Source organism: Poecile atricapillus, chromosome 2, assembly GCF_030490865.1.
Source record: "Poecile atricapillus isolate bPoeAtr1 chromosome 2, bPoeAtr1.hap1, whole genome shotgun sequence".
NCBI lineage: Eukaryota > Metazoa > Chordata > Aves > Passeriformes > Paridae > Poecile > Poecile atricapillus.
The window spans coordinates 8,274,407-8,346,495 of NC_081250.1; the positions used below are offsets into that span (position 1 = coordinate 8,274,407).

The window sequence follows — 72,089 nt, forward strand, 5'->3', positions numbered from 1 at the left end:
AGGAAGAGCCTGTGCCCATCTCTAATCCCTTTTGTGAGTTAGAGATCCATGTGTAGTGCTTACCTTCCCCTTCATGGACCTGCATGGGGCCATGGGGTGGGCACAGGCCATTCTTGCCCCTGGGGAGGAGTGGTGCTGAACGAGTCATGCTGGGGTTTTGCCTGCTCATGCCAAGCCCAGCAGTGCCAGGAGAGGTGCCTGGTGTGCTGGGAGCTGCGTGGATGAGCTGCCCAGCTGGGCACTGCCAAACTTCCAGGGGGAGCAGGGGGCAGGGAGAGCAAGATCATGTTTCCCACAGAAATATGGTCCTTGTGCCATGATTTGAAACACCCTAAGGAAACACAAAAAAAAAAAAACCTTGTTGCAGTTTTATATTGGAATTGTTTACACCAAATGTCCCAGAATATTCTCAGAGAACCAGTTTTAACATGTGATTTTGGAAAGGGCGTGAAAAAAAATCTTACATCAGACTGAAACCCATTTACAGGAACTAATTACCAGTGTTTTGCGTAGGGTTTTGTCTTTTCTTTTTCCTCCTGGCATCCCCAACAGTCTTTAGGCAGAAGCATAATGAACAGGCAAGGAAGCAGGCAGCTCTGGAAACGCAGCCTGCTGCAGTCTGGGCTGCTGGGAAGGGCACTCCTTGCAGGACACAGCTCCTGCCATGCTCATGATCCGTGCCAGCCTTCCTCCTGGTGGCAAATCAAAGTGTCATAGAACCACAGAATGGCTTGGGTTGGGAAAGACCCTGAAGATGCCGAGTCCAGGTGTTAACCCAGCACTGCCAAGCCCACCACTAAATCACGTCTTCAAGTGCCACATCTACATGTCTTACAAGTACCTCCAGGGATGGAGACTCCACCACTGCCATGGGCAGCCTGTTCCAGTGCTTGACAACCCTCTCTGTGAAGCAATTCCCTCTTAAAATCCAATATAAACCTCTCCTGGTGGAACTGGAGGCCAGTCCCCCTTGTCCTACCACTTGTTCCTTGGGAGGAGACTGACTCCCACCTGGCTGTGACCTCCTTCCAGGTGGTTGTAGAGAGTGATAAGGTATCTCCTGAGCCTCCTTTCCTCCAGATTCAGGAGAAAACAATAGTTTAACTCGAGTTTGTTGCTCAGTTGCAGCTTTTGAGGGATGCCAGAGGCTGGGTCCTGTGTGGGAGAGCAGAAGATTAATGCGGGGAGATGTGGGAGGAACGAGACTGCTGTCACTGAAACTTCTTTACCTGCTGGCAGAGGGCAGGAAAAACTGTAACACACCACAAGCTGGGTCCACTGAGACCCTTTCTTCTTTGTATTTCACAGAACAAAAAACTACCAGGCTCCTGTGCTGTGTGAGACATTTTAGGACCAATGTTGTCAACTGGTGTTGAGTGAAGTCCTGACTGTGATAATAACCTGGAAAAGGGGATTTGGATCATAGTGGGAAAGAGGGGTAACACCTGCAATGTGGTCTCCATACTGCTGGCTGCTTTCTAAATGAGCTTCATTATACACATAATTAAAGGAAGAGGGTTGAATGCTACTTAGCCATGTTTTAGGGGTATTAATTTCAAGATTAAGGGCACCTGGAGATTAAATGAATTAACTCACAGCCAAATCAGGTTAATTGTCAATTTCTTTACCTGGAATGAAGCTGAAAAAAGGAAGGCTTTAGCTCAATAATAACTGTGGATATATTAAAGAGCAGATTCATGAATCAAAGGAAACTTGCTATGAGAAATTGTGAATTTGGCACCAAACTGGACAAGGGATAAGCTGGGTGGCAGTGTGGGCTTCAAGGTTTGGCCAGGCAAAAGTCCCTTCACCATACTGGGAAGAAACTGGGCTCTGGCTCTGAGCTGTGCATGGTGTTTGTCCAAGCAGGAATCACCCAAAATTGGACCCTACATCAGGGGCTGCCCTGTGCACCCTTCTGTGGTGGGGTGATGCTCCTGGACAGGAGCAGAGCTGGCCTGAGGCTGGCCTCAGCAGCCCACAGTGCCTGAGCTCACAGCTTCACTTCCTACCCACATCACACCAGCTCTGACTGCAGTCACCCAAAATAACAACAGCCAAAAGTGTGTGTTCCCAGGCACAGCACCTGGACATCCCATCCAGTCCAGACATCTGTCCTGGAGCTCTTTCCTGCCAAAGCCTTGTCCTCTGGGCTGGGCATGCCTGATTTACCAGAGCTTGGGTTGGGATGGGTGTCTTCAGTGTGACCTACACCTCTGCCTGTCTCCTGACTGCTGCTCCAACACCCATAGGCCAGGCTGGTCAGCCCTGGAAATCTCTCCTGACATGGAAGTGCAAGCTAAACACTGCTTTAAATAACAAGCAATTAGCTGTAGAGATATGTGTGAAACCTGTTGGATTCCTGGAGAGATGTGATATGTTGCTGAATGTTTGTTTTTCCTTGGGTGGTGTGACTGAGCAGAGTAAATGTACATAAAGGATTCCAGCAGAGGGCCTGTCTCTAATCCTCTCTCTTTAAGAGTACACAACCCCCTGACTTTCCTTCTTTATCTCCATCATCAGACTCACTTGAATTCTAAGCAAAAAAAAAAATCAGCTTAAAAAAAAATTCAGCTTTTTTCCTGTACCTATGTGCTTCTTCCCAAAGCTGTCCCCCCAACTCTGGTGGAAATGCCTCACCTGATACCTCTTAACATCATGCTGAATTTTTGCACAGGCTTGCTACATTCCTGATGGCTACATGGATGTGGTTAATGCCTGTAGGACTCTGTCCTCCTTTCTTGCCTCCCATTTCTAACAGGAATAACTGTTTTCACTCAAAAGGAACACCTCTGGTTAGCATTTTCTCGTAATTTCTATTATTTGTTCAAAACTGCCTCATGCTTCCTGGTGAGTATTTTGGTCACATTTATTGACTGTGTCAGTTTTCCTCTTGTCACCACCATTACACACTCCCAAATTTCTGCCAGGGCATTAGCGTAGATAAGTGAAACAATCAATGTGTAAGAAAATCCATTTGTCTCTTCCTTCCATTTTCACAGTGAGCTCTTCACAGCCCCTCATTGCCAAGCCTTCAGCTTGCACTTCAGCCCTGCTCGTTTCCATCCTCTCAGGCACATATTAATGTGACATCATTGCAAATTCACCTTAGATCAATTGTTCTCTCTCTAAAAATAAAATAAAATCACTGACTTTTTCAAAGAACCGTTCTACATTAAATGACCCACTCTGGTACTAAAAATCCCATTCTCTGTTTGGCTCTTAATCTTTGATCCTTTTTTTCATCTAAAACCTGCTCTGTTTTTTGTGCAATACCAGGGTCAAGACATTTGGCTTGTGCTTGCTCAGGCACTCTCCTCCCTACCACAAATTAGAATTTCTACTTTCACAGTTGCCCTGCCAACACAGCTGATTTGATGGACCTGTGTAACATCATCCTCTCTGGATGTGTCATCTCAAATGCTGGCTCCTGTCTGCTCTTGGGTGGAGAGCAGCAAGGCTTCTTGGTCAAGGGCTTAAAGGGGAAAATTGAATTTCTATGGTGAATCCAGTAATTTTCCATGTGTATCCATGAGCCATTTCTCTCTTCCTCCCTTGTCCAGTATCAGCATTCTCCTGGAAACCACAGCAAGGTGCTTTCCAAGCTGTACTTCAGTTATCTTTGGCTTGCTCCTCTCTGCAGGGTGAACGAAGCTATCCCTGCACAGCTTCACCTTTATCTGGACATTTCAACAACCTTTAGGTTGTTCCTATGCAAAGTCAAGCTACAAAACCTGGTTTATAGTAATTTTCCTTGTGGACCTCCAAAAAGTTTGGCTTCTTTGCTGCTCAGAGGCTCACCAGCTGGTCTCCAGGAGCAAGGTCTGCCTGCAGTTATGTGTCAGGTTCTGCCTTGTGCAAGGGTGCCTGAAGAGCAGCTGAAAATGGATTTTCAACACTTTACAGGGATCACAAAATTGGCTAAGCCACAGACACAGCCCAGGAAGATACAGGGAGAAGAGCCATTAGCCTCAACACCTTCAAAGGGCTTTACTGTGCTTTCAGGCATTGTCCTTTCCATTAGTGTTGGGTTTTGTGGGTAAACACTGTTTTTTTGCTCTTGGACCCAACATGTGCCTGGCAGCTTGTGCAGCCCCACCAGGACCAGGCAACCTTGAGCTGTTGTAATATTTTGATTCACTCTCCTCTGGCATGAGGGAAGTCTGGAGGTTGGTTCTGTTTAGAAACCCCTGCAGGAGATGTTGGGAGGAGCTGAAGGGACTCCTCAGCCCCAGTGTTTGCCTCTCCTCCCTCTTGCTTTTTCCTTTGACATTTCTAAATCCACTCTTGGGTACCAAGGCAGACAAACCAAGTCTCCAGAGATGGTTGTGAGGAACCTACAGGAGCACACTGTGCAGCTCTGGTTTCTCCAGGCTCTGTTCCTGCACCCCACCACTGAATTCAGATTTCATCACCAGTCCCAATGAATTCAGCAAGATATTTTCTAAGGAACAGATTGTCAAACTCCTTCCCTTAGGAAAACTTTCCTTCAGACAGCAGTGAACCTTTTATAAAATATTCAACATCACTATATTTCTCCTTCCTCAAGCAAGTGCTCCTGGAGGACTGAGGTGCCACACTCTCCTGTGGACAGGCTGAGCTGGTACCCCATTGCCTGGTCTAAACTTTTCTTTGATTTCCAGCATCAAAGAATTTAAATGTCCCACTCTGCTACTTTTGAATCATCTCCTGATCCCAATTTCAACTGTGCAAACTTTACCATGACATAAATACAAGAGCAAGTTTTATTTTAATTTCCTTATTTAATTTTTTTGTTTTAACATTTCAGGTTCATGTGTTTAACATTTATGCTGCAGACAATGAAGGCCGGAGGATAACTTGAAAAAAAAAACACAATCTGGAATTGACATGCAAACACATGCTCACAGAATCAAATTTAAAAATTCCTCTGAGGACATTCAAAACAAACAAAATAAAAGTTTAGTAAAAATACTCTAAATGGTCAACCTATTATGCAGTGTTGTTATGTGAGAAGTGCTGTCATCAAGACAATGTTTCAGCAGCTTTAGACAGATGAGATTTCTAAGGGGATTTCTAATTTGTATTTGTTTTTAATTTGGGGTTTGGATCACAGCAGCAGCAACAATTTGTTTTGTTTTGTATTTATGGCTGCACATGTTTAAAATGGTAAATCTGCACTGACCTATTAGACCACAAAAGTGAAACTAGCTTCTGTATTCTCATTCCTTAGCTGGAAAAATAAACTCACAGCATGCATGTGCAAAATAAATTATATTTTTACAGCTTTCAGGGTGGGTAACCAAAGGCTATGCAAGTATTTGGATTATCACAGTCCTGGCTTTAAAAATAGGAAATGGTTCTTTACCAGAAAGTGATTCTTTCATGACAAAATGCATTTTTCTAGCTGCTGCCTTTCATTAAAATGATATCATTTAATCCAAAATGAAAATGAAATTTATAAGGAGCTTAATAAAATGTGCATGTTTCTTTGTGAAAGAAATTAACTGAAGCACAGAAGGATTCTGGTTTGGTTTAACACCAATAAAGATACCTCAGCCTAAAAGATAATTCAGATTTAACACCAGATCATCCAGTGCTGAGCGCCCTGCTTTTTCTTACCCACCTGTTTTTATTGGTTTTGCTGCTCACAACAAATAAAAATGTTTCCCTTCAGTCTCTAAGCCTTAAAAGCAAACAGAGATTGAGTCATATTTGACTTCACACAGAAATGTGGATGGGACCTGCTGCCTGGCCCCCAGTCATAGCTCTGGAGAAGGTTTACCCAAGTAGGGCAAAGCCTGGGCTGGGACTCTCTGGTGGCTGAATTCATTATTGGAGGACAAATAGGTTTTCTCTGGCTGATTTCAAGCCCTGGACAAACACATGCACCCTTTTACTCCTTCACGTTGCTTCATGCCTCAGGATGGAGGAGGCTGAATTCAGAAGATGCTGCTGAGCAGTGGCAGGTGAAATCATACACTGACAAAAACAGCCCAACACTCGGGACCAGCCTGGGCATTTTGGGAGTAGACAGCAGAGGTTATTAGGAATACAGCCTGGTTTTACACCATGGACACCCCAGAGAGGCAGGGGGATCCCCAGCATCCCTGACAGGGCTGGTGGGGCAGGCAGAGGGCCAAGAGAGTCGGGCGACACCCATTGTAAAACTCCTCATTCCCATGTGAAGACCTTCTGAAGTGTGCCTTAGGAATGCCCCAAAAAATTCTGGCTGGTGGAAGGTGCTGACAAATCCAGGGGGGGAAAAGGGATCTTTATTGCAAGTGGGTGATCAGCTGTGGCACAGCCTCTGTGAAAATTACAGGGAATGCAAAATCAGCCCTGGAAATGATTCAAACAGCAATTTGCTCTCGGCATGGCCATCGTGGAGAGCTGACAGCAGGGAGAGAGAGCAAGACAGAAGCAATGTTCTTGTCCTTCTTCCTGCAGATGTCAAACCTCATGGTCTTTAATGGATGTAGAGATAGGGCAGGAAAGAATCAGAGGTCAGAGATTAATTCTTTGAAACATGAAGGAAACCAAAGCAGCTATGGTGGGCTTTCTTCTGGTAGGAACAGGGTCCTGCTTTTCACCCAGCTGATTCAGAGATTGACTCATCTAGCCCATGAAACATCTAACCTATTAGACACATCTAACCTATGAAAGACTTGTTTTTAAATATCTACATTCTGAGTCCCAACAGAGCTCAGCATCTCCTGAGCATCTCCTTTGTGCCCATCCCAATCTCCTCTGCCAGAGGAATCAATGATTTTTTCTGCCTTCCCCAACCCTGAAATATCCCTGGGGAATACTGGGACGGAGCACAGTCATCTTGCTGCTGACAGATCTTCTCTTGCATTGCCTCTGAATGATGACATCCCATTTCTAACCCCCTTTTGTATTGATTTTCGGTAAACCGACATGATTTGGCTGATACACAATTTTCATTTCCCCCACCGCTGATGAATTGTAACATTCTCTCTTTGCTCTTTAAAAAAAAAAAGCCTTAATAGTCTGGGAGAGGAAAGATGACCTTGTAGAGGTGATAATCTCAACCTGGGGATGGGGATGGTTTAGCAACACTCCACACTCCCTACACAACTGGTAATAATTTTGTGATCAGCCTGTGACTGTTCCAAAAAATAGGAACAAATGAGTTAAATCACAAATCTAATGCACTTCCTATCCTGTCTGTTCCCAAAGAACAGCACGTCAGCAGTGCCAGAAGACACATGGATGATAAGTTACTAATAAATTCATTGTGTTGCTGATTTTTAACAGACTGATAAAAACACTCCTTTTAACAGTGTGCAGCTTACATGAAAATAAATGGTAGAGTTTGGGAAAATATTCTACACTTGAATAGTAAGAATTGCTATTGTAAAGGCTGTTAATTGTCGTAATTTTGCTTTAATCAGGTATTGATTGCATTTTTGCCGACTGAGAGAGCAGCACACATCCCCTCTCACCCCTTGAGCTCAGTGCAGGCAGCTGCCAAGCTGCACGGCTAGCAGGGAATCACTAGAGGTCACTTTGATTCCACCTAATGCAACAAAGCCTGGAAGGCCTGGGGGTTTGTTTCTGCCTTTTTTGTTGTTGTTGCTGTTCTGAGACACTCTTAAAAAGCAAACTCTTTTTGCACATGTGGATAAGTCTTGTTAGTAGAAGCTCCTTGGGCTGAATTTTATTCTGGTGTAAAGATCGAAACTTCGAAGAAGTTTATAAAGCTGTGTCTATATTCATCAAGAGGAAATTTGGCCATGAGTTTCTATTTTAATATGAAACATCTTCTACTGGATTTAATATTCCTGATAGCAGATGTCATTATTTAACTCTCAATAAATAGTTCTGTCCTGTCAGGATCCATATACATAGGAAAAAAAACCAGCTCAAATGTATAATCTGCAAGAAGGTATTTCAATTTTCCTGCATATTCAGTTACATCCAAATGAGAAGCAACATTTAGGTGTATTTTATTCCTTGCTTCAGTTGATAAACAAAGCACAGACATTTCCGTGTTATGAGAAAAAAAGAACCCCTAAAAAGGAGCACCCTGTGATCAGGCAAAACACTTCCCTGGTGCAAGGAGCAGCTCCAAGAGGAGTCCTTTGGAAACCTGGCTTTTTTTTACATTTGTAAAGTGACAATTTGGTCCCTCCTTGGGGACCAGTGGGATGATATCTGACTTTTCCTTAATTTTGGACATTTGGGACACTTTGGTCCTACCCTGCAAGCTTCTTTTGTCACAGGTTCACAAGCGCCTGAGCCCCAGGTGAGGAACCCATGGCTTCTCAGGAATGGCATTACTGCTGTCCAGATATCTGGGTGCTGAGTCCCTCATGGGGCAGGGCCTGCACAGAAACCTCCCCCCTGCCCTGATGAGTGACAGCATTCTGCCTGCTTCTAAATGCAGTTGGTTTAATCCTGGTTTGGGAAAGGCATAAACACTTTGCATGCCCAGAATCTTGGTGGTGCTCAGGTCCTTCTTGCTGCACACAGCTCAGCCTTGGCTGCAGCCCACAGACCTCACAAAGCTACACCTTTTCTTCTGTACCTGGTACTGCTCAGCACCCTCTGGAAGGCACCAGAGCACCTGAGGCATCTGCATCAGCCCATGCACTGGTGGGTACCAGCAGCCTCTTTCCACAGTGGCACCACCAGCTCAGCACCGACAAAAAACAAGACACAGGAGCTGATTTGAAATGAAAATGTTTCAGAAGGGCTTGTCCCACACCCTGTGCTGAGTGCAGAGGATGTCTGTACTTGTGTTTGGGAGCCAAGGACAACATCTGTGATGCTGCCTGTCACAGCACTGGTGGCAGAGTCCGGGGCCTTTGCTCCTTGTGAAGGACCCCTTTTCACACCCACACAGCACCAAGGGCAGGCCCATGGGATTCCCTGCTGTGTCCATAACTCGGGAGCAGAGGGTGGGAGAGCTGTGGCTGCTCTGTGCCTGGTGCCCAGGACAGCTCCTGGTGTCGGTGCTGAGTCACACTGGGCACCAGTGTCCACACCCAGGCACTGGGGACTTCTCCTGTCTTTTCCATGAGCTGCCCAAAAACTGGGCTTTGGAAGGTGGGAGGCTCCCAAGATCCCCAAAAAGTCCCAAGCAAGAAGTGTACATCGGGTGAGTGTCGGGGCAAGCCTCCATCTGTGCCTCCCTGCCTTGGGGAGCAGATATCTCGGTCTGTTATCTCTCCTGGAAACACATCATTCCTCCCTTCCACACTGCACACATTAAGGGAAATTTCTTTCCAGGGACAGCTCTCCATGGTGCTCCCTCAGCCCCCCATGGATTCTATCCCCATGGCACTGCATGTCCCACTCTAGATCACATTCAGCAATGTGATGAGTACCCCTCCCATGAGCATCTATCTTCTCCCTTCCTTCCCCCAGGGGAAAATGGAGTGGGAATACTTTTAATTAACTACACTGTATGCGTGCATGCTGTTTATACCTACGCAGGCAAGGCTGAACAAGTGTGCCTTGCTCTTGGAAAGAGAGGCACTGAGGTTTGTGGCCTCTCTGAAGTTCTAATCCCACAGTGGAGATCCAGCTCCAGGGAAAGCTCTGGGTTTGGACTACACTGGGCTTAGCCCAGCACAGAACAGAGAGAGGAGTGTGATTGTGTGGGCCCAGAGCTTGGTCACTCTGCAGAGCTAAGGAAAGTCTGCATGCATCCCACACCAGGAGCACTGGATGAGGCAAAGATGCTCCAAATGTAGCCTGGGACTTCATGGGGAGCCTCTGCAGAAGGCTGGCATGACATTGTAGGCAGGATTCAGAAGTAAAGTTAGGACACCTACATTCAGACATATTTGCAGCTGTATCTGTGAGTCTCACCTCACTTGTTAGCCCATGGACATCTTGTCCAGCCAGACTCCTCCAGCCAGCAGGGATCTCCTCTTCCTGAAGGTACATGGAGACACAATAAGAAGCCAAAATAATTTTAGCCTTAGCCTTGATCTGGCTAAAGCCTTGTAGGTCCTCCTTGTCATGTGTGTGTGTAATGAGTTTAACATCATGCAAAAAGCCAGCTGTCCTCTTTTCCAAAGGCATTTAGAATGGACTTAAAAATCCAGCAAGAAGCATGCTTATATTATATATAAAGATGCCTAATACTGGCAGCTGTGAGACATCTAAAAATTAAATTAACTTTTTGCCAATGTATAAGTTAAGAGGGCTTTCAAATTGTCTGTTTGTCAGTAAGGTTTTGGAGAGTCCCTGCATTTCACCATGTGCCCACAGAGGAGATCCCTCACTGGCACTGGGGCAGTAGGTGGTATCTGAGTCACTGCTTCTCATCATGTTGATCCCATAGACTGTGGAAAAGTATCCCCAGAGACATTTTTCTGCCCATCTCTGGTAAATCCAGGGAGACAACAAGCTACTTGCTCAAAGTCAGAAGAAAACCCAGCAATGGGGCAAGGACCAAACCTGGGTCACTCAAAGCCCAGCATTGTTCTGGCAACTTGTTTGTAATAAGGATTTTTTTATTTTTTTTTTTACTGTTTTCTCCTTCCTACAGCTATTTATAGTTTCAGTTCATAACCAGTGGTTAATATTTTCAAAGCAGTCAAGCATGTGGTCACCCACACAGAAGATGTGACTGATTCTGCTGCACTGCCTCAGAAGTGTAAGGCAAGGATCTTTCTGCAAGGATCAGCTGGGAGAGGCAGAGGGCAGGAAAGATGCCCTGCTGCCTTGGGAAGAAGCTCTTGCTGAGTCTGCTACACTCCACAGGGCTCTGGGTGAGTTTGCAAAGCTGTTGCCTTCTCCTGAAGGTGCCCCACGTTGGATTTTCATGAATATATATTTTTTTTTACTGAATTTAATCCCCTCTTCTCAAAGTGCAGCTGAAAGACCCTGAATACATGGGTTAAAACTTATTGCATTCTGGATAAAAGACTGGTATTTCATGCCTCCTCCTGCACTGTTGTGCAGTGACAAAGTTCCTGGTGACTTAAGTGGGAGAGAGGCTGCGTCCTGGGAGACAAAACTTAATTGAGTGTAATACCACAGGGCACGTAAAGTAGGACAACACAGTCTGACCTCATTTTGCCCATACATAACCCTGCTGACATCAGTGGGAGCTGCACATATGCAGTCAGGAGGTGACATGTGCCCACTCCTGGCTGCTCTAGGAAATCCTGACTCTCCTGATAAATTCTATTATTTAATGGTGCAATATGAGAGCGATGGATGCACCAGGTAAAGCTGAGCAAACACAGCTCAGCTCCCTGCTTGTTTGAAGTTGTGGAAAGGCTTCTTCTGACGCTGGTGGTTGTTGGATTGAGCCCACAGTACACAGTGATTCATAATCATTTTCCTCAATGAAAGCAACCAGGTTGGTTTGTTGTTATTTGTGGGATCACATATTCATTATTTGCAAATATTTGAATGGCAGTTGGACTTTCTGATGCCTGTGAACCCCATAGCTTCCATTGGTGGTAGCACAGAATGGTTATTCACACAAACACTGTGCCAGAACAGACTTGTTTGATACTGTACATTTATTACACTCCTGTTTCCAGAAAAACTTTGCTGAGTAGAAAGGGCATCATTTGGCAAAGCCAACAAAGCTTACACCAAACCAGTGACTATTCCAAGAGAATTGCTCATGAGCAGTCCTGAGACTAATATTTATTTGCATTCATCACTGTCTAATAATTAAAACCAGTCCTTACTGCTGTGGAAAACAGGATGGGGCTGACTTACAAGGAAGAGGTGAGCTGGGTGAGTGAGGTTTCAGCTCTCTGCTCTGGGCAGGCTGCAGGAGCAGCAGCAGAGCTTGGCAGAGCTCTGAATGTCCCAGATTCTGAGTCTGGGATTTCTTAAAACTAATCTTGTTTTAACACTTTGGTCTCCTCCCTCACAGAATAAGTGCAAGGAGAATATAAAGGAAGATTCTTGACAGATGGGATGCAAGGCTGCTGTATTTAGGAAAACTGGTGGCTTATTTAACAATACCAGTTATTCAGAGGGATGGAGCCCCTGCATTCTTGCAGACATGTGGGGCCTGAGGGTGGCCTCCAGCAGCTTGTTCTAAGCAGGCCCAGCATGGACTGAGATAAGACCTGGGATCACCAGAGGCTGCTTACAACCTAAACTGCTCAAAGAAAAGCCCATGAAATGCTTTAATGCGCCAGACTAGCCAAGGATACACTGATCTGTATCCTGCTTGTAAATAAACTTCCTGCACCCAGTGGAAGCCTATGACAGGTCTGTGACACAGTGTCTGTCTGTCATGAGACCAAAAGGAAGTTGCTGTAATTGCACACAGATGCATCATCCACTCCCTTGCAGAGAATGCCATCAAAAGTCTTGAAACTTGGAATGATACAGCATTCCCAAGTATGGTTTCCCTGTGAGCACATCCCTTTTCCAAGGCAGGCATCCTGGTGTCCCAGAAGTCTGGTCCAGACAGGCTTTTCCCCTGAGATGGGCTGAGGAAGAAGGGGTTCCTGTGCCATTCCAGAGTCCAGCGTGCTGGGCAGAGCTGCGTGAAGCACACGGTGTTCCCAGAGCATCCCTGCTCCTCTGAACATGCCCAACCCCTCCTGCCCTTGGGCAGCAGCCAGATGTGAGTTTGGTGGCCGAGGAACCCTCCATGGTCACGCCACACAGAGCATCCCTTGTCACCTCTCCTCCTCAGTAACACAAACAGACATTCGTTCACACCAAACTGAGCAAATCTAATACTTATTTCACATTTAGGTCACAGGACATCAAAACAAATATTTTTGCCCCAAACATATTTCCTGACCTTGTGGTTTCACTCCTGTTTTGCAGTAATGTTTGTCCGAAGAGATGTCTTGCTCTCACATAAAAATGAAAGGAAAGGAAAGGAAAGGAAGTTAAACAGGGTCCTGCACTCAGCCTTAAGGTGCACAATTGCCTGTGCACCCAAATCACCTCTGGATGCCATTCTTGATTTCACTGGAACCAGGACAAGATCACTAAACTCATATCTCCTGGATTTGTTCACTTCTTTTCATCTCTGAAAACCAAAATTATTTAGATACATAAGCCTAAACACCCCAAATGCAAAGCATTAAAAATTCAATTTAATGATCTTGGCAAAAGCAGTGGCTGTGGGGCTCCTATCAAATCTGAGACAACCCCATCACTTGTAAAGATGCATTTTTTAAAGATTATTTTTTTCCCTTTCAGCCTGCATTGGCCAAGGATCACATTAGCACTGCTCCTTTGAAAGCTCTGAAGTGCTCTGTATATGGAAAATTGACCTTTTTTCCAGTTAAGTTTGAACTAGTTTTAAGGCAGAAACTGCTGAAGAGAGAATTTCAAAAGCTTAAGAAATCTAGTGGTCCCTTATGGCTTGCAGTAATGAGTAAGATAAAATGCTCTTTCTGGTTTCCTTCCCCCTGTAATTGAAATAGATGCTGTACTGGGGCTGCAAAACTGCTGCCCAATTATCACCCAATTGGGCTGATTTACATCTCCTGCTCAGCCTCAGCATGGTGTGAAATGCTCAGGAGGGCCAGAGTAAACAAATTTATATCCTGGTGGGATGTGCTGAGCTCCTAATATCAGGATAAAAATATTAGATATGTATACATATATGTGCATATATCTGTCTAAAGATCCAGCTAGGCAAACTTTCCCATGTTTCCATGCACAAAGAGCTGCTGGCTGAGGCACAGCAGAGCTACCTGGCTGGGAAACACCTGCTTTACCCCAGTGCTTGGTTTGGATTTTAGTTGCACTGTGGATGTGATGCTCTCTTACTGGCACATCCAAGCTTCACTTTGGAGGGTTTGCCCGGTGTCTGAGCTCCAGAGCACTGCTTGAACTATTGGTCAACTAAACACAAACTAGTCCCAGTCTCATTAGGGTCACTTCTCACATTGGCTTGGGTGGGGGAGGTGGAGAGGACAGGGAGCTGCTGGTGGGCTGCCCTTCAGGGCACCTCTGCCTCCCCACAGAACCCTTCCAAATGAGTTGGCTTTGCAGAGCCACGCAATATTTCACAGGTAAATGACAGACTATGTGGCTGTAGGAGGGAGGAGAAGGAGGTTGTGGCCACCACATGAAGCCACACTGGCACAATTCCTGGTGTGTTTGAAGAGTCCAGTACCAAATCCCACAGGATCCCCCCTCAAGGTAAAATCCTCAGAGAGAGTGTGATAGGAATGCCATCACATATGAGACATTTCAGGAAGTCTCTGTAATTTCTTTAATTATTCAGACAACAGAGCACAAGGATAATAGCTTCAAGTACATTCTTATACATTATTTTGACAGTAATAGATATGTATTTAGTCATAAACTATTCTGTAGCCACCACTATGTGTACATTTTATACAAACTATTGCCATACTTGGACCCTGAAGATGGACAGTGACATCTCCTAGATGTTTTGCACAAGGTTATGACAGTACATCCTTCATACAAGAGCTGTAGCTATGAGTTGGATTGGCCCATCTAAGGAAGCACTTCTAACACACCATGGAGGGGTGATCCTGATGGAAGGCGCCGGAGGGAGAGGTGGAATTCAGACATGGTGAGAGGAAGACATAAAGCTGCTTGGAATAACTGTGATGGAGAACATGGCACAGCATTTCTCTGCTCAGTGAAAAAGGCTGATCCTGGTGTAAGAGCATCTCAGCTTCTCTCACACCACAAAGCTCTGAGCCCATCTCGGACTTTGGGTGAAGATCAAATGAGGCAATGTCTGGTGTGGTCCCGTCCAGGCATGTGCCCTGTCCTGACACAAGTGTGGGCTCTGGACTGATGGCTCTTTAGCATCTCAGCTGCGATTTAGATTGAAGCCCTCCAGCCAGTGACTTTAAGTTTGATCACTGACATCCCTAAACACCTCCACCACAAAACCTCTGGAGAAAGCACCTTCCAACACGGTCATTTCTTTGAGTGTAGAGGCCTTCAAAAATGGCAACCATCTCTCAGAGACAGGGTAAAAGAGCTCAGACACCCAGATGCTGCCATGCTAAGGCCAGACTCTTACAGCAGAGACTCATTTGTTCCACGATCACATTCTCACATGCCCCAAATCATCTGGGTTTGCAGCCCTCAGCACACCCCAAAGACAGGGAGGTGGCAGAGTCCAAGTTGGGGTGGGCAGCAGTTCCTCAGCGCCCACCAGGCAGTCCACAGTCCCCCGTGATGCCTCTTGTCAGGTAGGCGTGAGGGTGGCTTGGTTCCTCTCCTGGTGCTGCAGCACACTGTGGTCACTCCGAAGTCTCATCACCCTGGCCATGTCCGAGCTTTGGAGGTTGGAAGTGCGGCTGGACTAGAGGCTGACAGGAAGGAGGGACCACATCCATCTGGCAGGGTTTCCCACAGCAGTGCTCGGCCACCAGCTCCTGACAGCGCTCCAGAAGCTCCTAGGATATCAGTGTGGAAGAGCATGGTCTACACTCTCTGGAGATGGCCCCAGGCAGGGACGTTCTGGGAGGCTGTGGAGCTGCCATCCATCCCAGTAGAGAACATGGCTGTGTCTCTGGAGCAAAAGGCCTGGTGGATGAACATCCTAGACTGGTGAGTAATGGAAACCAAAGAAAAGGTGAGAAGACATTCAAGGCAAGCTCCCTTCCGGCACGGTCCCGTCGCAGACGCGCACACGCATGCACACACAATGTTTTGCAAAATTTTTAAAGGGATCCTGGAAACCCTCCGTGGAGGAGCACGCGGTGCAGCAGAACCTCACTGATCAGCACCTGTCAAGGATGATCCCCTCGAGGTGGATTGTGGCTGGGACCAGGCAGGGGACACAGCACTGGCCCCACCACTCAGCTCCTAAAACACATCTCCAGCACATTCACCCATGAGTGGTTAGGGACAGACTCCTGCATTACAGCTAAGGAATGTCTCTCAGGATAAATGAACAAACCTTTATCCTTTTGTTTGCTTTGCAAAGGGGGTTTTGCTCTGTTCTCAGCAGCCCAAAGCCCTGTGCTGTTACTCAAAGCGGCCAGTGAAATCTGGTGGCCATCTCCTTCTTCCAGCATCAGCCATGTGAATCCCTCTAACTCACCAAAGTCAATGTCTCTCCCTCAGATTTCCATCTTCTGGGCAGCCAGATTGGAGTCCACTGAAATCCCCATGTTGCCACAAGGTGAAGACAGCTGCCTGCCTTCACATTAACATGTTTCAAAGGGAAAACTTGATTTGGCATCCTCAGAAATCAATTTTGAGAGCCATCCGCAGTCTCCAGACCAGACTGGGAAGTGGACACGGAGTCGGGGCTGGAGCTGGAAGAGAGGAGCATCGCCTGAGCAGGGATGGAGAGCCAGGGCTCTGGCAAAAGGAAACCCGTCTGCCGCTCGGTCGTGCAAATAAGTGAGGTTCTACTGTCAGTACAAGAGATTCCAGGTTATGCACAGATGTGATGGATTCGTTTCCTTAATTAAAAGTACCAAAATTAAATGTTATAAGCAACACATCTAAATAAAATAACGGGCACTCATTTAGGCTTCATGTTTCCTAAACCAATAAGCAAAAAGGAAAAAAAAATGGGATGCACCAGGAACTCTTAGTTATTATATACTAACCAAACTGTGCATGGCACATTTTATTTCTATAAAACTATTAAAACTATTACAAAATATTCAAAAATACATTTTAGTAAATTTACAGCAGTTATTTCTCAATTTATTAATGCAAAACATCCTTTTCCCCCCTCTGTACAAACTACCATCTCCATCGTCACAGAATTGCCGCCATGTGCGCTTTTTAAAAAATATTATTTTCTAATAAACTTTTTCTGAAGTTAAAAATAACAAAGTTTCTTACTGTTTTTGCAAATAAAAAGTTTGTGTAACAGTCTTGACTTCCATGAACGTGGCCAAATGATGTTTTTACAAAGCAAAACATGGAAAACAATACAAGAAATGATGTTACATTTGAAACTATTTAAATTAAAATAATATATTCTCATATTTTACACTATTTCAAAAAACGAAATGTGATTCAGTTAAGTATTGATCTCTCAAAAAAATCTAATTTACAATTCTGTGTATAAAAATATAATTTACGGACCCCCATGAAGTTTGTCTTTTTTTGTGTGTGTTTGTTTGTTTGCTTGTTTTTTAGACTTGCTGAAATGAAGGAGCAATGTAATGGAGAGATGGGAAAATACAGAATTTTGCTTTCTGAAAGTCAGGACACACATGACATGTAGAAAAATAGACTCTGCGCAGTTTTACTTGGCCTCACAAAATAATTTTTTCCCCTGTGAGTACAGTTCACATGATAATAAATTATCAAAGAAACTATTTAAGGCTCTTGAAGGTCCGGTTCATATCATTTAAAACATCTATTCAAAATACCAAAGAAATAAATATCCAGGAGAGGAGGAAAAAACGAAAACAACCAACCAACAAACAAAACAAAAGAACAAATAAAAATATATATATATTTATAAACTAAACAGAACAGAACTTCCAGGGGTCTTTGTTTCCCTTTAAGTCTACTTTGGACTGTCCTACTTAATTATTATTATTTTATTATTATTATCTTTAAGTCTTAATCCGTGCTCTCTTTTAAAAATATGTATTTTTTTCCTTTTTTTTCTTTTAGGTTTTTATTTTCTTTTTTTTTTCCTATTTTTTTTCTCCTTTCTCTCTCTCTCTCTCTCTCTCTCTCTTTCTCTCTCTCTTTCTCTCTCTCTTTCTCTCTCTCTCTCTCTCCCTCGGTGTCTCTGTGTCTCCGTCGGAGCCTGGCGGGCGGCCGGCGTGGCGCGGGGTCCCTCAGCTGGATGACACCATCATGCCCAGCGGGTGCAGAGAGTCACTATCCAGCACCCAGCTGCCGATGCGGTAGAGGAGCCGAGAGTACCAGTGGATGCCGGGGGCCGTGGGGTCTCCCATCGGGAGAGGGCAGAGCGCGGCCAGCAGGCCCTGGAGCAGGCGGAAGGGAGCGAAGGCCCAGTGCGCCCAGCTGTGCTCCTCGATGACGGCGTAGCACGAGGCCAGCACGCGGTCGATGAGGATGGTGCCCTGGGCCGTGAGAGGGGCGTAGGCCCCCGACGCCTCCTCCCTCAGCGACACGCGGTGCACGGCCGCCGGCAGCAGCTGCCGCCCGCCCTCGCCCAGCACGAAGACTCGCTGGCCCGGCCGCACGCGGCTGGCGAACAGCGCCCGGCTGCCGGCGGCCCCCGCCTCGGACTGGTTCTGCTGGGGGGCCACGAACAGGAGGTGGGCGGCCGTGAGCAGCAGCCGGGCCCGGGGCTGCCGAGTCTCAATGACGTAGAAGATCTTGTGAGAGCCGTCCTCGCGGTCGAGGAAGGTGAGGAAGTCGCTGTAGAGCAGACGGCCTTCCGTGTCCGCCACCAGCACCCTGTCTCCAGGCCTCAGGTCCTTCACCAGCTTCGTCCCGCCTTTCTCCAGGTGCACCGTGGCCGAGCCAGGGAAGCAACCCCCGGATTTGGCCGCCACCGAGTTTTCTGTGCAAGGAGAGAGGCACAGCAGGGTTAGAGGAGGCACACTGGGCTGGGGCATGGGGGCATGTGGGAACTTATCACTTCCCCAGCCACCCCAACCCACCAAGAAAGTGCAGGACACAGCCAGACTCCCCTCTGAAATTGCTCCACCCTCATCTAGGAACATGCCCCGTTTGCACTCAGTGGGTCAAGTGAGAATTCCCTTCCTGCCAGATTTGAGCCAGTGCAAAATCTCCTCTGGGTTAGAAGTTACAAGAGTGATTTGTCTCATAAAGGAAATGGGCCAAAATATTTCCAATGAGAAAACTGTTCCAAAACAAAATCTCTTCTGGAAGAACTTCCCATTTGGCTACTGTTTACTCTGCACTGACACCTGATGCCAGATAACCTGCAGGCTTTCAAAGCCAAGTGGTTTTGCTGGCACAAAGTCTCTTCTCTAAGCAAGTGCCTGCGCTCTCGATGCTCAGGGTCCCCACACAGCTCTTACTCAAGGAGCACATCTAGGGCAGCAAACAGCAGAGAACAGGAGGAGACTTTGCTCCAGGGTGCACACAAATTTTGCCACTGCAAAGCAACAACTCGAATTTCCCAAATCCCCCTCTATCGTGCTGCACAAGCCCCCATGCTGCCTCCAGCCTCCCTGCTCAGCGTGGTGGCTACTGGGGCACATCCCACCCTCGCAGCACCCCTGCCTGGCATCTCCAGCACTCTGCTTCAATCCTCTTTCAAAAAAGACAAAAAACCTCTCCCTCCCCCCTAGAAGAAGGATGCTCTTCCTTTTCTCAGAGCATGTGGTTCCTGTGCAAGGCCCAAGCAAATGGCTCCTCCACTTTGCCAGCTCTTGGGAGTTACTCAGAGTTTAGAGCAGTTTAGAGTAGCACTGCTTTCCAGTGCTACTGAGAGCAACAATCTCAGACTTAGAGAAAGCAAAAGCAGCAATGAGACTCTGTGCTAAATCACTTTTCGGAAGCTCAGACACCAGGGGGGCAGTGGGAAAAAACATCTGCTCTGTTTCAGGCTGATCTCTGTCTTAACAGAGGGGCTTGCAGTGTTCCTAACTGCTCTGTTTTTTTAAAAAATTGGGTAATACCCCAGAGTATGTAATGGTAGCATCTTTGCTACAGCTGTTGGATTTCCCCATCCCTCCCTTGCCTTTCCCTGCTTTCTCACAGTTACTCCCTATACCAGTTAAGAGACCTGGTGATTTAGCTCCTAAAGATGGACACATTTTATATTTTCCCTCTGTGGCTGTTACTGAAATCCCTATGATTTAAACAAATCCTTGCAGTGTCTCCTAATGACTTTCTCAGGAAGGACAGGAAGGATGAAAATTAGACCGTTATTGATTTGCTAATGACTTTATCACTTCTCCTTCAGAAATGAAGCAGCAAGATCTCCAAGGCCTCCCTCTTCAGGGAGGACATGGCAACAAACAAGCTATGTGCTTTATGTAGAGGCCTCTGCTAGCAAACTACACCTTCCTACAAGCTGGCGGTAAAGGTCTGGCTAGAGCTTTGTTTGCATATTCAGGGACTTGATGAATAGATGTAGTAGTGTAGCAGCTCTACAAACATGCCAGTGAATTGGCAGAGGTGTGAAAATCTGCTTCTTTGAGCAGTGCTTGTTTGGGTTCTCTAATTAAAATCCAATAAAGGATCAGCATTGTCATTCTGATTCATGTAATAAATGCAGACACTCTTGGAAGAGAGGACACTTCCATTTTTTTCCCAGCTTCTTCCCCCCCTTTTCTCCCCCTCCCTATTTGTTCAGGTGCAGAAACCCTATGTGCCAATTCACACACATACTCTCCAAAAAACCCAGGACCTTCCAAGCACTATTTGCACAGCAGAGCCACTTTTCCAAGGCACTCAAGATCTGTATTTGAATTTTAAATGTAGAAGCTTGCTCTAAATACTTGCTGTAGCGCATTATCAATGTCCTTTTTACCACCCCTGCCTCTCCCTCCTCTGTTCTGGTGACAATAATTCAGGCCTTGGGGGAACTCTTCTTTGCATTCCAGTCTCCTGGATCATACTTTTTGCAAACAGAGATCTAGATAAAGAATCTTCCTGCTGGCATTATGGGATTTAATCTTCTCATGAGATGCTCTGTCATGAAATGAGGTTTGGACAGTTTAAGATCAGGCTGAGAGAGTGGGATTCAAGCCTGCTCCCTTCAGCCTGCCTCATACAGTCACACGACCCTGCCTGACACCCTCCAAATATTGCCCCCAAGTCCTTGTGTGCCGAATCTCAATGAGCAGCTTGGGGTGGCTCCTCTCCTGTGAAACACCCATGGGGTGGATTAGGAGGTGCTCCTGGGCTAAGGTCACCGTGCACCACAATTGGACACCTTGCGCTACAAAGCCCATCTTGGCTATTGAAAGGGGTGTTTCGGATCTCCACACAGCTGACAGTTTTGCAGGGCCTCTTTTCGGCTAGAAAGGACTCAGGAGCTGAACAAAAGCAGTAGCAGGCTCTCAGAACAAAGCCCACATGGGCCAGGAGAGGTGCTCAGCCCCTGGGGAGCTCCAGGCTGGAGTGGGGGACACAAACCCCCCCCTGCAGGTGGGCACGGCAGGGCCGGGCTGGTTTCCCTGCCGTGGGGCTGCTGGGCTCGAAGCAAACAGCTATATTGAAAGAAAGCCCAATATTTTCTTTTGCAGCCAAGTGTTTCCTGACACATCCAGCAGGTTGCTGGGCTAGAGTATGCTCTTAAAAAGAGCTTTAGATGTCATGCAGCTGGATGGAGGGAAGCTTGGAGCTGGGGGCTGACACTCGTTAACAGATTTGGTCCCCCAAAAACGTGTCAAGTGTCAAGAAAAGGAACTCTGAGAGTCAGGAATTTCTTGCGAGCTGTTCCCGGGTTGAGACAGCGTGTGGCGTTGTAAGCACAGGGGAGGGGAGGAAAAAAAATTACGTGTATGTGTATCCCTATCTGGGAATTTCCTAGCGGCTACCACTGAAGGAGGCTGGGGACCACGTTACTTATTTATTTTCCTGGCCGGCTCCCACTCGGAGATTAGCGCTCGCGAGTAAGGCGTGCAGCCAGCGGGGCGACTGGAGACGGCCACGAGTGTTTGTGTTGAACATTCTCCTTGGGTAGGGAAAGCATCAGACCCCACGGGGGGAGGAGAAGGAGAAGCTGCGAGGCAGCTCTCGTGGGAAGGCTGGCCAAGCAAATCACCCAAATAAAAGTGCTACGAAAAACTGCTGCAGTTGGATCGGCTTTTTTTTGTTTGTTTTTTTGTTTTCCTTCGCCCTCACTCTTTCCTTTCCCCCACCTCTGCGCCGGCGGGGTCGCTAAGAGGCGGGGGGAAGGCCGGCTGAGCCCTCGGGCCTCTGCTCTCATCCCCGCGGGAGCCCCGGCGGGGCAGGCCGGGTGATGGGGACCCTGCAGGGACGAAAGGAGGGAGCCCGGCGGCAGAGACAGGGCACAGAAGGCTCTAGGGCGCTGAGTTGCGGCCCGGGGTTGCCTCCCCACCTCGACACGTCCCTGGGCAGGCTGCCCGCCTTACCTGCTTTGACGGAGCAGTGGATGTGCGCCTTGGACTCGTAGTAGACCCAGTCGAAGCCAGCCTCGACGGCCAGGCGGGCCAGCATGCCGTACTTGCTGCGGTCCCGGTCCGAGGTGGTGATGTCCACGGCGCGCCCCTCGTAGTGCAGGGACTCCTCGGAGTGGTGGCCGTCCTCGTCCCAGCCCTCGGTTACCCGCAGCTTTACCCCGGGCCACTGGTTCATCACCGAGATCGCCAGAGCGTTCAGCTTGTCCTTGCAGCGCTATGGGGAAAAGGGCAGACAGGGAAGGGTTATTGTGGGGGTGCTGCAGACAGGGGGAACACCCTCCCTGTGCTATCTGTGCCCCCTTGGGCCGCATCCTGCTCTCCCTCTCCAGCCAAAGCGGCGGCATTCCTGCCCTCCCCGCCAAACGCGCCCCGGGATGGGCTCAGCAAGGGCTGAGCATCTTCTCCTCCGCTGCCAGGGAGGGACGGGGAGGCAAGTGAGGAGGAGAATGAAACCTGGGGACACGGGATGAACAGAGGATGAAACACCACGAGGACCCACAGAGACGGACCTTTCGCCTCCCCTGGCACCTGCTGCGGGGACAGGGGGACCCCCCTCCGCCGCACCGCTGGGGTGTGAGCGTGGCCATCCAAAGCCACCTGCACGGAGCAAATTCCTGCCGCTAAGTGCCCTGTCCCTTCCCGAGAGCAAAGTTTCTGCCCAGAACAAACACTCGCCATATATCTCAGAGTCACGGATTCCCCCCCGGAATGTCTCTGCGGGTCTTTTCAGCTTAATTCTGTGTTGAAAAGGGTATCAATACATGTTAACAGCCTTTATGTGCTGAAGGGAGGGGTGTTTTTTTTCTTCTCTCCCTTCGCCCATCACTCATTAGAGCCCTCAAAGCTGCATGGGCTGGGAGCATTCACTCTGCTTCAAACATACATCGGCGCTCGCCTACAAAGCCGAGAAAATCCATACAATAATATAGCTCTTAGTGGGAAGATGAAAAGCAAGGGAGGGCCAAGGAGGGAAGTTAAGCGGAGCAGGGATGCTATGCAAGCTAGGACCCCCTTTGTGTGGAGTAAAACCCTTCCAACTCCGTGGAGAAAGTACTGCAGGGTTTTTCATTTACCCTTCAGAGCCACAGCCTTCCCTGGGCTGAACTAGGCCCAGCAGCACCGAGAGCACGTAGGGACCGAGTAATGAGTGGCACAAGAAGGGATGAGGAAAAGAGATGAGCTGAAACCCTGAAAGTTTTGGGGAGATTCCCATCTTAGCCAGGCAGGGAATAGACACAGTGGCAATGGGGGGAAAGGACTCTGAGCCTGCAGAAACAGGAAATCAGCACCGAAAGCATTGAAAAGCTCTTGACTAAAGGTACAGAGTTAGCAGCACACACGTTGCCAGCTTTCTTACTCCTTTTTGAGAGGAAAACAACTCACGGCTATACCCGATGTTGTTTTTTTGATGCAAATACCGATGTGGCTGCAAGCCACGGTGGGATGCAGTAAGTTGCTCTCCCCACACTTTTGCTGGCCTGACTGGTGTGCTTGGCCTTCTGCAGGACCACTCTGCCCAGTGTGCTCCCAGCACAGGCGGTAAGAGACCACAAAGTCCCCCTTTCACAGCTCCCAGGAAAGCAAAGCCCCTCCATTACTCCGACGACGCTACTTTTAGGGATGTGACAAGGTTGCTTAGCAAGGAAGTTCCCATGTGTCCACCAACAGCCATAAAAGTGATTCCAGCAACACACAGGCACCCGAGAGATATAAAACACAGTCGTGAACTCACTTTGGACTCTCTGGCCTACCGTTTTATGGAGAGAGACTGGTGTTTGGGTTTCGGCACCATTCCCGGCAGCAAAGTGCAGCAGCACAAGGAAGTTGAGTTTGATTTATTTTGGTTTTTTTCATCTCTCCTTCTCACACTTGAGTGGATAGATACGCTCCCTCACTGATTTACAGAGGAAAGGAGGAGAAGAATCAAAAGTCTCAGCTGCTGATAAGGCGACAGCACTGCACGACACGGCGATGTCTTGCCCCGCACGGGAGGAGCGGGCGCGGGCAGGGACGCGGGCAGCGGTGCGGGCAGCGCCGAGGGGCTCTGGCCGCTCCGGCCCTGCCAGCACCACTTCCCGGCTCCTGCAGAAATAAAGAAGAAACGGCCTCCTAAAAGGACTTTTCTCCCTTTTATACTGCCTGAGCTGGATTGTCAGAGTCAAAAGCCGTGAAGCCCAGACTATTTATTAATTCATCGGGTCGTGTGCCACAAATCAAGCCCAATTCTGTTCAGCCACCGTGAAGCTCAGCAGGGCTGCCTCCACTAACGCTTTGTGTGGAGGCAAAGTTGTTCAACAAGCCCTCTCCTGCCAGCTCCTAATCTCTTCACAAATGAATTGCTTGAAGGAAACACTTAACAGGTACCTGTCAGTGTAAACAACCTGGTGGGCTTCCTAAATGCCAAGTTGATCTCTAAATTCCTCACATCACGCACCGGTTGTGTGCCTGCATTACACGAGATTGCTATTTTATTTCATACAAATTCCAGCTTTATCATACTGACCTGGCCTCCTTATCTCTCTCCCGAATCCAGCCAATGGCCGGGGTGGGGGGGAGGAAAGGGAGGAAGGGGGGAGCCCTTAGCAAACTGCTGGTGTCACCTGTAAAGTTGAGAACCTGACTTACCTACCTCTGTTTGCGTTACCCCCCCACCCCTCCTGGAGTTAATATTAACTAGCGGCTAATGCATTCGGCAACCACTCTGCAAGTTTAACGATTCTGTCCATGAAAGATCTCTCCATGGTTGAAGGATTCCCGAAGCCGGCGTTTAAAGGCTGGGATTTAACGAGAGGTTGCTGGCCGAGGGAGACAGGGAAGGAGAGGAAAGAGAGGCAGGGAGGCCAGCGGCAGGACCGCACCCCGGGTCGCCGAGGACCCGGCCGTGCCCGGGGAACGGAGAGCAAGGGCAGCCAGTCCGCTCCGCTTCCCCGCTCGCTGCCTGGCCCAGGGGTGCCGGAGCTCCGCTCGCTCCCCGACCTCGCCCCCCATCTCGGTCCCCTCTCTGCCGCCGGGTACCCGGCCCCGCGGCCTCCGCGGCCCCGCCGCTCTCAGCCCACCTCCCCCCTTTGTGTCTAAGGCACGGGAACAAGCACTGAAGGAGGAGGGGGGGGAAAGTATTTGTTTTCGTTTCGTTCGTCTGAGGGAAGTTGACAGAAGGTCAGGAGTTCAGACGCTGCCAGCTAATGCAGCGGGAGCGGCCAGCCGCGTAGCCGGCGCGGCGTGCCCCGGGAGAGCCGCGGGGCCGGGGTCAGCCCGCAGCCCACCGCTCCCGACCGTGCCCCGGCTCCCCCCGCTCCCGCCGCCCCGCTCCGCTCCGCTCCGCCGCGCACACGCACCGGCGCAGCCGCGCAGGGAGGGATGCGCCGAGCCCCGGCGGGAGCCCGTCTCCCGCGGAGCCGCCGCCGCCGCCGGGCTGCGGAGGGAAGGGTGAAACCCGAGCCGCCGCGATCGATACGCGAGGGGAGTAAGTGGAGCTGAAAATGCGAGAGATGCGGCTCCGGAGGCAGCGGGGGCGGAGGACCGCGGGTGCGCGGAGGGGCGCGGGCCGCGCCCGAGCGGGGACCGGCACCCGCTCCGCTCCGCTCCGCTCCGCACCCCTGCGCGGGGCGGCGGCGGCGGCGGGCGGAGGCGCCACCGCGCTCCGAGGAGCGGTGCGATTTAAGGTGGTCGGGAGGAGATGGTGGCGGCCGCCGGTCCCTCGCCCCGGGAGACCCGGCAACGTGCGGAAAATCAGGCCGAGGAACGGGGAGAGTTTGGGAAATTCCACCCCCCACCCCCCTTCACCGCGTCCACTCCCCGCCTAGTCCTTCCAGGCGAGTCCTGCTCTAGCACTGAAGGTGGGGCTTAAATGTATTAATATTAAAAAAGCGCTGTTGACCTATATTTGGAGGAAACCCATTTCCAGTGTCTAGATTGCATGTAGTTTCTGAAACTCCAGGATTGGCAGAGCAATTGACTTCACCGAGCTCTCTGTTGAGCATGAATTATAATTACGAGGTGACTCTCGGAGCGGTTCTCTCTCTCTCTTTCTCTCACCTTTATCTTTTTTTTTCTTTCTTTCTTTCTTTTCGTAAAATGGTTCCGCAATACTATTCCACCCGAAATCCAATATTTACCCAGTTGTAAACCTTGTGCCATCAGATTTTTTAAAACAGAAGGTGATGCAATGCCGATAAGTTGCAAGTCCCTCCCCTATGGAAGTACCAGAGCATTGGCGGCGAGCATCCTTAAAGAAATATCAATATATTTACGCTCTGATGGGCACAATTGCAAATGATGGTATTGCAATACGAGCTATATAATACGGAATCAGATGAGGAATGGTCGATCCGGCTTCAGCTGCCTTTTGTGAGTGCAAGACTGCATGCCTACTAAATTTAGAATATGCTCGCGACGAGAACAATAATAATAATGAAGGTTAAAATGAAATGAAAAGGAAAAAAAGAGAAATTAAATAAAATATATATATGAAAAATAAAGTCAGCAGGCGCAGCAACCGCGGACTACGTTTGTAATAATGAGTGGGTGGCCTGGCGGTCACTATACACTTGGGGTCCTCTGAGCTGTATGCAATTCGTTTGATCAAAGTGCATCCTTGGGGACGAATGCAAACAGCAATCTCTAACCAAGTTACAGGGAACGCCATGGCACGGTAATGACTGTAAGTATCACACAGATTCCCCCACCAAATATCTAAATAGCTGCAGCTCCAGCCCCTGCTAACTTGGCTGGATAGATGGTATTTACATTCAATGGGGAAACTAGTCGAGTTTGGAGGGGCGGGGGGAGGAGGGGGAGAGGGAAAGGGGGGGCTTTCAAAAATACTAAGACAGATGCGTCCTTTAGGATTGCTCAGAGAGGTTAACAAACACAAATACAGGTATCTCTGTGGCTCTACCTGAGTCATCAGTCTGTCAGCTCCCGTGTTCTCTTCATCCTTAAAAATAATGTCAGGGTTGTAATTTGGGGTTAGTTCTTTAAATCTCTCGGAGTTTCTTGTGATCTTCCCTTCATATCTTCCACTGGCCCCTAGGGTCTTCTCTGCCACATTGGGAATAAACTGCTTATAGGCTAAAGGGGTCAGCTTTTTGGGGTGTCTCCTTTTTCCAATGCCCCTGCCTGGTCCACAAGTCAGCCCAGAGGAGACTAAAAGAGCGCAGATGAAGCCCACCAAGAGAATTCTTGTCAACAGCAGCATTTCGTCCATTGAATCCAATTACTTCAAAGCTCTCTGTGCCTATCCCTGGCTGTCTCTCTAGAGCTCTCTCTCCTCCTATGTCCTTGTCTGCTTTCTGAATCGTATACTATCCACCGATCCCTAGCAAGACAGGTGCTGGAATGGCAGGCTTTAGGTCGCTGATAACGGAACACATCGGAGTTTGGTCGGGAGACAGCAATCGAGAGACAAAAAAAGGGTCTGATTTTAATGGTAGCAAAGCAAGACGCTTGTGAGAGGAGTCTGCCTTTAGTTCTATATTATAGCTGCCAGGGCCGAGAGCTGATTGGCCAAGGCGAGACAAGCTTGTCTTCTGATGTTTTAACCCTCAAAAAGGCAACAAATTCTTGAAAGATTTTTTTTTTCCTTTTACCTGAAGGGCTTGGAGCCGAGAGGGGTGGAGATCGCGCTTTCTTGGGATAACATCAATTACACGCTTTTTTCTTTTTTTCTTTTTTTTTTCTTTTTTCTTTCTTTTTTTTTTTTTTTTTTTTTCTTCTTATTTTTTTTCTCCCCAAAACTTTCTTGGCAGAATGGTACATTTGTCAGCAAGAGGAACAGATGCCTCTCTGAAAGAGGGGAAAAAAATTAAGATTAGCAGGCTGCTTCAGTGTAAGTCAAGTTTCTAAGGGCAGTGTGGTTAAATAAAATGCCGAATTATCGGGGAGCCGTGCAAATGGGAACATACTTAGGTAATACTAACGCCCCGGGGGGGAATAATGCCATTTCACAGCGCACCCACCTAAATGGCTTTGTAACAGGTTTCTTGCCCCTGAAAAGGGAGATTGCTCTCCCTCCCAAAGACATACATTTTTAAACACACTCGCCTTTTAGCTGATAAATGACCACTTTAATAGCAGGAACAGGTCTGATGCGAAGCGGCAGTTAAATGAAGTTAGTGTGTCTGACTTGTGTATCACACAACTGTAATGTGGCACTTTTTTTTTTTTTTAATAAAATCAGGACTATCACCCAGTTTAAAATAACGTTGTATCTTCGGAAGTGCATGAATAGTCAACTGATTAAAAATAGATGGTCTCCTGAGCACGCTGGGGATATATTCTTTGTTTCTTTGGTCAAAGTCGGAGAGGAGCGTTTCAGATTCTTACACCTCCTTGTGGGGTGTCATTAAGTTTTTAAGAAAAGCATAGTGTTGAAAGCATCCGCAAACACAATTAACAGAGATCGATCCAAGCAAAGTGAATGGAAAGGGGATAAGTTTAATGTTAAATTAATTGTTATCTCATGCAGCGTGGCAAGTGATGTCTTTATCCCAATCTCCAAAAGCTACTAATCAGACAAAGGTGTTGAGAGACGAGCAAAATTGCAGAGATGAGGCTGATAGAGCAGGTTAGACAGAACAGCAGAGTCCCATATGAACAAACACTTCTTTGCCTGCAAAGTGCTCATTTGCTTTTGCTCCTAAGAAAATACAATTTGTCCCAGGATCTAGAAACTTTCAGGAGTTTTTTAGGAGTTCTTAAAAATTCCAGGATGGTGTGCTGAGGTAATTTAAAGTCCACTTTCTCAGAAAAACAAAACACATCCAAAAAATAAACTTTATTTAAGTTGTGGCAAAAAGAAAAAGAAAAAGAAAAAAGAAAAATAAATAAGAAAAAAAAGAAATAAGAAGGGCTCTTTGGGGTGAACAACTATATGGGAGTTTTCTGGTCTGTGACATTGAGCTGAGTAGTAATCAACTTAAACCTTGAAAATTAATTTTAAAATCAGTTTTTAAGTGGTAAAAAAGTTGTCTATCCATAAACTGCAACAAGCAGGTCAGCACGGACTTTTCAAGGGACCAAGCGGTCTCTACAGGTAAACTTTAGAAAAGAGCCGAAATAAGTGGTCCGAAGTGGTCTCATGCCGACTCTAACTGGTGCTCTTTCATCTTTTTTTAGCCTATGCTTTTCTTCTGCTATTTATGTTTCTTTGTGGAGTTTCAGCGAGTCATTGATTTCTCTTTCCGACCTTTAAATTGAGGAGTTTTGACTTGGAAATGGGTAAAAAGTTAAAAAGGCAGCAGCTTGGCTCCTAGGTTGTTATCAACCAACTTAGTTGCAGAAACAAGTTGTATAACAGCTAAATACCTGCTCCATGCTATTAAAAAACAAACTTAAGTTTTATCTCCCCGTCTGCGTGCATGCGAGAAGACAGATACAAGGAATATATAATTTATACAAAAGAGGGTATGTTCTTTTGATGTGGTTGCTTAAACAGCATGACTTGATATAACAGTTGATTAAACAGCGCCAAGGAATAAAAGCTATTCTTAATGGTGTGGAATACTGCAAAACTTTTATCACCCCTCTTACCTTGTCCCCCTCCCCATGGAAAGAAGATCGATATCCCAGGCACTAGATGGGTGGACATCGCAGTGAAGAAGTCTAGAGAATAAGGACAAACTCCCTCATTATCAGATTGCCATATGTACAAAGCAGTCACCCAAAGATTAACAGGGAAGGAAACGCAAAGAAGGAATTAATTAAATGCAAGTAATAAATGCGCGGGGGGGTGGGGAAGGGAGAAATCAAGAAAAGTTGTAACTGTGGGAAGCTCGAAATCCCCCTCCTATCAAATTAGATGTGAAAGAAAGCAGAGCTGGGGGAGCAGGGAGGCTCTGCTCAGCCTCAGCGCAGGCTGCAGCGGCGGCGGCCCCGCCGGGAGCCGGGCGGGGGGAGCCGGGGGGTGCCAGGGGACCCCGGGGGGAAGCCGGGGGAACCGGGCCGGGGCTCCCGCCCGCCCCGCCGAGCCTCCGGGATGCGCCCTGCCTCTCCTCCCCACCAGGAGCTTTTCTTCTTCCTTTCAAATTATTATTTAAATGCCACAGCTTCTGGGAAAACCGCAGCCCCGAGCCCCCCGCTCCTCACTCGCAGCGGCTCGGGGGGCGGGGGTCCTGCCCTGCCTCTGTCCCGCCGGGCCCGGCCCCGAGCCGAGCCCTGCCCGCCCCACAGCTCAGCCACAGCAAACACCCCAAAGCTGCGGCAGCCCCCGGCCGGCACCGACCCCTTCTCTGGAGGCTCCAGGGCCCGCAGCCGCTGCTGTGCCCACGGCCCCCGGGGTCCCTCAGGGCTGCCCGGCGTGAGGGTGCCGGGGAGGCCCCTCAGGGGCGCCGCCTCGCTCACTGCCCTGCCCGCAGCCCCAGGTCCATCGTGGAGCTGCTTCCAGGCTCCTCATCAGCCCCCCGAGCCCTGTGGAGTGCTGGGGCCCCCGGCTCATCCAGCCCCCGATCCGCACCCCAGTGCCACCAGCTGCTGAGCCCAGTCCTGCTGCAGGTCCCCAGCACAGCCCCAGCGCTCCTCGCTGGCACCCAGGCTCTGCCAGGGGCTCTGCCGAGCCCGCCGCAAGCTCCGCTCTGCTGCCATGGATGGGAACATCGGGCAGCGCTCCCAGGGCCATCCCCATCCAGCCTGGGCTGCACAGGGGCACTGATGGATGCACCCGACCCCCAACCAAGCTGTTGGAGAATCGGACATTATTTCTCTTCTTTTTTATGAAATCTGTATTTGCTGATGGCTGTGTGCTCTGTGTAGAGCCAAGGAAAGGTTCAGACTGCATGAGAGAGGTTGCTCATTGGCCATTTGAAGTTTCCAGATTTCCCTTGCGCTGATATATTTTGGTTGATGAATCTCAAAATACAGAAAACTACACATGCAAATGCTGTATGACTTTTAAATGGATCTTAACTATTTTGCATCCTTTATAGCAAACATTTGTCCTTATGCTTAATATACAATTTTTAAAATAAATTATCTATCTTTATAGCATGGAAGCTTCATTCTTGTAGCCTCTTTGCACCTGTGCAGCTTCCCAAGAAATTTTGGATCACAGCAATCACTGCCAGAGAAGTAGATCATGAATAAATTCAGTGAGAACAGAGGTTATACCAGAGTAAAACTGGTGTAAATGGAAGGAGACTCAGGCAGGATTTTCACCTGAAGTTTTGTTTGATTCTTTTATATGCCCCATCCTCCTTCATGGCAGTGTTAAACCATTTTCTTCAAAGGAATTGATGCACCTCCCTGTTGCCCATCTTCATGGTATTGCAACACCTATACGGAAAATCAAATTAGACATTTCAGTTCAAAATTACTGGCTAGCTGGCAGCTATATCTTTATAATGACAAGCAGAACAAGTCTTGTTCTTTGGAATTTTCTTCCAAAAAGCCCAAAACTCCGGCACCAACAAGAAAAATTAAGCTCATAGTTTTCCATGCATTTTGGTTTGACAGCAAAATTCAGGGAGCCATGCAGCTGAAACCTGGTGTTGCTTTGCTATGCCCCTAGTCTGGCATTAGTCTGTGAGCATTTCTGCTACAGGAAAAAACATTTTGTGAGTACGGAGAAGTAGAAAATATTTGCTTTCCAGAATATGTGTGCATTGATTTTTCAGTTTTCATATCCATTTGCTAGTCGATTAATGCTAATCATTGGCTTGGATATGGTCAATAGAGCCTTTCATCATACATGCAAAAATTTTTGTAGGCAGAATGATTCATAAGACATTGTTATCTAAGTTTTGTTGTGTATTTGCTGTTGGACTTTAAAACTTTAAAGCAGAATTTCCCACCGGTTTCCTTATATCTTCAGGAGGGCAATATGCAGTGTTTGATTATAAGTTTATAGAAAAACCCTTACATATCTCTTTTAGGTCTTTTAATTTCTTCTTGAATAAGCCAACTATTTCTCATTCCAAAAGTCCCAGGTGGGAGTGAGTATAATTTTTTTTTCCTTCCTGGATTGTGATCCACATCCCTTTTGCAGTTACTTCCTTCTGGTCATGAATGGGGAAAATCCCAGCTGAGGTGTTTCTGTCCACGGGGACGGTGGGAGGGAAGCAGCCACTAGGGGAGCTCGAAATTGGGAGTAACCTCTGAGCACCTTCCTCACAGCTTACACAGCTTTTCTGCAGTAGAAATTTGAAAGCAGGTGTTAAGTTTTTTTAAAAAAAAAGTTTTAGAGCTTTCTTTTTAATTTTTTAAATAAGTTATAGACAAGTATCCAAAAAATTATTTTGTTGTTGCTCTGTATGTTGAATTGTGAAGTGAGAAATGGCCACAACATATATTTCCTTAGTTTCTGATAACCCATAAAATGAAATGTAGCTGCTTAAGCAGCAGCCATGAGTACAAGAATATGTAAAGTTTCATCCCAGTTGTAAAGCTGACTTGCTTTCCTGGTCGTTGGCAGGTGACTTAGATTCAAAGTTGGCATCACATAAACATTCCTAAGAATAAACCTTCAAAAGAAATTGTATCTTTCTGTTGTTGTCATTGTTACAAAAATTGTTGACTGGATTATTAATTGTTAGTATGTTAATTTGGCTTTTGGTTGTTTATCTAAGGAATTTATCTGGGCAACAGAGTCAATGACCATTAGAGGTTGTGGGTGTATGAAGAGCCAAAATAGATCTTTTTCTCCATGCAGATCAATACCAGCAGGTTCTTACTTGGCTGTCTTTGGGTCCCACCTATTCACAAATGTACCTCTGAGAATGAAGAAGCTATTTATTCTGAAAGACCTGCTCTCATCTTTTTTCAGTATCAATGACTCTGGAAGCTAATAAAATGATTAGTGTAAAATAAAGAGCCTATATTTAATATATATTAATACTCCCCACAAATGGTTAATGAAATAATTACCTTCTAGCAACATTACATTGCATTGTAGCATTATCTACATTTTAATGTACTGTTTTCAGGAAAGAAAAAAATAAAACATGGATGCATAAAAAGCACTGGGAAATGCAAGTAACTCTTAGCTGTCTGACTTGCACGGTTCTTGTGTTTCAGTGAAAAAGTGCAGAGTCATATTTTGGAATATTGAGTGATAATACATCACCCCCTCTATATGATATGGCAGCCAGACAGGGGATGCTAAGAGAAACCCGAAGGCATGAGATAAATTCAAACTTAACTTGCTGGCTCTTGCAGTGTGAGGTTGGCTCATTCAAAGTACACAAACCAACAGACTGGATCAAGGCTCTCTGTTTGGGCAGAGATCAGAAACAAAGCTTGCCCTCTAAAGTCCACCTCATAGCCAGATCCAGCCATGGTAACCACTGTATTCACTGGGCCATGGTAGCAGGAGAGGTATGTGCATGATTGTCTTAGTTTTTCTTGTTTCCTTACATTTGCAGACTATTTTTGAGCATAGTTTACATGTTTTCTTTCTTTTTTCCTGACATATTTACACCCCAGCTTTTTAAAACGCTTTGTTCATGCCAGTCAGTTTAGCAATGTGCTTGTTAAAACAGTTCCTAATATATTGTATATGACTGAAAATGACTTAATTGTTCTATTTCTTTCTGACCCCAATAAAAAGTGTCCCCGATATTGTTTGAGTCACTCCCTGTTCACAAGCGTCTACATGTATGTCACCGGGTGACTTTGAAACATTTCTTAGCTACATCAGTTCAACTGCTCTAATTTATTTATTTAGATTTGTAATAATGACAGCAAATGGCCATCTGAATCAATCTGGGCACTTTGCAGTCATTAATACTGCAGCATCGATATCACATAACACAATTATAGTGCAATAAATTTCCCATATGCCTCATCTGTTGCCCAACCAAAATAAGAACTCCCCATATCTATCACATTGCTCATTTATGCCCTTTCCCTCTAAAACACCTTGATAGCAGAAAAAGGGGCTTTGAAATGTTCCTGAAAGCTTAACAAAACCCTGTCCTTTCCAAGGGAAGATATGCAGATATGAGAGCTGAGGAAATGGCATGTGGGATGCTCCATCAGCTGATATGTTCTTATGAGCAGAGAAGGGCCCATTCCTCTGCACAGTCAGCTCATAAAGTTACTTGAATTAACATCAGAAAGCCTCAGAACATCATTCACTGATCACATCTGCAACTGGATTGTGTGGCAGTTCAGGAAGACTTCTGCTCACTCATCTCAAACCATGTGGGGCTTACAACGATGGAGCCAAAACCTTGATTTTTATAGACACCCATTCAAACTAAGTCACTGACACAGCTCTGGATCCAGTGTGAAGCCAGAGCTAGGGGAGGTCTGTCATGCTGCACATCATTCTGAGCTTCCATGGTGGCTTGAGAAATAATTTAGCAGTGCCCAATTCAGCAGCTTAATCTCCAAGCAGGGAAGGACTTGGGTAACTGAAGGAAGATTAACCAGGCACCTCAAGCCCGCTATCCTCTGACAGCTGATGATGCAAGGGCCTCTTTCGTGCAGCCTCCTTCTGAGTAGTAGCAATGATTGTTTTTACCTTAGATGGATTCTGGAGCATTTTTACTGGAGGAACAGAGAAAGGGAGGGAAAGAGGACTAAGGGAAAGAGAGGAGAGAGGATAGTTTATTGTGTGCAAAGATTCCTTTGTGCAACCATGAAGCTCAGAGCTCTTGTGCTGCTGTGTCATGGGCTGGAAGGGGAAAGAAGCTGAACCAATGATTTTGCAGAAGCAGTAGCTCTAAGCAGCATTAATCCTTGGATTCAAGAAATTGGAATCCTTTTTCCAATTTCCACAGGATCCCCTTAGGAAACCCATTAGAGCAGCAGACTTGACCCTGGTAGGCCTTGATTCAAAGTCCTCTGGATTCAGTTGGAGCCTTTCTGTTGTTTTCAGTGGATTTTGCATCATTTTGATGTTAAGTCCATCACATTTGTGTTGCTCAGAGCAAACTGCTTGTGTTGCTGTTAACAATTCCTCAGATTCATGCATAAAAGCAGGGAGGTAACACTATGGTTTTATAGCATCAAAGTAGCATGCCCTGATCAGTTCCCAGGTGGGATTTCTTTGGGTAACTCAACAAGCAGCTCCACAGGGTAACAAACTGTGTTAACCATTCATGCTGGATGTTTGTGTCTCCTTCACAACTGCAGTAGTATTGCCCAAAGCTGCCATAATGTGACAAATAATCTATTGGTCAAATTTATTTGTAGAATTAATCAATTCCAATCAGTAATTGCCTTTGGGCAACAGTTGAATTGTGGCCTTATCTTTTGCTTCTCACTGTTGTAAAAACATCTAAGTAAGTTTTGAAGAGCAATTTGCTTCATTAGTGCTCAGAATCAGGCAATGTTGATGTTGATCCTTATTTTATTCATATAATCACATTTTCTGCACATGGCTTCTTTGTGGGCATGGAGTAACAATGCAGTGACAGTACCACAGAACACAGTGAACCATGCTAAACAGAAATTAACATTGATAACCAAGGAGGAGTATGATGCATCTCTCACCCCAGTGCTGGAGTTGTGAGATCTCTGCATGTATCAAAGTCCAAACAAGAGATGCTGTTTTTATTTCAGCTCTTCTCTGTGTTTATTTTTCTGTATAGAAGAATAAATACTTGCTGGAGGTGCAGAGTTTTCTTCAGAAGGAAGAGGCACACTCTTGAAATATTCATCATAAAAAAAAACCAAAAAAAACAAACCAAAAAACCCCACACTCTATTACTTCACTCAGCCTGTCTTTCGGAAAGCAAAATAAATCATAATTTATGCATGGAGACTTGAAAATCAAAATCGTCACAAAGTAGCATAAGGGCAGCCTGACAAAATAAGGCACAGATCCTAGGCTAGAAAATTACCCACCATGTAAACAAGGTGACACAGACAATTGGGCACTGAGAGCTTAGTGATTTTTGAGACAGGGGAAAGCATTTTGCTGATATAACCTAAGGGAATTTGAAATCACTCCAAAATGCGCTACCTAAAGACAGGCAATTTTTTGGAATGTGTGCGTATTATGTCATTATATCTAAATATGCTGAGCAAAGAGCAGGATAATATTTCCCTTTCCTCTCTGCTCTTAAAATGAATTCAATTTGGGGCAAAACTGCTCAGCTTTAATCAGTATTTTTATGCATTAGTATCCAGTTGAATCCCAGGGCAAGCCAAACAAGCTGCAGACATTGGTGCAGTTTGATATTGCTATTTTTATTCATTTCTGTTTATTGCAGCAAAGTTTAGAATTGAAGAGAGAAGCACCTCACTCAGCTTTACCCAAACAAATATAAGAACATCTCTTCTTCAAAGAGCCTACTCTTTCATTTGTACTGTTTGTACTTCACCTTATCTGTATGAAGACCCATTGAAGTAAGTGGAACAATTTACAGAATGAGGCATATTAAGATTTCCAATTTGATACAGCAAAATGAAACTTTCTAAAAGTCTTCAGCTACTCCTGATAGGATGCAGTGGGAGAAATGCCTCTCTTGCCCTAGCTGAAACTGTCATCCATACACTTTAAAACTTTCTGGCCAAATTAATCTCTAGATATTGCTGAGGCAATTATATTCAGAGCGATTCAAACAGGACTGGATACTTACATAATTGGAGTATCTATGCTGAATAGACAGTTTGAAATGATGTGTGAGCTTTAGCAATTTTGAAATAAAATTTCATTAATTATTTGGAGCCAGGAAGAAACTCTCCCTTTAAACACCTTTTTGTGTAAATAACCATTTTGAAGTTCAGCCAGCAGTATTCTTTGAAATTGGCTGGAGCCAAGGGGAAAAGGTTGTAAAGACTCTTGGTGATTTGGCAGCACAGTGATCTCTCTTAAGCAATGAGTTGTGCATCTGCAATCTCTGGCACAAAATTGAATTGTGACAGCTTCACAAGTCATTGTGAGAGGGCATCCTCACTCGTAGCAAATGTACAAGATAGGTTTATCACAGAATCACAGAATGGTTTGGGTTGGAAAGGACCTTAGACACCATCTAGTTCTGACTCCCCTGCTCTGGGCACAGACACCTTCCACTAGATCAGGTTGCTCAAAGCCCCATCCAACCTGGCCTTGGGCACTGCCAGGGATGGGTGTTTGCAGACTCTCAGGGAAATTTGTGTCAGTGCCTCACCATGCTCACAAGAAAGAATTTCCTCCTAGGATCTAAACCTCCCTTCTTTCAGTTTGAAGCCATTCTCCCTTGCCCTGTCCCTCCATGTCCCTGTCAAAAGTCCCTCTCCAGCTCTTGTGTGGTCCCCTGAGACACTGGAATGTGCTCCAAGGTGTCCCTGGAGCCTTTAAGTGTCCATACTGGATAACCTCAACTCTCTCAGTCTGTCTTCATAGGAGAAATGTTCCAGCCTTCTGAGCATCTTTGTGGCCTCTTCTGGACTTGCTTCAGCAAATTCATGTCTTTTTTATGTTGGGGACCCCAGAACTGGACACAGCGGTTCAGATGAGGTCTCATGAGGGCAGAACAGAGGGACAGAATCACCTCCCTCAACTTTCCTTGGCCAGCTGGACACCCTTCTTTTCCATAGAATCATAGAATCCCAGAATGTCCTGAGTTCAAAGAGAACAACAAGGATCATCAAAATCCAGTTTCTGGCCCTGCACTGGGCAGCCCCAAGAATTCCACCATGTGCATGAGAGCATTTTCCAAATGCTCCTTGTACTCTTCCAGGCTGGTACTGTGACCACTTCCCTGGAGAGCCTATCCCAGTGCCCAGACACCTTCTGTGTAAAAAGAACCTTTTTAACATCCAAGCTAATAATTCTGATACCGCCCAGAACACAATTGACTTTCTGGGCAGTGAGGGCACAGTGCAGGGTCATGTCCAGCCTCTCATCCACCAGCCCAGCTGGATCTTGTGGATCAGTCTAGGCAAGCTCAAGTTTCTTGTAGGTGCAGGAAGCCAGGAGAGCCTGAGTGGCTCATTATGGTAGGTGAGATGCAGTGTGGTGACTAATTCAGCCTTGCCACCACAGTGCTTCCTTGAATCCTACAGACCTATAGGCAGCTTGTGGAAATGTCACTCAGGCAGTATAATGTTGCCCAAGTTGTTTGGTGAACCAAGAACCAGGCTGTGAATGGCAGGTCCTACAGAGGAAAGTAAAGAACTCCACACCTTTCATTTTTTCAGTCACAAATACAACGTAGAGAATGGATATCTTTAATTTGTATTCACATTTTCTAATCTGATGTCTTGAAGCTCACTATTATTTTCCCTAGAAATAAGGATTATTTCAATCTGTGCTTATATTATCAGCCTCCAAAATACCTCTGCTAAGCCTCTGTACATGACAGCCACTTAGAAAAACAAGATTTTTTTTTTATTCTTGCACTGTGCTGTTTTTATTTCCTGTTGAATGCATTTATTATACATTAACATAATTACTTTAATTCGTTACCTTAGTAAATGTCAGGCCCATAAGATGTCAGCGTATTCCGCGTACTGCACTGCACTCATTCTGTTTAACAAAGAGTCTCCAACAAATGATCAAACTCAGCATCACAGTTCTTCTTCACGTAGGCATTTTTGAAAGCCCATTGTGCAATAAAAAATGTGCACTTGTAATTAAATTCTGCTTTTGTTTATACCTACATACTCCTGCTGTGATCCATGCAGACTGAGACCTGCAACGTCTCATGCAACCCAGCCATGTCCAGCTGGCTGAGATGCTGGAAAGCCTTGTGTTGCTAGTTCTAATCCTAGTCTTTTTAATGTATTAAGTCACTGTCACACCCTGAATTTAAGACAGAATTTTTTCTTGTTTGATCTTTTTTACCCCCTAAAGTTAAAAAATGTTAGAACCCTCAAATCTGCTGTTTAAAAACCTGTTAGATTCTGCTTAACACGTGGAATAAGAAATGATCCCAAGGAATTTGTCTAACTTTGATTCCTGATCCCAGACCAAGATCACATTCATATTTGCCTATTTTGTGTCCAGGATCACAGCATATTTATGTTTATTTATGGCTTCACTATTAAAAATGCAGATTTTGGAGCAAGTACATATTAAAAACACTGGCTGTAGCACAACTCATCTTCTGCTGTGCTTCATCAAGAGGGAACCGCAACATTCCCTTTCTGCCCTTTGCAGATTCCCCAGCAGCAGGTACTTCACAGCTAACTGCTGCCATGCAGTCCTCTTACAGGAGGGTTGAAATGTTCTTCTCTATCCTCCTCCTCAGACTTTTGGAGTTCCTGTACAATCTTTTTCTTCCTCAAGGAAGGTATGCAACTTCCTGTTCAGGGTTATAGACCCATATTTTTCAAAAGAAAGTATTGCAAACACTATTTCTGATCTGTATTGGCAGAATGCACTGGAATGACTCCACAGAAGTCATGTTTGGTCCATATAATGTCAACAATTGTAATGAGTAATAGCCTAATTTAACATATTCACAGACTATATGATTTCAAATATTTGTTTCTGATTATGACAGCGCATTGACAAGCTCAAAGAAGGCAGAGCTTGTCTTGGCAAAGCATCTGTACTATTTCCATAAAATACCCACATGAATTTGGAGAGGCCTTCTTAAAACACTGCATAATTTCTGAGATCTATGCTACAGTATTTAAAATATAAGTTATTCACGATTTTCTACAAAACAAAAATGCTTTATGGGCTGAGAGCAAGGGAGATGAAAACAAAAATATCAGGGAACCCGTTTCTCTCCCAGTTGGAAAAAAAAATCCAGTGTTTTCTTCAAACCACTCACCTCACTGTGAGCAGACCACTTTGTGGGAATATGTACAGAATGAGTGGACACCTCTCTGAGCAAACCTGTTTGAGGAGGACTCTATCAGACCAGGTTTTCTATAAGTGCACAGCCCAAATAATGCCCCAAGAGAGTGGTTGAAGTTTAATATAGTTTGTGAGAGATCATAAATATCTCCCCTCCAAATAATTTGTTTTCAAATTTAATAAAGACTTCCCAGAACAAATAGATAATCCTTATAAAATGCAGACATAAACTATAAAGACATGTTTCTAAGAAGCAAAACCATTGACATTTTTGATCAAGATCTACCTTTTTTTTTTACTTGGCATAGAAACCTCACATCTTTTCTCTGATAATTTTTAAAAAAAACATGATTAAAATTATTGTGATGGGAACTTTTTTCATTCTTGATTAAATGAAGAAGTTAATCTCCAATCCTTCCTCTCTCAAATTGTTATTGGAACAGCTGAAATCTCCCAATCCATCACATTTTAGGAAAGACAATTTGCAGCTATTAGGTGCCAGCTGGAAGCCATCTTCTTGCTGGAGGTGCCACCAGAACTCTCAGCTCTGATCATAACTGGGTTTCCCTCCTTCACCATTGCTCCTGGGGAAATAGAGGTCTGCAGGCAACATCCTTTGTAATGAGTACCTTTGTGGATGATTTCTCAAGGATTTATGAATGAAAATCTACTGCCCAGCTTGTCCAGCTTTTTTTTTTTTTTTTTTTTTTTTTGAGAACACTGTTCTATTCTTCCTTGCTGAGAAATGTAGAGAATTTCAACTTAAGATATTTTAAAAAAATAATATGATCAAAAATGTCTGTTTTTTCTTTCAGAATGGCACTCTTTACTTATTCATTCTCAGTTGAAGAGTGAGAAGGAGCATTTACCCCTGCTATATAACAACATTTTCTTTATTTTTAGGCTGTCAAGTACCAGACTAAAAAGGATCTCAGCTGGGACTGTGCTTGGTGTCAAGGTGCAGATGTTTCTTTGGACTTGATGATCTTAGAGGTCTTTTCCAACCTTAATGATTTTATGATCCTATTTTATGTTGGGGTCCTGTATCTACTTTTGATAAGAAGTTAAACACATGAAAGTTCAACTTTGCAAATGTCTGTTTCATGATGTAAGTAGTGAGGAAGGACATGGCTTGGCTCAGATGAGGCCTCCTTCCCTCCATGGACTGACAGCCAGGCTCAGCTGTCAGTGACCCCAGGAATCTTTTCCCAGGTAGATAAACTGGACTCTTGGCCTGATGACATCAGCTAAAATGATAATTTCGTCTTCACAACCTCATTTTTAGGCCAATCATGGAACAAGAGAACACACTGAGAATGTTTTGTGGGGTAAGCTCTTTTCACAGTTTGATCTCCTGTCTGCTGGGATCTCTTGATGCATCCTGGATCCAAGATGAGATGGAATATGCCTCTTTTACTTGTGCAATTTGTGAGCTTAATGTTATGAGGCAGTGTGCCCTGGACTTTCCTCAGCACATTTTCGAGGGAAAAGAGAATTTCACAGGAATTATTAAAACACCCCTTAAGATGAATGCCCACCACACTTCTGGAACCTGTGCTTAGTTTTGTCCTCCTTGTGAAGGTTTCAAGCACCTTCAATTTTGGGTGAATTCTAAGAAAAATTAGAGAGTCATCTGGGTGCTCTGTCTCTTGAGTGAAGTACAGCAGAATTTCTCCTTGCATGGATTTTCCAGCAGAGCTGGATCATTAGATTTCAGTCATGAGTGCCCAGTAGCTATGAGGTTTTTCTCTGAGCAGAGACTGTCAATCACATCAGATCTGATTCATTTTGTGACATGGTTAAGTATCCAAAATTTAACAGGCTGAGACCAATAAACAAATTAAATTTTTAATCTATGGAAGATTTGTGGCTTTTATGCTGAAATACCAGGATTCAAAGTAGCTGGTTTCACCACATTCTTGGTGCTGCCCCCTCCTTTAACCCACAGTAGCAGAATCACATGTAACAATTTATGAGCTCATGTTCATCTGAGACCTTGTGTTTCTTTGCTTACTGTACCTTTCTATCTATAAAAAAAATAAAAAAATTAAATAAATATGCTTAAATGAGTCAGTGATTATTGAACTGGGAAGCAGATCTGAGTTTGACAATTAAACATAACACATCCATATTGGGGTGCAGGAAGTAAAGAAAAAAAAAACCCAACAAAACTTAAACATTTTCACATGCCAGAAAAACTAGCTTTCATGTACTCTAAAAAGAAAGGTAAGACATGTTGGGAATAAAGACACAGCCTTCAAATTCACTCTTCAAGTATACTCTGTTACAGCAGCATGATTCCTTTTATGATTGTATCCATCATGCTGTCAAAAAAAGAAATCTTATCTTCACTCATTACTAAATATACAAAGAGCTGGGATTTCCACTTGGCAAATGCTCCTGTTTACCTGAAGGCTTGATTTTCCCTGCACTTTGATAAAGTTCATTTGCTGAGATAGACTAAACTTTTTAATCCTTAAAATGCTTGAGTTTGTAAACCAAGCTTTGCTCTGAAGTAAGCAGCATGTGCATGGAGTTGCTATTTTCTTTAGGAAAATTAAAGATTTTGTTATGGAAGGAAGCCAAAGGGCCCATCTGGATCTCTCCTGTCTGAGTTGTGAGTTATAGCTCCTGTTTACAACTGCTCTGCAAAATGAAGTCTAGGTGAGGATGCCTTCTATAGTCACTGTCAGCCTTGTCTTCTCAAGTTTTTTGTCTTCAAGGAAGTTCTATCAAAAATGGAGACACTCTCTTGGCATCTGTCATCCCCAGTATGCTTAGAACTTTCTAATACTCTGTCTCATCATCAGAACCTTACATTAAATATATCAAAAGAACATTGCCAGTTTAAAAGACGCAGAACCAGGCTCTCATGTGCCATAGGTGTACTTTTCTTTTTAATGAATGTGAATAATCCTCTCTGAACATGCTGGTGCAGACCAACTTCCTGAATCTAAATATTGCTCTGTGTGCCCTGGATCACTTCTCTTTCTGTTGCACACTTTCAAAAATAAAAGAACTATTATTATTATTATTATTATTATTATTATTATTATTATTATTATTATTATTATTATTATTATTATTATTATTATTATTATTATTATTATTATTATTTCTATTATAATGGCAACCACAAACCATCACTGAAATCATGATCCCAGTTTTTTGAGCTGTGTTTAAATGTGAAATCACAAGCAGTTCTCTACCTTGTTATTGAAACAAACACAACAGGGAAAGAGTGTTACTGTAACTCAGGTGCAGAAGTGATTTGCACAATAGATGTGACAATCTTCCCTTTGATTTGAGACTTTATCATCCACTTTAGTGGTCACTACTGTGTCTATGTCTCAGGCTGGCAGAGCTGTATGGCCTGTGCATATTTCTCTACGTACAAACTCTACTATTGTAGCTCATTTGTTCTGTCTGAAACCTGTCTCCCTTGATTTGCAGTTTTGGAATTATGTGGACTTCCTTTTTCCCCCCCTATTCTTTTCTTACTTTCAATTTCAGCATTGTCCAAGCTCCTTCAGGATTCAGTCTCTAAACTTTGCTCTGGAGACACCAATCTAGAGCAACCTAGTCCAGCTTTGTCTAAGATGGGATTGCTCCAACAGGTGCTGCCACTGAAGGCAGCACTAAAACTCACCTGGATTGAAGAGCTGAGCTTCTCTTTAATACTTCTTCCCTATTCTTAGTATTATTTTTTTTTTGTTTAGTTTGTAGCATCTGTAGTGTTCAGTCTCATTCATCACATGTCCTTAATCCAGTGAATTAAGCCCAGCTTCGGAGTCCTCATTAATGACTGTCTTTCCATGCAGGTACAGCCTAGTTAATTTAATCACTGGTTCATTGTTTCTTTAAGGTCACTGCCATAACAATATGAGCAATCATCATCCATACAATAATCCTTTTGAGTTTTCCCCTCCTGTCCTGACCTGATTTTACATTAACTTAAACTATAGACCAGTTCCTTATGAACAGTGACCTGACCTTCAACCATTTGTGTATGAGTTTATGCTTTTGCATGGTGCTGTATCCCAAAGTTGAGAATTCTGATATCCTTACATCATTTCTTTGTAGTTATGACTATCTTTAATTAAACAATAGCTTTCTAGGCGTTCCCCTACCATGTTCCTGATTAAGGTTTCCAGTAACTTCCCAGTTTATGAATCAAAATCTGCAATCTGTTGTATTACTTCTGCCACCATTGACTGAAATTCTTTATCTGTGCTAAAGATGAGCTTTCCAAACTCTCTGAGATTTCTCTGTGTAATGTGTGTAGATGCACACATTCACACAGGGTTCAAATCTTCAACTCACTCCCAGCTTGTCCCCAGCTTCTTGGTGGTGTTCACACACCTTTATCTTAATGACCTGCAGAATATTGGGTGAATGCTGCAAAAAACAGGAAGATTAAAATAGAAGAACTATTTATGTTACCTTTATGTTTACCCACAATTATTTGGTTGATTTTCAGTGAAGAGGATTTCATATAGGATGTAGGAAGCCTTTTTTCCACTACACCTGGCTATTTCCAAGTTGAATGGTCTATTTCACAGGGGACAGAGGCTGTTAGAATGATAATATTCAGCAAACTTCCTTTAAGAATCCTGACATCTTAACCTAGGGCAGGATTAGAGGGTACCTTTGTAGCTTTCACACTGAGTTGCATCATTCTCTGTGAGAGCCAGGGTGGTTTTTGGTCTGTGCAATGGTGCAATCAGGCAGTGATCAGATTCAAAGAAGTCCCAGCATTTCCAGGCATTTCCTGGATTAGTGAACTTCTGTCCTTTCCCTGTGACCTAGAGTGAGTATTGCTCACTCCTGGGCCCTGCTTCTACCTGCCCTGATGAAGGTTTAAATGAAGAAATTGCTTTTATATAGATGAGTTTAGAGTTGTTTTTTTTCTGAAAGGAATGATTCTAAAAGTTTCCTGATTTCCTTCCAAAATTCAGTAATTTTGCTGTCTCCCTGATCAGATGTGAACCCAAATATCTGAATCATGTGAGTCCTCAGTGGCAGGACCTGGACTAAATTTTTCCCAAAATAAATTGTCAAAAGAACTTGAACCCCTTTAAGCATCAGGGTGAAATCAAGGGCTGACTTTCCACAAATACAAAACAAAAAAAACCCAAAAATTCAGCAGAACAAAATTTTTGACAGAAGTTGCCACTTGCACCTGGGATGTAGAAGACTGCAGGTTGGCCTTGCTTTGCCTGCTGGAAAGTGGGGACTGAGGGTGGGGTTTCCCATGTTTCCAGCCTGTGTCCTAATCACTGTACCCTGCAGGCAGTGAATTTTCCCAGTCATTCCTATGAGAACTTGATCATTTGAATAAATAATTCATCACCATAGGGACAGTATCCACTTCTTTTTTTTTTTTTTTTTTTTTTTTCTTTTATAATAATCCCTCATTATGTCTCAGCCATTGGGGTATTAAGACTTTTGCTCTCTCTCACATACACACAAACATGTTTTCTTTCGACCAGAACCTCCTCTCTGGTCAGGTGGGACTATTTTACAACCACTGTTTTCATATAACTGGAGGTTTTCAATGGGAAAATATTTAGATCAAAACCATTTCTCACTAGGTTTATGCCATCAAGAAAGAGAATAGTGCCATACCATATGACCTAACCAGACTGTGTAATTCATGTTTTCGAATTAGAAAGCAAAATGAAGGAGAAGCATATAATGGAGATATGTGTGCATCTATATGGTTGCTAATATTTGTATTTGTAGACATTTTGATTGCATGTTTCACCATAAATTTTGCACATTTCTATTTCTTTCATTGGGAATGACAAACGTAGCATCAAGCAGATGGAAGATGCATACTCTCTTTGCCTATATTTTGGGTCAAATATGACTCCTTGAAATTAATTGTTTTGTTTTGTTTTCGTTACTCCTGTCTGTAATAGGACCAAGTATTTCATGTGTATTCTTTGCTCTTGCAAGATCCTCAGGGTAAACCAAATTTGGTTCTATTCCCATTGAGTAACATGCTCCTTGAGCAATCCCATCGGCTTCAGTGAGGCTATTTGGGATTATCCAATGGGATCAAAACTACATGAGTCTGGCCCCAAGGTATTTACACACTCCCTGGCTCAATGGCACCTCATTTTCTGTCAGTGCCTTTGGGTGATGCTGCATTTCAGCCTTTAATAATCAGTTTGTTTCACTTCTCAGAGTCACATTTTAATGAATAATCTCTTCATGTAGAAACCCAATCTGTGACAGTGCAAAAGTATTCAAGAAAATGTTTTCCTGTGGATGTCTCACAGAAGAAGAAAGGATGAACTCACCCCAGCAACTATTTGCTTAGTTCTTGGGGAATTTACACTTCTACGTCAATGGTTCAAAGGTTGTCTGAACTTGCAGTGGACTCAAATGTTCAGCATTTACACCCAGGAGTTATTTTCCATTGGAGAGAGTTGTGGGTGCCCTTCTGCCTGCTTTGGCATGGTGCTGGGCTCATCATTCTCAGAAGCTTTCTCTGCTTCTGCTCTGTTCAGTCGAATTCTAAAATGAAGCTAGGAACAAGGGGTTTTTTTGAAAGAAGAAGGTTTTCAGACTAGAGTAACAGAAGGGCCTCTTAATGGAGAAATCAAATCACAAGGGATTCGTCTCACCTAATTTTGTCCCTTTGACACTTAGTTATCTAATCTAAAAAGGGCTATCTGGAGTCCCCTGTTGCCAGTGAAAAGAGATAGACAGCAATGAATGGCCTTCTGGAGGTATTTATGTCTCTCCATGCTGGCTATAGGTGGAGCCCAGACAACTGGTTTATAGTAAATGTCAAACTTCTCATGAGCTACAGATGTGATTAGATTAGAGATGTGATAAGTGGATCCCGCCCCTAATTTTCCATAGCCTCATCTGCTTCCATCAGTGACTCAGGAGAAAAATAATAACCATGTCTACAAGCAAGGAGTGTCTACACTAAAGGAAAATATCAATTTGTTATAAATCCTGGCCTGGGCTGAGGGTGTCTCAGTGGGAGGGAGCAGGAGCTGGTCACTGGGTTCACTAGAGGGAGCTCAGAAGAAACCTGTCAGTCTCACCATGATTATGGTGTTCCTGCTGCAGAATTATTCCAGAGAAAGTACTTCTGGTGGAAAGGCCTCTGAGGTCTTTTCTCCTGCTCACAGACATAATTCTGGATTTGTCAAACCTGATTTTTCAGCCAGATTATAAACTTCTCATCCATTTGACCTTATTTTGATTACCTTACCTGGATAAGACTTGACTACTGTATAGAGAAAAATGTGGTCCAAGATAAGCACATCTTTGTCTACAGAGAAAACAACAACAACAACAACAACAACAACAACAACAACAATCACAGCAATAAATCTATCTGTCTGCAAGAACAGATCTTTCTGTCTTGGAAACACTTTGGACACCTGAGCACCTCTAGGGTCATAACACACATTTTGCATGTGTGTGTACACGTGTATATAGCAATAAACATGCCCTGTTCTAAGATTTATAGCTCTGTGGGTTAAAAAAAGGCTGACCATTTTATTTTCTTCCTAAATCACCCATTCCAGGTCATACCTTGAATCAGTTCTTCCCCAGATCTACAATATTTTCCATTGTGGTGTGTTGAGACAAGACAATCTTGCTACTGAGGTCAGTGCTTTAGCAGGCTCTGTTCTGGATTTCTGGGCTCAAATGAGCATGAACTTTTTCCAGGAGCAGTCCCAGCTCTGTGGGATGTAGCTGGGTTTATGTGAAAGTGCATGTCTGCCTGAACAACTGATATCCCAAAGCGTTCTATTTTTATGCTGCGAGTTGCTGTGTGGAGATCTAAAATGTTCAGAATTATTTTTATTGGACAAACACAAGCACTGAAATCATGAGGTTCTGGCAGGCTCCAAGCTCTGCCAGTTTAACACTTCTTTGTGCTTGGCAGGCAAAACAGTTTTTAATATTTTAGTTTTACTTTGCCTGTCGCTGCACAATAGGGATAGTTCTTAGTGACTTTAATCAAAAGGTAAGAAGCATGCAAGGACTACTACGAGACTTTTAACTGAATCAAACTGAATAAAGCATCATCTGATCAATTTTAACAGCAATAATGCAAATTTAATTTTGGACCCAAACCTGTGTAATTTGCTGTAGCTCGTCAGCCAGCTGAATTACCCAACGTGCTGGGTGTCTCACTGTACAGCTCAGTGATTCAGATTTATTTGTGCTGCTGACTGGGGATCGACACCTGCTTTCTGTAAGCCAATGGAAAGGCCCAAACAATTCCATTGTTTTGAAGGAAGTTGTGTTCTGTTGACCTTGGACCTTCAGCCCCTCTCCTGCAAAACACAGGCTCAGCAAGGCAGGTTCAGTATTGACTTCGTGCCATCAGAAGGGGGGTGGTAAGGAAGGAAAGGAAAACCTGGATCATCTCCAGCAGTAAAAGAGCTCCAGGTAGATCATTGCCAGGTTCTTTTCTGCAGATAAGCTTAAATAGGTGTTACACCCAGTGAATGCTACTGTGACCTGCAAATGTCACAGCATGGCAGAGCCCCATAAAAGAAGTAGAAATCAGAGGGAAAACAGAGAGAAAGATTGTGACCTGCTAAGAATCAGTTCCTCTCTTTTCTTCATAACAATGGTATGAGTTTGGATTAATATTACCAACATTAATATGAGACTGCAGCAGGACTGCTGAGCCAGAAGTGCACTGTAAAGACAAAGTAATGTATCCTTTCAGAAGCCGCTCTTGCTAAATATTTTTCTTTCTGTGATGTGTTTCTCTGCCTCCTGATTATTATTTCCTGTGTGCACCTGACACAGTTGCATAAAAAGCACACAAACGTCCTCGGAGCAGCTTGGTGAGCTCACCATGGCTCAGCAGCCGGGCAGGACTGTGGATTGTAATTTACAGCAGAGCCCAAGCTCTGAGCAGCAGATTCAATTTTATAAGTGCCTCTCTAGTTCAGCTTAGGTAAGAGTCTCTGGAACAGACAGCCTCTCCATGTCCTATAAATAGTGAGTGGTTAAATGTGCTCCCTCAGTACACATCATTGATTGCCATGCAAAGCACATTCTCAATAGCCAGCCTCACCCCCCTCATCGCATACTGGGGTATTTATTTATTCCTTATTGTCATTACAGGCAAATAAGAGGTTTGACCCCATGTAGCAGAGAGGTGGAAGGCTGATTATTTTATTTCCACAGCTGTTGCATTGCTGTGTTTTACAATATGTTTGTAAATCATCAGCATAATGGCACATTATTATGGCTGGCAAGTTATATCTTCAAGGAAATATATTTTAATTTACTGAAAGGGAATACCAATAGCTAACTATCTTATCAGAAGGCCTATCTTAAGTACAAGAACAAGGTCCACCCAGATACTGATTAATATCAAGTCTATTGATTTTATTACTCATACTTTATAAATGACACTGATATTCTTGAAGAGTGCAAACATTTGCTTTCTTGTGCTATTGTCTCAGTTGGAGTGTAAATCTCTCACTTTTGTGATTATTGTTCTGGTCATTGTTTCGTGACTGGAGGCATTTTAATGATGATTTATGGGGTTATATATAGTTGGACTATAAACTCCTGATTGCAATTAAAAACAAGTTAAATGAAAACTTCCAGCTTGAAGGCAGTGTCTGTTTATGACAGAAAACTATAAAAGACTAAAATGTGGTATTTTTGGAAAAAAAAAATCAATACATTGGTTTATTTTTCCCTTTTCATACTACAAAACAAAAGAAACACCTAGAAATCCATATTTTCAGCATATTTTCCAGGAGAAAAATTTTAGAATATACTACTCTAGCACTCCTGAACAGATAGATTGCTTTTTTCCATTATTTATATGCCCAGTGTGTGCTCAGCTGAGAGAAAGAAACTTTTTTCTTGTATTTTGTCAGAAGAACTGTGGACCAACAGAACAACCTGGGGTGCTTCAGAGTGCTCCTTGCTGAAGTAACAGTGTAAATCCTGTGGGTCCTCATGAAGGGGAGAATAACTTTGATACCACAATGAAAATATCTTCCATTCTAAGGTTCTTCAGGCTACTTTCCTCAAATACTCTGTTTCCATTTTTACCATTTAGCAGCATTTCCCAGTATGGCATTGGTCTCAGATATTGCTGCCTCCACATGAAAAATACTGCCTTCAAAATGCCCCTGGTTTTTATTGTGTTGTTATAAAACTAGATTGGCCAGCATAGAAGCAATTTTGGTTGTGTTTGCAAGGTGTGAGCAGAGCAAGCAGGTGCAGACAGTCCAGGGATGTCATTTGAACCTTTGTGTTTGCACAGTGGTGTTACACTGTCACACCTCTCTGGCTTATGAGGCTGTTTGAATTCACACAGTTCAGGAATTGTTCCACTGTCAGTGAAATGAAGATGTGTAAAGCTCTTCATAAAATTGCATGTTCTCTGTTACACACTTCAGAAGTGAAATAATTTAGAATTTTCTGAGTCTATAGAAAACCCATCATCTCACTCATCACATTTCCTTCTGTCTCATGGGTCCAGCTGTGTTGGCCACTGAATAATTTTGCCACTGATGGGGAAGGCCACAGGTGAGAGAGCTGGTGTGCCAGCCTGAATTCAGATTTTGCTTGACCCTTTGCTGGTGTAAACTGTAAGTCCTGATAGGCCAGTGCCACCACCCATTCCCATATTTTTCACCCAACATTAATCCAGCCTTGTCATCTACAGGATCAATTTTTAGCCCTGGCAGATACAGCAGTCAGTGATGTTCTATTGCTAGGGCATGTGGGCATTTCTGGTCTGCAGACACACCAAAAAGGCACATTTTTCCATTAGCTGAGTTTTCCATTAGCTGACTGCTGCTGAAATCTCATAATTCTGCATTTTCCCCTGCAAGAGGGATTTCACACAGGTTGGTGTAATTTGTTATATCCCTGCCAAATACCAGTGTCCTGTCTAAACAGTGGAGATGCTGCAGTCGCGTCTCTTCCCTCTCCTTCTGTTTTTAGAGGACCACTAGCAGGAGCTTTATATACCCCAAAATACATACAGGATTCTTCCACTTTATTTACAGGGTAAGAATATCAAAAGCAAGAAACTGTGCTTTTAAAGATGCATCCCTGATTCTAACGTTAAGTGCTGTATTAAGTATTCCCTGTGTCATATTTATACTGTATTTATATTATCCATTCTCAGAAGCCTTTTTAATTTGTAGAAGAATAGGCTTCAGTGGGAAGGATCTATGAAGTTAATGGTTGCTCAGCTCCTCTGAACCTTGGCAACCTGTGCTCTCTTTTTTGGGGAGCTTCCAAAGAACAAAATTTGACAGTTGTTGGTGTCTCCTTTTGAGTTTTCCTGAACCATATTTAGCATTGGATGTGGACTGGAAAAGAAATGTTGTGAGATTATTACAAGATCTAACAAGATGTTTTTCAGTGGTAACATAATAGATATAATTATATATAATGTATATTATAATTATCTATAATATATTACATATAATATTATCATAATACAGTCTATAATGAACCAAATTCCACTGAGGCTATTTTGCCATGAGGATATTTTTTGGAGAATGCTGTTTTCCATAATTCTGGTACCTACCTCATGTCCCTAAGGCACTGAGATCAACTGGTGTGTACTTGGGTATTAACCATTTACTGAGGAGTGCTCAAGGACTTTCCCAGCCTGTGTACATGCAGAAATGTGAATTTCTTTGAGGATGTAATTATTACCAAAATAGGCAGCACTAACACACAGCTGAAACTCCTGCCATTTCAGCTTTATTCCAGCTCTTTTTGCCACCTTGGTAAGGTGTTTTAGTGGTCAAATAGTTCAGATGATCACCTCTTTTTATCCCATCCTGATGATCATTGAGCCAGGAGGGATCCATGCCTTCTGCTCTCTGCTTACATGGAAGTCACCCAGAACATATGTGGAGTGTGCTGTTAAGACTTCCCATTCCTTATACTTAAAGATGAACAGTTGTTTCACCCCTCAGAGCTGTGGGATTTCTTCTTTTCTCTTTGTCCTTACCATATCTTTCTGCCTAAATTTCTGCCACCTCCAGAAAAATCAGAGTGGGCTCTGTTGAGTGTTTTTCTGCTTCATCTGGCCAGAGGATCGAGGGCAGATTGTGAAGAACTCCATTAATTGTAATTTTAGTAAGTTTATCATTATACAATCAGGTGTATTTGAAAATAATAGAAGTCAAAGCACCTGAGGGAATGAACACAAGAGTTGGGAGATAATTATAGGTAGGATATACTTGAAGGAAATACCTCTGTACTCCTCACTGCTTTTGGGAGGCCTCTTGGTCATCCCACTTTAAACTGCTGCATGTGAAGTGAAGCCTTTTCAGTTACTGTTGAGGGAGAAGGACATCAACATGAACTGAAGTAGTTCTTCACAGGTTTTAAATGTAAGAGCTAAAACCCTCCTAAGACATAAAGCAGCTTGATCTTACCAACTACCCTGACTTTGCCAAGTCTTCGAGACAAACTCGTGCTCCCACAGTGATCAAAACTGTGAAACTGCTCTGGGATTTGATGGTGTTTTAAATATCAGTCATGAGAATCACCCAGGTAAGCACTTAAAAATTTTCTTACCTTCATAAGGAAAAAATAATAATAGAATGATATTGATTGGAAGGGACCTTAAAGATCATCTAGTTCCACCTGGCCTGACATGGATACATTTCACTATCCCAGGTTGCTCCAAGCCCTGTCCAACTTGGTCTGGGACACTTCCAAGGATGGGGCATCCACAACTTCTCTGAGTAACATGTGTTAGTGCCTCACCACCCTCACAGTAGAGAATTTCTTCCTAATATCTAATCTAAGCCTTCCCTCTTTGAATTTAAAGCCATTATTCCTTGTCCTAAATAAACTTTGATGATCCAAAGGAAAACCAGACTGGAATGAAACCCAAGAGATAAAACATTAGATTGCAAAGAATATAACTTTATCGGCTGAGTTTGCAATCCAGACTTGTGTTTTCTGTAGCCTGATGAATTTTAAACTATCAAAGTTGCTGGTACAGTAGGATAACACCACAGAGAATAGTCATGAATGCTGACATTGATGTTTCAGGGTCTGTGGATGTTGCACAACCACCTTAGGGCTTTCCAGTGACACCAAAGTGTGGGGCACAACATTTGACAAGTTACATCTTTAGACCCAGTGGCAATCAAATACAGGAACAGCCCTCTGGGGCTGGAGGTTAGCTCTGTGTTAATTGTTAACTCAGGACCAGGACCATTTATATTCTCTCCTTGATGCACCACAGGATGAATCAGTGCTGCTGTGGGTCTGCATCTGTACAGGATTTTTTCTACTGGAGTATGATATGGGATTGGGCTGATTTGCAACAGGCATTTTTAGGAAAACTTGAGAAACAGGCTTCCAGGTCTGTGATGGGTTTGTAAAACTCAGGCAATTTGCAAAATGTAATTTGTCTGGTCCTCTTCCTCTTTCAAATGCAATAGATCCTTCTGACTCCATGGTGGTGAATCTCTCTGCTTCATCTGCTCTGTTTTGGAATGTCTGGATTTAATAAATTGTCTTCCGGATATTTAGCAACAAATACTGTGAACTGACACAATAAATGAAGAACTAAATGAAATCTGCTATACAGCTACGAAAAGCTGAAAATTCCCTTTTACAATGGCTATAAATTTGCATTAGCTTTTTTTAAATAATTGCTCTATGTTGTTATTTTGTGATTAGTCATTGGCTCCTGTATGAGCCAGCACAAATGAAAACAATGTAGGTAATGAATTACGCAACAAATACCTACTAAAGAATAATCTTAACAAAAATGCTAAAAGAACATTATTGTAAAGAAAGTCTCTGTCTACACAAATCAAACAGGAAATAATCCTGGAAAAATCTGAAAATTAGTACAAGAGCTACTGACTGTTACTCAGAGCAAAGAATTATTGATCCTTGCCTCCTTCTATTGATTTTATGTCACTTCGGTGATTTAATCATGTTTTCCTTGTTATCTCTTTGCAGTCTTTCTTCTATTGTCTGCTATGAAATCTCTGCCAAGGCCTTTCAGCCTGGGGTGAATCAAAATAACTTTGCCTTCCATTTGCATTGTTTTAAAGAAATGATTAAACAATCAAGCTGAGGTGATCCTTGCACAGGACTATACAGTATAAATGCATTCTGAAAAATGAAAATGTCTCCTTCCTTTCCTTCCTCAGGGAGTCAGAAAGGTTGGGAAATGCTTCCGCAGAAAATTCAGTGTGCAAACCTATGCAAAAGGGTCTAAGCACTTCACTTTTGCAATAGTCCATTTATTAGTTTCTTTTCAAAATACTCAAACTGTGTTAGAGCTTCTGGCCACTGAAGTCTAGGGGGAAAAAAAATTACATGTGGGAGAGACAAAACTGGCATTTTATTAAAGCAGTGTGGCTGCTGCCATGCAAACTTCTTCCCAAGATAGTACCGTGCTTTTACTACAAAGTGCTTGAATTTCACTTTCAGGATAATGGCTGCAGTGAAGAGCAAGATTTTGCCTAATTCTTGACTTATATATAGAAATACATATCTATGTTTTCATTATTATTTTGAAGTTAAAAAAAACCTAGAAAAGATAATATCTTTGAAAGAACAAAAATAAGACACTGATTAATAGGCGTATGCAGTGAGGCAGATATTAATAGGGCAGGATGTAGATATCTACTGCTCTTACAGTTCACTGTTTTCTGAATATATGTATTGATTTTCTCCCAATTTCATTAGAATATGCTTTGCACACATAGTTGCACACAACTGATAAAACGTTGTTGTTCTCTCGTGTTCTCTTGAAATTGTTAACGTTGGATGTTTCTTAATATCTGGGTCTATTTCCATAATGGAGTACCTTTCTCACCCTTTATATTAAGATTCCACTTAGAAAGGGTTCAGAGAGGTTTAATATAGAGTCAGTGGATTTATGAGTGTGTTATACACATAATTATTATAGATGGTTATAAGCACATGAAAAGGAAATGTAATAGATGTTTGTGAGCTCTGGTTAAATAAAACCTGTTGGACTCTAACAGCTGAATCACCATGTATTAAACCTACCTTAATAATCAATTACAGTCTGATTATAGCTTTTAAAATAATGCTCAATTATTTATTCTTCCATTTGAATCTGGACTTTTTAACCTAATCTGCAAAGGCCATAGTAAATTCCCCACTAGGAGAGGATGGTACTGCCAGTGATTGGGAATTACAGAATATCATTAAGGTTTACAGCACACAAAGGTGTAGAATGTGCAAATACATATTTTGACAGTTTAATTCTTTGTGGACCAAAATGTTGTAAGAATCCATGGGATCTTTTTGAACCATGCAAACTTTCAGCTCCCCTTTTTAGCTGTAGTAGAAAATATGCAGAAAAGTGTCTTGGAGACCACTGAACTTCTGCCCATCAAAATGTTTGGTCTTACGTGATGTGGCAACCCGGTAGCCTTTGCAATGGACATCTCTGGCAAACAAAAGGTCAAATTGGAGGCTGAAATCAGAGTGGGTGGGGAAAAAAATTAACACATAAAAATGCCACTGTGCTACTTGTTGCCCTATGACAAAGATAGTGTGGGAGGACAGATTGGAAATGCAAGTGAGACCTTCCCTGGGCATCCACAAGTTGTTCTCTGCATCAGCCCAGCACAACTTCTGTGTTCTGGTTAACAGCAAGTGCTCTAAGCCCTCAAATATAAATAGTTACTGGTGACTCATCCAATGTAATTCTTCAGCTATGTCAGTGGGACGCGAGGGTGGCCTTATGGGTAAAGGCATGGCTTTCAGGCAGGAAGTGCACATTTTATTCCTGCCACTAGCCACAAGATAAGTCATAAGGAATTTCTTCAATCTTTCCATTTGTAATTTTGTGAAAACAATTTTACCCTCTTCAGAGCAGTATTGTGAATTCATCTGGGGTCAACAAAGCATCCACTTGCTCATGGCAGGGCTGCCAAGGGCTGCCAGGGCCCCACTGTCCACTTTGCTTGTGGCAGAGTCCTGAAGTGCTGGGCTGGGTGTTGCTGCTGATGGCAGGATGGAGCTGTAGCAGCTTTCCTGCTGGGAAAGAGGAACATCCTTCTTAGGAAGAAGAAGGCACAACTACCCCATCTCCTTTCACCATTACAGATCAACAAGCCCAGATCTGCCTCCATCCCTGGTGCATCCACCTTTTCTGGAGCATTATTCACCATGCAAAAACATCCCTGTCTACCTCATGCTCCTGTCCTTCATCTTAGTTCCAGGAATATGTGATTTTACAGGTGGTGCTGTGGAACCTTGTGCTAATTCAGATCAAACTTTTGCATTGTGACCTCTTGAGACCTTAGACTTCCTTGGGTACTGCAGGGATTGCTGCATTCTGGAAAAGCAGATGCAAATAGTGCAAATAGGAGCTATAGACTATAACCATTATTTTCAAACATATCTGGAAAAGTATAAATTAAATAGCACTGTAGAACTGTTCCTCTTTTGCTGGGAAAAGAGGCTTCATTTATTAGGATTTTACAGCTGCTCATTATATGCACCTACGATTGCTTAAAACTGTATAGACTGCAGGTCAGCATTTGCTTTTAAACATCAGTCTCCTTTTCAGAAGGAGAGCAGGGTCGTTCAGATGTTGAAGTTAGAAGGGTTTTCACTCAGTCTTCACTGCTCTTTGTGTTTCAAAGCTGCCTAACGTGGGCCTGAGCGAGCCTATGCTCTGCAAGATGGTTACACAGTGAAACCTGAATCAAAAGGTTTGAAGTCAAATCATCAACTGCATCCTTGTCCATCTGCTCAGGGTAAAGTAGGATTTAGCATACAAGAATATGGAGATTATAAAAGACTGCCTCGTTCACAGCATTTTAGGTACAGTCAGGTTTTGGTTAAATGTAGAGAATAATGACAGTTGATTTAATTTGCACTTTATTCAAGCTGAGACTCCCTTACAACTGAAGTTTTCTTTCATTTTAGGTGTGTGTAGTGTATACCCCCTGCACATGTCCTCTCCTTATGCCTCACTAATCCTGAAGGGTAAATTCTGAGCTAGGAGTCACATAACCAGAAAACTACGACCCAAGGAGGAGCTTTGCCCTGTTCCAAAGCAGGGCTCAAACTCCCTCTTGTTTCTTGCATGTTTGATATCAGATCTTCAGGGGAAGCATTTCAATAGCAACCCACAGCTTACTCCCATATATTCAACAATTAGGTTATTGACAGTGTTAGACTGGGGTAACAGATAAAAAGAGGGCAAATATTTTCACAGTGCAATAGAGTGCAGTTCTATTGTGAAGCTGAACTTCTCTCATGCAGAGGGAAGATGGGATATGCAGCGAGAAAGGCTCACAGTGCATGTATCTCTCTGCCTTCCCTAAAAGGCTCCTCACTTGATGTAATGTCTATATAGTTGCTATTTTTTGCAAGTTCATTTCAGCAGCTACATCCTGGTATCGAGTTCTGTTATATTATACTGCTGCACTAACACACGTTTGTTTTTGCTGATGAACGTCTCCTAATATTGAGTTATGTATCAGGTTATTGCAGGAAATCTGAGTGAAGATGTAATATTTCACATGCTTGCCTTAAGAGGAAAGAACTGCTAATATCATGAATAATTTCTCACAATAGAGATCCAAGCTGTCAGCTCCAACTATAATATCTGGGCCCCTAGGGAGCTCAGGTTTTCATCTGGAGGTGTACAGATCCAAAGGAAAATTTGGCAGTGTTATCTTGACAGTGGTGGAGAGTTCTACTTCCTTACTCCAGAGTTCCGTTAAATACATCAATAGATACACCATATTATGAATTTTTAAGCACCTCTCCAGAGACAGTACTTAATACAGAATATTTGAGGACTCAGCCACTGCAGGGTTTGTTTGGTGCTTTAGAAATGTTTCTGCTGGGTAAATTTCTGTGGGAGTAGAGTTGGGCCCTTTATTTTAATCTGTCTTCTTTCAAGATGAATGTGTTTGTTCTTGAGGTCCAGGTGACATTGGCAGATTCTTTAGGCATCTCCAGACACAAGGGCTGGAAGATGCTATAAATTTGTTTTAAAGGGTAAGATTTTTTGAGCATTGACCAAGATAAAATGAAATTTTCTACTGTTTTCAATGTTCTTACCATTCTCCTTAAAAAAAATAATCAAAGTTACACAAAGAAATTATTTCCCCTGTGAGGACAAATATGAAGACCTTGTGTTCTTAAAGGGAACAGGAGTACAGAACAAGATCCTGGGACACCATCATAATGGACTCAGAAATGCTGTTGTAGGCTATATTTCTCTGAAATGACTCAGACGTGAACAACCCCAAACTGCTTTCTGCCCCACTTTTTAACAAGATACAGGAGAAGCCTTCAGCAAGAAATGAAGCTGATTTTGCCTGGTGGGGTGTGCAGCTGAACTTAACAGCTCCCTTAAACCCTACAGAGGACAAGGAGGCTCTGCAGAATGTTTTGTGCTTAGAGGTTTTTGTGCTCAGAAAGTTTCAGAGGCAGGGTGGAAGAGTCCAACAGATGTCATTTGACAGCCCACAGGATACTGAAACCATTCCTACCCAGTGTACATACAAATACAGAGAACTCTGTCATTTAAAAAGCTTGAAATAAAAAAGAATTGGCTTAGCTTGCCCTGGAAAAGGTCTTGTTTTGCAGCCTGAAGATTGACATATCTTGGCATCTTGGTAGGGGAAGGGATTTTCTTAAAATTTGTGACTTAATAGTATATAAATTCAGCCCCAGCATTAAGTTTAATATACGGTATTAATTATGTCAGAATTCCTTAAAATAATGACATTCTTCCCAATGTTAAGGCTGAATTAGAAGAACTGGTTGCTAAAGCTGGGGAAGAAGGCCATTTCAAAAGCCAGTGTTGGGCATTGCTTTGCTTTCAGCCTGTGGGTCTGCTGCACAGCTGATGTAAATGTGGGAGATTTTTCATCTGCTTGCACCAGCTTATTCTGGAACTAGTTGCTGTATTTAAAAACAAAGCACTGATGATTGTATTTTTGGTGCATGTACAGAAAGCATGTGAAAATAAGCAAAGAAAATGAGCTTGCAGCTAAATTTAAAGGAAATAAAATGCTCAGAGGGTGGTAAGCAGGAACACACAGCACTTCTGTGAGGAAAAATCTTTGCACTCTGTTGTAAAGAGCAACCAAGGAGAAAATGGTTAAAGAGGCAGTGAGACTCATTGGAGAGGCCAGTGACCTGATGACAGGTGCTCAGAGGCGTCTCACATATCCACATGACATTTCTTGAGCTAGCAAACATGGCAAGGGCAAAACCATGTTTGCAATTTGCAGGTAAATAACGGCTGTATTTAAGCTAATTTATTACCTCAGGTATTTCTGTGTGTCTATATAAGCTTTCAAGCTAGATTTAAACTGCAAAATCAGATACTGCCAGTAGAGCTGGTGTGTTAGAACTGAAATTATGGTGCAAATTATGGTTCTGTCCACTCACACTAGGCTCCCTGCCTGAGTCACTGAGGTCTTGTCAGCTGTATAAAAAGCTGTTTATAGGCTCAGAGTCCAATTTGGACATGTTAAGCATCTCTGCATAATGATGTCTGGTGGATATTTTCACTCTGGGCATAACTGGTCTGAGTGGTGACATGAACCTGTGTCCAATGGGATAATACCAAACATTTGCATGGGATAACATCAAACATTTGGCCACTTCCTTGGGTATGCCAACACTGTCCTCAGGGCATCTGGCCAAACAGATGTATTTGTGCCATGTGTTCTGGCTCTTCTTGCCAATCCAGAAATGCACATCTCTGAAAGATTCAGGGTTTTTTGATTTGGCCCATCAAAATGTGTTTGATACGATAGAGCTCTCTGTTTAGAGTTGCTTACATGTGATAACTGCACGCGTTTGCTTTCAAATTAAACCTTGTTTCAGCACATTTGCTAACAGTTGTGATGTTTTCTCTTTCATGGCATCAGGAGGCTGCTCATGTGTTGGAATGAGAAAGATGGCCTACGCGAATAGCAGCTCCCTTCTGTGGGGAAGGGTAGTCCCTCAGGAACGGCAAACAGAAGCGTTTGAAACAGGAAATATCCACCTCCTATCCATAAAACATAGAAGTTGTCCTAAAATGTAAAATCCGGATTCACAGTGGGGAGTTAGGCTTCTAAGCACTATTGATTTAACAGGGAAGAAGGGCTAGTACCTGGATAGATTTAGCATTATAGCTTACATTAAGCAAAACATGCCTAATTGAAAGCAATGCCTTATCCCATCGCAATCAGCGGGATGTAAGTATGTGCTTGTGCTAGACACGGAGGAAGAGGCTGCTGAATTGGTGCCTGAGAAAGGGACAAAACTGGTTTATTTATAAGCACTCTATTTATAGCTTTTGCTGTGTTGGAATACACTAATTCATTTTAAGTGCTCTATCTCTGAGAATGAGCTCATAGCTCTCGAGAAGGTGAAGTTTTCTTTCTGCGCTGCCTTTTCTGATGCTGTCCTGCTCTCACTGAATAGGTCTGAACTCCTCACCATGGCAAATGCCACCTGGGAGGTAAGCAAAGAAATAGTCAGGTTGTGTAACAACCTTTTAAATTGGGAGTATGCACTGGAAGGACACCAGGATGGTTTTTTGCCATGGGAGAGCAGGGCCAGCTGGGCAGATGTGGAAAGGCTTCACTGAAGAGATCTTGGTGCAAGAGGAGCAGCTCATGATGCAGAACCCATCCATGGAAATACACTGGAGTACTGCAGGGCCAGAGTGAGCCCAGGCACCCAACACAGAGTGCATCTCCACAGTCTGTCACCATAGGTTTGCTGGGTTTGGGCTGAGGCACAGAAATTTCTCCCTGCCTGTGGCCAGGCAGCCACAGGGGAACAGCATTCAGGAGGATGCTGTCCTGACAGCCCCAAGGCCACCCCAAAAACATTCACAAAAGACTGGCTGCTAAAGCCTTTCCATACACTTGATGATCTGCCCCCCAGACAGCAGGATGTGTAGTCTACAGCGCGGTTCTGCTGAGCACGCCTTGCCTGTCCAGGCAGCTTAGAGCAGGCTCAGTCCCGGGAGAAGAGCAACACCTCACTGTGAGACTGGCTGCATGGAGCATAAGGCCAGCCTGCTGATGGGCAGCAGAGAGAAACCCTTCACCTTCAAGGAGCAGAAAATGTAAAACCAGCTGAAGCTGAGGCTGGAGGAGGTGCAGGGGATGTCAGGATTTCTCTTCCTCCCCTTTAAACAAGAGCTGCACGTGGAGCCATTGTTCACATCCCTGGGGATCTACACATGAATTTCAGGACATCTACTTCAAAGGACACTGGAAGCAGGAGGAGGTGTGTTTGTGTTTGTGTGGGGCAGGCTCCTGACTTGCATCTCTTTCAGGGAGCTCTGAGTCATTATTTGATCCTGGTGTGCATGGCAGAGGCGGTTCTGGGTTGCCTCCATGTTTCAGGCTCAGCTCCTTCCTCGTTTGTGGTCCTCTCCTAATGGCATCTTGAATTTCCAGTTTGGCCCTTGTCTAAATTTGAAACTGGACCAACTTGTCAAATCTCATCCCCAAGCCAGACAACCCCTAAGAAAACCCCACAGTTCTACCTTATCAGTGGACATGTTTTTAGGAAAGTCCTTGTGGACATGTTGCCAGAGATGCCACCAGACACTCCAAGAGAGGACAAGCAAGCGGAAACAGGTGACAGAATTATATGCAGATTTCATGATACAGCCACCATCTCGTGTTTACAAATCACACAGCTTCACCATGGATTGTTTTCTCTTAAGACCTGAGCCCATAGAAGGGAGTAAATTAGACACGGCAAAACATGTACTTTCCCTATTCTTGTTCTTTTCTAGAAACAGTGAGAAAGCAAAGGTTAAAAAGGGCTCAATATGTATATATATACACATATAAGACTTTGTTATTTATTTTTAAAAAATATTATTACAAGTTTAGCTGAAGTGGCCTTCTCTTATGTTTCTCTCTTGAACACAAAGGAAATATTTTCAGGAGCACAGAGGATTTTTTTCAATGCAGCCTGCTCTTGGCTTTATCTTTATTTTCTATCAAGTAACTGAAAACGAAACAAAGATCTCAGACATAGGTACATCTTTAAGAGAATTTACTCACTCTTAACTTTGTTTGAATGGGTAAACCTCCTCACTGTTTGCCCTTAGAGCTATTCCAACAGAGAGCTGTTTTATCAACACTGGCTGCTCAGTGAGGAGAGGCATTTTCTTCCACCTTCAGAGCAGTTTTCTATGCCACTGTTGGGGGGTGGGAAGTTGACCTTATGTGGACCCTCAAGACAAAACCAGAGGTTTTAAGCAAGTGAAGAATAGGCAAACACTAGCCAGCAGTTGCCATATACAGAGTACACTGCTCAAAAATCCCAGAAATCTCACTGATAGAGCGTTACCCTGTGACTGGATAGTGCTTCTCCCCTTGTAATTTATACATGTGTCAATAGGAGATTACGCCTGTAAGTACAGACTAGGCAAACTCACTTCTAGTGTTTATTAGGGAATTTTGGGGGAGAAAACTAAGAGAAGTACTTCAGGCATTTTCATCAGTCATGGTGCCTTGGAATGGTGAAACAGCAGCTGTTTTGTAAAAACTCTCAAACAATGAGTTTAAAACAACAGACAATTTTCTGAGCTTTGTGGAGAGTGATTGTAGCTAAAAGCTTAATGCTAAAATTCATAGAGAAGCAAATCTGCAAGAAATGATCTGCTCGTAATTATTAGTTGAACAGAAGTCTGTGTATCTCTGAATTTTACAAGGTGTGAGAAGCAGATCTGAATTCTTCTGACCCATAACTCAGGCCATGAGAAATCATCAACAGTTAAACAGTGGGCTTAAAAATAAAGCTAATACCTGCACTGCACAGATGTTTTGATTCGTCTCAATCCTGTTGGGAACAGGTTCAAGATAAACTCAATTATGCTACTATTTAAATTGTAGCAAGCATATCCACAGACTTTTTGCAGAAATTTAATAGAATAAATTCAGGGAATGAAGGTATGGTACATATCCTGGTCTTTTCCCAGGAATGGGTTTGTGGTTGAGGCACTGGAATGGGTTTTAGGAAATCTTGATTCTATTTCTGGCTCTGCCAAGTCATTTATTCTCTCTTTGCTTCTATTCTCTTCCATTCAAGTAGCTGCAATTAATAAATCTCTGCCAGGCATGTAGCAAGGGTGAAACCCTGTGTGCTCAAAGACTACAGGACGTGGATTACAGGAAAAACACAAACATGTAGAGGTGAAGTATCTCAGCATACTAGGTGTTACCATCTAAAACATTCCAAAACCTGGACATTTAACACACTCTGTTAGAAACTGAAGTAGCCAGCTGCATGAATATGTTTAATTCTGCTGAAAGAAAGTGCTGAGAACTCTGTTGTAGTGCAAATGCCATCTCACAGCAATCCAGGAAGGACTAGCAGTTTGGTGTTCAGATGCCATAAATCAGGGATATTTGCACACTTTCACATAAAAAAATAACTCACATTTCTGTATTTGAAGCTTTCTTATGGATGCAAGGATCCCTCAATAAATTCCGTTGTTTTTTCTCTATATTTCAGGGGCTCACAAATTAGTTTTAACAAAAGATTACATATAAAAATAATTACCTCAGCATTCCAAACAAAAGGAATTTTTTTCTAAGTTGATTTAAACATTAAAAAGTTAAAACCCCCGAGATGCTGAAGAACATTTTGAACTTCATCCCGCAACCTTAAATTTAAAAATCCCAAAGCCAGCTTAATTGTTCCCATCATTTAAATTTTTTCATTACTGAATTCCAGCATACATAATGCAAACATGGCAGTGCTGTGATCTAGAAAGTGCAACTTGCTCTTCATTCAGCTGAGGTGACGTAATGTGCTGCTCAGCCTTGCAGCTGCATTACATAAATATTATTAATGATGAAATGTGGGCTGGGTGCTAAAGTATTCTTTTAGAGTAATCCAAGGCAATATCAGTGACAAGGTTTTTTAGGCACTATTTAAAATATGGCAGATGAGTCCCCTATCAGAAAAAATGTTTCTCAGGAGTCAGGATCATGTATTTGTAGTTCTGATTTTATTCGATCTGCTGGTCAAAAGTACAGAGAGAGATGTCTTGTTATGTGGAATCCAGCCGTGCCCATTTGGGGATGGGGGTGTGGTTTGCTGCAAGGTATTTCAATGCAGCAATGGATAAAGTACTTTTTTCCCCAGAATTTGCATAATATTACAGATATCTATGCAAACACAGTCTCTACTGCCATCAAAACTCTTAATCAAGGGCCTTATAAAACTCTCCCCAAAGTCAAAGGAGTTTAGGAAGCAGTTCACCTCAGCCTGAGCTAGACATTTACAATAAGCCTGATGAACTGGTCCCTTTGCTCCTGGAAGCAGACAGACAACAGGTAAGCTGTGCATTGTGTCTGAACTGGTTTGGTGGGAATTTTTAGCTTTCAGGTCTTCTACGTGAACTCTTGCTCCTACAGAAATTGCTTTATGGTCTTTGTTGACTATATGGAGGAAATGGGATCTTAGATCTAAAGGGCTCATTTGAAAGGCATGTATATGCTCGAGTATTCACACATCACACACACAGGCAATAAAATCCATAGTTTGAAAACACATTTTCAGAGCCTTCGCCATCACAGTATCACTGAAAAGATGCTGTCAGCTCACGTACTCTAAACCTCAGTGTTTTATCTCTCTGGATTGACAAAACGGAAATAATGCCAGAAAAGCATACATTTGCTGTTAGATTTTATTATTTTGTTTAGTTGGGACAATGATGAATAGCACAGTCCTCTTTCTTTTTGTTCACAATCTTTTTCAGTCACTGCAGATTTGATCTCAGGCTGCACTGGGTGGTGCTCCTTCAGACCAACTGCTTTCAATGGGATTTTCTTTTAAAGTCAAATCATCTCTATTGATTTAAGAATTTGCCACAGTGGGTTGCTGGGGTTTTTTATTAATATAAATCAAATTGATAATGTCCCCTCAGTGCTGAGTAGAGAAAAAAAAAATTGTTTTGAAACCGAGCTCAATCAAACACAAGCCCCATTATGAATAGAGGAACGAAGGATTACAGCAGCCATATGTTTATAAATGAGTAATAACCTTTACATCAGCAGAGTCCTTCACCAGGAACATCACAGATGGCGATATTTACAGTAGTTCTCTCTGTAGGGTTGACACCTAGGGTGGGTGAGCCTCCCGTAGCACAAGCAATCTTAAAACGGCAATTTTTGACCTTCCAGGCTGGACAATGGAGGAGTTTCATTTTTCCAGAGATTTTTTTCCTCCCTTCTGTCATCAGTTTTGCCACGTTGTTTAGTGACCTTCCGGCACTTGACCAGTCGGCAATTTTCAGAATGCAGGAAAGTGTTCATGGGAAACAATGCCAACCCAAGTGCCAGCTTTCCTCAATACCCTGCTTTTGTATCTGTACAATCCAAAACCTGTAGGAGTAGGAGAGATATAACGCAGCAGCAAGTAGGACTCTAAAACAGCTATTGAAAATTCATATGTTTTGATGAGATAGCACATAAAACAGTGACTGGCATCAGGCCACAGCATGATTGCAAATGTTCATATTTGTTGGCAAAAATGAGTCTTCTGTGACCTCCCAAGGTCACCTCTCCAGATTTCTCTCTCTGATTCATCAGTAGCAGTTTTGTCAGTGTGTGCAAGCACACAACTATGAGCTCTTCTCTTTCTCTTCTCCTGGCCGAGTGCCACTTCTGAGCAATAAAGTTTCCGGAATTGCTTCTGCATACTGCCTGTGACACTTGCCCCACTCTGGCTCCCACTGCTTGCAGAGAGATGGCAAGAGAGTGAGCAAAACCTCACCCACATGCAACATCAGAAAGCCAGCCAGTGGCTGGAATGCCACGCAGTCTACAAAAATGCTGTGAATCTGGGCGTCTGAAGAGTGAGGAATTCTATCCCAGGAGGAGCAGCGTCTTCTGAGGAGGGAAGGGGGTCTGGATGTGCTTTAGGAAAACCAAGGTTCCTGGCTTTCTGGAAGATGCCTGAGGTGTTTGGTCTTATTCTGGGCAGGTTCTGCTGAGGTCCAGCCTCAGTGCCCACCAGGGCTGTGTTCTCAGTGGATGGGGGCCAGGAGCATTTCTGAAGACTCAGCTCCCCAGCTTGCACTTTTGTTGCCTCTGTGGACAGGTCCATCTTTCTATTCAGCCCTTGGACTGTCCCTTTTCAGTGCTGGTTACCTTGTGATGAGGGTTTTTTTTCAGAGGCACTGAATGCAAATACCAAGGTGGCTCCCAAATCCTGGGTCAGCTGGTGGGCACAGACCCTGCCTGGACACTGTAACACTCTCTGGAGTGTCCAGCTTGAACCACCCATTTCTCAGTTGGATCTGAGCTCTCAGGAATCAAACCCTGGCTCTGCCCTTTTCCCCAGACACTGCAGCATTTTAGCCCAGGGTCTTCTGTGTTTTAACTCTGTTTTTAAGTCCATTGGATGCTCTTTACACCTTCCTTCATCAGTGACACACCATTTATCTCCCCTTCACCATGGTGAGGGGATCAGAAAATGGATCTTATGGCTCCAGCTGTACATTTTCATAGTCATGTCATCCACATTTAATCCAGATCTGGGTTCCTTACTCTCTGTGCCTCAAGGTAAAGCACTGGCCCTTTCCAGTGAAATTGGCTAAGTAGAAGCACCATAACTGCCACAGGTCCCCTGATGGTACCTTTGACTCCTCCTGCAGGGTTTCAGATTTAATGACTTGGAATGGGTAGCAGATACTAATGGTTTGCACATCTGTTACACTGCAGCTGGAGAGTGTGTTCCTGTGTTAGAAGCTTGTTTTCATGTACTGAAAGTAGATGGACAAAAATAAAGGCTCATTAAATATTGAAAAGAAAGGTATCTTTTTTTAGTTAAAATCTTTATGTGTCTTCTAAAAATCAAAGTTTATAAAAAAATCTTATGCCTTCCTTCTGACATGAAATGATTCTCTTTACCAGTGGAATGTCTATGTTTTTTTCGGTTGTCTCTATTTTGACTTCAGCCACTCATCAAACTATTCCTCACTGTTGATTTTTCTTCTCTCATTTCTAGCTGATAATTTTGCTTAGAAAAACAAAGCTACCTTGACTCCTGGTGTATTGGAGGAATTAAGGAGACATCCACAGAAGGCAAAGGCAACCGTAAAGTAAACTTCCTTTACAGTTTTCCCAAACATCTCAATATGGAGATCTTATATGACTTCCTCCATCTTGTGGAACTGTAAAATATTCAGGAGGACTTCACTGGCAGGAAATTCAAATGTTTTCCCTTTTCTGCTATTCCATTGATCCAGTTAAAAAAGTTATTTATCGGTTGAAACCTTTCAGGGCTAGAATGTTCCAAACAACAAAACATTTCAAAAAACACCTAAATCACTGCCCAGAAGAAGAGGGCCTCACTTTCTCTGCTCCTCCGATGAAAAGAGAAATCACCGGGTTATGCTTTGTATTTTGAGACCTTGTAGTGTTATCTTCTTTGAACCTTCAGCACTCTTTGTTTTTTGCCATTGAAGTGACACTTCAGGGACAGCTGTCCTCACTAAAGTTCTCATTTTCCTACTATTACATCACTGTGTGCACAAAGACAACCTAAATGTATTTGAGAAAGTGGCCTTTCTTATACTGGGTCTGAACAGGAAAGAATGAAAATGAAGTCAGATCCTTGAGAACCTGTGCTGGAGTAAACAAACACAACAAAAATATTACCGTGACAATCAAGGAGGGCAGCCTGAACTCAGTGGGAGCTATCCACATCCATCTGAGCACAGGCTTTGACTTGCCTTAGCAGCAAACTTTAGAGGTGAACCTGACCTTGAAAGTTCAAGGGTGTTCTGATTTAAACTTCTAATTTGATCTCATCTGCACTCACAGCAGTAGGACAACAACTCCTGTTTTCCCTGCTTTGTTAAAAAGGCCATAACTTGCCTTGGTTTTCTAAAGTTTCTTCGTTTCTTGGAAGAAAATAAGTAGATAAAAATAGGAGAAAAGAGAACTGCAAATGATAGAAAATATTGGTTTTACGTGAGAGTAAATAATGCTTTATCACAATAGCCAGTTTTCTTTCACAGACCTTGTTTTTTTCCTTCTGTTTGTACAGCAGACAGAAGATGGAATGGGGCTGACTGTGAACAGAAATATAAAGGTATGCACAGATGTAGGACTTTGTGAACTGCATGGGGTAGGAGTCTTGATTAGTGTTGCTGAGTAACAGATTAATTCCTTTAGCACTTTCCCGTAAACATGTCTGACTGCTTATGCAGGCAGGGGCTTTAAACCGAATGCATAACTTGAATTCTGCCTCTCTTGTCCATGTGAGCTGACATCAAGTGTTCCTTCAGCCCAGTCCTTTTTTCTACTGTACCTGCCCTTCCCCTCAGTGGGGATTTGTGCTCTAGACTGCCTTGCAGGACCAGTTTGCAAAGGCTGTGAGATCACAGCAGAGCTTTGCCTATGTTTGCTCCCACCCAGAGATCCAGGGGTGCAGCAGGTCTGGATGGTGCTGTGGAACTGGACGCTGAGCAGCAGCTCAGGTTTCCAGTACTGAAAGGGTTAGGGCTGCCTCCACTTCTGCCAACAGGAACCCTCCCATTGATTTTTCACTAGGAGCAAGTTCAGGCCCTTCTTCAGTAAGTTACTGACACAAGTATCAGTGTTGGTAATAGTGGCCCTGCAGCAGATGGAGTGCTTCAATTATCTTGGGCCCGTGATGAATGAGTGCTATTGACAGCTGCTGCAAAATCCATAGCAGACTGAGGATGCACAGACAATTATGATATCACTGGTAAACATATGGCAGGATTGGATCGCTTAAAAAATTACAAACTCCGGCTCTGCTGGCCTTGGGTTTGGTCCAGAGCCAAGTTCTATGTTGGACTTCAGTCACACAGCAAAATCCCACAGGGCTGACAGACTAGGGTCTTAGGGCCTTGGTATCTGGAGCTCACTCTGCCTCCGTTGAATAGTGTCTCTGGGTGCCATTTGTGTTTATTTGGTGTGAGGAAAAGGAAAGTTTGTTTTCCTATACTACTGCTATAATGCATGGGTGTATACCTTTCAGCCTATTTAATTCACTTCAATACACAAAGTACTGTCTACAAAAAACTCTGAGCAGATCCATCAGGAGAATGTATTTCTCCACTGACCAAGCCAAGAAGTCAGTAATATCTGTTATTTTAGCCCAATGCCTGCCTAGTAGCCAGTGAAACAGGAAAACAGAGTTGGTTCTACTAGTTGTTCTCTTGCTGATTCCCATCTCTCCTTCACTGCAAAATTGTGGTGGCTTTGGGAATACTCTGTGGCCTTTTGCAACCATTTCCCATTTGCTTCACCTGTGGCTCTTAATATTTTCTGGAAAGGATGCTGAGGTAGTTGCACACCCACCTTCAACCTCCATGGTCCCTTTGGGCACACTTGTGGCTGTACTGAGTCTGGAGGGCTCGGGATCCCCAAGCCCTCACCAGTCCCAGTGCTTCACAAAGTTCTGCCTCTTCCAGACTCTGAGAAGGGGCCTTAGAGACCTGATGAGCTTTTATTTCACTCAACCAGAAGAACAGACATAAAATGGGAGTCTCTTTTCCCATCTTTTTCTTTCTGGAGAGGATAGTTTTTCAGTTTCTTTGTTATACAGTTGCTCTCTTCCTTGGCGTTATTTACTATATATCATGATTAACAAATAAGTGTCCCAACAGCACAGGGAATTAAAAAAAAACAACAAACCAACAAAACCCACACTGGAAAACTGATTTTTTCTCTATTTGTTGAATTAACAATTTTAGATGATCTTCCTGCAACAGGCCATATTCAGAAGTCTGCATGTACATTAGACAGCTGAGAGCAAAATTTGCCCTTCACATACGCTTTAATCTCCTATCACTTCACATCTCAGTGCCTCCCTAGAAAATGCACCGATTTTCATTCTTGCTGTATTGTCTGTAACACTTATTTATCTATTGTCAGCTGGCAAAGTTATGAGATCAAAGGCTTGCACAGGCAACTACTACTCTAAAATATTAGAAAAATAGCCTGAGTGATCTTATCCAATTCTCTATTGTTCAGTAATTTGGGAGAGACTTTTGGATCCTATTATCTCTGTTGTAATTTCATATTTTTTAATGCCAACTTGTTTCTTAAGCATTATAAATTATGATACCAGGTGCAAGCATTTCTCTGCACAGACCACTCTCTGAAACACATCTTTAATTGTATCAGATTATGTTTTTATTTTGTTTTTAATAAATAAAAAAATGTGAACACACCTACACAGGCAAGGGATGTATGAGCTTGTTTGGTTACTTTGAAACCTACTTACATGCAGAGAGTTCAAAAGCTTGAGTCAGACATCATGCTCTGCTTGGGGGAGGCTGAATAAAGAGGTGATGAGGGGTCAAAGAGGGGAAAAAAATCCAACCAAAATGGCTCTGTAGATGACCACAGTAGATGTGAGGGCGTGTATTTGCACTGGACTCATCAGAGATATCCCTCTTTGTCTGGAGTGAGCATTTGATGTTGTTTAAATACTGGTACCTTATCTTGGCTACTAATATGTGGCATCTCCTTCCCCTTTGTTCGTGGCACAAGGCTTTCCTTTGGTTGAAAATAGGAAAGAGATTACCGACATGAGAACTGGATTTAAAGACCAGAGAAAAAGGTTTGTGCATTCAAACAGTGTTTGCCTGAAGTGCTTTGCCAGCTCAGACCATCAGCCACAGCACCACAGAGCACAAGCCATGAGACATTTCCCTTCTCCCACAAAATCAGAAGATTTTGCCATACAACTGCAGAGTCAGGTTTGTTCTCCTCTCTGTGAGGCTTGCTCTCTCCAGCCTCTTCCAAACAACAGAGGTGTGGGCCCAGCCTGCTATAAAGTATTTTACAAACATTTCTTTTTAAGAAAAACAGAGTGTGGGGGAAGAACAAAGGAGTAGCCTGCTTTTTAGGTCTGAGTCCTGTCACACTGAGATTCGAGGAAGAGCATATATTATACAGTGTTTTCAAAATGCAGTAAGTAGATGTGCAAATAAAAGAAAAACCAAAACAATAAACCCCAAATTAAAAGAAAACCAAATTAAAAGAAAAAACAAAACAATAAACCCTCAGCCAACACAATCTATATAATATATAAAGTATTTGCTAAAACCAACTTAGGAAGAACCAGAAGAACTGGGGACAAAAGTGTGAAAAGCTGTACCCAGAGGACCATGGCACTGCTTCCCTGCAAGGCAATGTGTGCTCTTGTTGGCATTGTGCATCATTCCCATGGTGGCTCATGGCTCATCTTCCTCTTAGGAAGCATGTAGGAATTCAGCATAACTGATTGTTTGAGATTTGAGATTGTTCAAGACTGTTTGGGTTTGAGATCCTTACCAAAGTCATATTAACAAGAACACCAATCTGATATAAAAAAATGTTCTGTTCCATCTGGGGTCAGATTGCATTTGTTATCATTTAAATTTAAAATGAGGCTAGAGAAGATATAAAACCCTGATATTCTAGGAACTGACACAGCCCCAGGTCTGACTTTGAACAATTTATCGCAGAGACTAGGGTTGTCAAGGGATCAGTCATAGCCTGTAGCTGAAAGTCATAGACTGTGTGCAACAGAAATCCAAATATGCAGGAGGAAAAAGAAAAAAAAATCTATTATACTCCGTTATTTCTGTAAACATAAGATTCTTGTCCTTGTAGAAGTTTTTGCATTTCACCAAAAATCACTAGGAAAAACCAATATATTTTGCCCAGAGAGCAATCTGGGACCAGCAATGCATTTTTCCTGATTTTTGTGAATTTTTGTGGAAGGATGCTTTTATTTAAGATTGACACTGTATCCACTTGATACTTAAGATGCATTTTCCTTATGAGAGTTGTTTTTGCCACTCAGTGGTTCTAATGGTCTTATCACTTAAATGGTCACAAAGGGGTTTAGGCATAATGTCCCTATTAAGATGTATGAATGATGTTCAAACCCCTGCTGGATTTATTTTTTTTTTTTCAGCCTGTCAGGCTGAAGATTCAACCAGATTCAAGTGCATTGATTTGCAGAGCACAGACAATCAGGATAACCAGAAATCATCTGCACTTCAGGGCATGTTTTCCCCTTCAAATCCATTAACTTTGGGAAGACTTTCTAGGTGGGTAACTTCAGGGGAATAATAGACTTGTGAACTTAAAAAGAAGCTACCTCCTTGCTGAAGCAGTTTTGAGATACTTTAAAACCCAGGAAAGGAGTAACTGCTTTCAGTTTGGGTTGACTGCAACAGGGAGAAGAAAGGTCACACCACGCCAGGCCATGGCCCATGGAGAGCTGATGTGCACCTTGTCCAGCCCCAGCACAGGAGGTGGTGTCTCTGCAGGGTCCAGGACATCTTCTCAACCCACCACCGTGGTCCCTACACCTCTGAGGATGCACCTGAATTTCTAGCAGGACCTGAGCCCCTCCAAAATGGGTAGAGCCTGCTGTAGTGCCTTGGTGGATTAATTCCCAGTGTTAAGTTG

At 43.6% G+C, this 72,089-nt stretch overlaps 1 protein-coding gene across 2 annotated transcripts; it reads right to left on the reverse strand.

Moving 5' to 3' along the window:
• Positions 1 to 14,217: 14,217 nt before the first annotated feature.
• On the reverse strand, positions 14,218 to 27,422 carry SHH (sonic hedgehog signaling molecule). 2 transcript variants are annotated; one of them, XM_058830253.1, is made up of 3 exons: positions 26,863 to 27,422; positions 21,918 to 22,179; positions 14,218 to 18,403 (listed from the first exon to the last, which is right to left on the reverse strand). In XM_058830253.1, exons 1-3 carry the CDS (start codon positions 27,169 to 27,171, stop codon positions 17,709 to 17,711), a joined length of 1,266 nt encoding a protein of 421 aa, XP_058686236.1. In that variant the 5' UTR covers positions 27,172 to 27,422; the 3' UTR covers positions 14,218 to 17,708. The 2 variants fall into 2 exon arrangements, with proteins under 2 accessions (XP_058686236.1, XP_058686237.1); XM_058830254.1 differs by lacking the exon at positions 26,863 to 27,422 and adding an exon at positions 26,001 to 26,633.
• Between the last annotated feature and the right edge of the window lie 44,667 nt (positions 27,423 to 72,089).

What these genes read in the sequence shown, in the direction of transcription:
- SHH (XM_058830253.1), bottom strand. Translation starts at nt 27,171, where the DNA reads ATGGACGAAATGCTGCTGTTGACAAGAATTCTCTTGGTGGGCTTCATC. An exon ending in CTGACAGACTGATGACTCAG is followed by an intron (nt 22,180 to 26,862) that starts GTAGAGCCACAG and finishes TTTTCCCCATAG; the next exon opens with CGCTGCAAGGACAAGCTGAA. An exon ending in CCACTGCTCCGTCAAAGCAG is followed by an intron (nt 18,404 to 21,917) that starts GTAAGGCGGGCA and finishes CTCCTTGCACAG; the next exon opens with AAAACTCGGTGGCGGCCAAA.